Source organism: Cryptotermes secundus, unplaced genomic scaffold (assembly GCF_002891405.2).
Source record: "Cryptotermes secundus unplaced genomic scaffold, Csec_1.0 scaffold1463, whole genome shotgun sequence".
Classification (NCBI taxonomy): domain Eukaryota; kingdom Metazoa; phylum Arthropoda; class Insecta; order Blattodea; family Kalotermitidae; genus Cryptotermes; species Cryptotermes secundus.
Genome location: NW_019723934.1, coordinates 22,873 through 75,125, shown reverse-complemented (window position 1 = coordinate 75,125; position 52,253 = coordinate 22,873). Strand labels below are relative to the sequence as shown.

The 52,253-nt window shown below is 42.7% G+C and overlaps 3 protein-coding genes across 3 annotated transcripts in view; all 3 read left to right on the top strand.

Moving 5' to 3' along the window:
• The first annotated feature begins 10,074 nt into the window (after positions 1 to 10,074).
• On the top strand, positions 10,075 to 11,268 carry LOC111862215. The gene is made up of 2 exons (XM_023847425.1): positions 10,075 to 10,534; positions 10,664 to 11,268. Exons 1-2 carry the CDS (start codon positions 10,075 to 10,077, stop codon positions 11,266 to 11,268), a joined length of 1,065 nt encoding a protein of 354 aa, XP_023703193.1.
• A 105-nt stretch (positions 11,269 to 11,373) lies between these two features.
• LOC111862214 lies at positions 11,374 to 11,808 on the top strand. The gene has a single exon (XM_023847424.1). The coding sequence runs from the start codon at positions 11,374 to 11,376 to the stop codon at positions 11,806 to 11,808; it is 435 nt and encodes a 144-aa protein (XP_023703192.1).
• A 38,956-nt stretch (positions 11,809 to 50,764) lies between these two features.
• LOC111862213 (zinc finger protein 189-like) overlaps positions 50,765 to 52,253 on the top strand; it is a 14,877-nt gene continuing 13,388 nt past the window's right edge. Inside the window, exon 1 of the mRNA XM_023847423.1 lies at positions 50,765 to 51,094. Within this exon, the coding sequence (XP_023703191.1) occupies positions 50,915 to 51,094 (180 nt within the window). The 5' untranslated portion in view covers positions 50,765 to 50,914. The remainder of the gene's footprint in view (positions 51,095 to 52,253) is intronic.

The following is a 52,253-nucleotide window of genomic DNA, read 5'->3' as shown; positions in this document are numbered from 1 at the left end:
ACCTGCAAGCATCTGTAGCTGAGCTCCTGTACGGCGAGCCTTTAATGTTATATTGCAATTCTGATTCTTTATACTAGGTACATGAGCATTTGAATTTTACCGAAGTTCCATGACTTTGATTTTATATCAATTCTATTAATTTATTTACAGTTAATTTAACAGTCCTATCAGAAGCTCTAAGTACGTATGTAACACTGAATAAGAGGATTATTAGTGAATAATGAATTGGAAAGGATCCGCAAAGAAGCAGTAATAGCCTAGTTTGAGTTACTATCCTGACATTTTCCTGGAGGAACTAAGGAAACCCATGAAAATTCTACATCAACAAAAACTAAGATTTGAACCTGGAACATATTGTGATGTATTGCGCTACGGAGGACATCCCCTCCCCGCCAGCAGTGATGTGGCGGCATCGGAGCGCTGTCGCTGCTAAGGTAACAGGCCAGTCAACACGCCCCCCCCTCGATGACGTGGCAGCGCTGCCTACTGTGACGTAACACGTGACACCGCTGTTGACACAGGCAGCAGGGAACGGTATAAAAAGCCGGCTAAGCAGTATGTGAGACAGTGTGTGATCAGGAGTGACACAGTGCGGATCGTGAACACGGAAAGAATAGCGGAACTTGTGATTAGAAGTGATAGTGTGAGAAGGTATTGGAATGGGTAATTCAGTACCATCTGTATAGCTCCCGCATTATTAATATGCAAAGACTACTGAGGACACAGTGAAGAGATTATTGTGTAGGGTTATAAATTGTGTGAACCCATAAGAGTGTTATAAGTATTTGTAGTTACGATCTGTAGGTTGTTAAATAAACCAATTAGCAATCCAAATGGCGTCTTCAGTAGCAAATCACGTTACAATACAAAATACAAAGCAGAAGTGCCAATAACTCAACTGTGATGTACAGTGATCTTACAACATTATATACTACGAAGAAAGCAGTCTTCTGGGATTTGGTACCATGTATGTGTGGTTAACACCACACATACACGGTGCCAATTCCAAGATGACTGCTTTCTTCATAGTCATTGCCGTGAAAGCCTCAAATCTTACAATATATACTACATTTCATTAAGCAGTGTAATAAAGTAAAATTATAAATATAAATTATAATGGGTCAAATTGGCATTTGGTCTGTTTAAAATATCTTCAGGGTACCTCACAGCTTGAGTAAATTACAGAAGACAGATTCCTGTGTTCAACAGGGTATCTAACTGGTGATTTTGGTTCCCATCACATATTAAAATAAGGACTTAGGAATGTGTGACATAGCAAGTGGCACGCGCACAAGTTCGGGAGGTCTTGATGGTGAAGGCAGGTCGGTGTGCTGGAACAGAGAGAGAATGCTCACGCGCTGGATACTAACTTCATAGTGCTCAGGACATCGGGTCATCCAAAATAATTCGAAAGGAATTTCTACTACATTCATTTGGATGACTAATTTAGAAAGAGCAATTAATTAGATTTAACATTGGGCGGACTAGGTGGAATTCGGGTTTGCAGTTCCAGATACCTGATGTAATCATGAGATTAATTTTTTCTGCAATAGGCCTATATTCAAAAGTTGGCACTAAATTTCACCGACAATCAGCTGTCGCTCGGTCGGTATAGTTCGCTTGCGGAGTAAAGTCACGGAGTTAAAATATGCCTATATTACACATACTGTAGGTAAACGCTGGCCAAGTTACTGACCACAGGTTTGTCCAGGAGAAAGTGGAAAAACCATTTGAAAATTCCTACCAACCCAAATTTTTTCCCTTATGCCTCTACAGTGTAGAAATGGTTGCTATTTGGCGAGAAGTACAAGTTTTGAAGCTCCTCATTCTGCAGTCTTCTCCAGTATCATATTACCTTATCTCTGCCTGAAAGCTAACACAACTGATAGCGGGAGTTGCTGCAACAACAAGTCAGGCAGAACTAGCAAACGCTTTCATTGCGCACATTCTCGTTAATATTGAATACTGTCACGTGTATGAGTGTGGCTCTCGAATGGGTTTTGGTTTGGTTTTTGGATTTATTGAACACTTTCGGACACAACTCCTAATTACGATTAATTATAGCACCATCGCTAATTTCCATACTTTATAATTCTATAGAGCACACAGAATAGTGTTCTCTGTCTGTTACAGTCTCTACTAACCGTCTCTTGGTAACGGCTTAAAACAGAGGTTACTGCTCTGCTTGCGGGCTCAAGCGTTCTCTGAACGGCGGCTCTCTTCCAACTGAACTGTTGTTCAGAGTCGGGGTCAGAGTTACCTTACGACTGGTGGTTCACCGCCAAACAGGCATGGCACCAGGCCACTTGAGATTCTAGGTCAGATTTTTTTAAAACTTAACACTTGCGGTAGTAGTCCTTACGTAACATGCTCTCTGACGAGAGGTTGGGTTTGTCTCTTATGAATATGCTTGGCCTTAGAGCATGTCATTGAAATTCTCCATTTTGCACTATAAACAACTACATACAACCTCTCATGGGGTTTGAGAAGACCCTCTGAGAGCAGAGACACATCTGTATGTAAGATTTGTAGCTGTTTACTGAGCTGATAGAGACATTTGCATTAAAGGCTATGACTCTGAGCGGCCTATGAACTCTAGCAGCCATTTTGTTGCATTAAATTAGGTACCATTTTTGTAATGATTTTTATTCTGTCTTCTTGAGATATAGCTCCACCGAGGGCTGTCATGATCTGATGCACTGCAGTGGCTACAGTGTCATTGTTAGACGAACTGGGAGCCTGTACTGACAGACCTGTTCTCTGAAATTCCTGTTGTGGCACATACTGCTGCAAGGGTTGCCGGACGCTTTTCCGCTCTGTCTGCGGTGACTTTGATTGGTGTTGATTTTCTGCGTAGGATTGCTTTGGTGAGGTGAACTTAGAGAAGAACATCCTCCCAGAGGACCCCTTTGGAGCTCGTTGTGCTCTTCTCCTTTCGCATGGTTGTAGCCTTGGTATGGTGCTGCACGAGGTTTCTCTCCTTCTACTGGAGCTGGCTGAGCTCTTCTCCTTTCTCGTGGCTGCAGCCTCGGTATGGTGCTGGACGAGGTTTCTCTCCTTCTACTAGAGCTAGCTGTGCTCTTCTCCTTTCGCATGGCTGCAGCCTCGGTATGGCGCTGGATGAGGTTTCTCTCATCCTGGAGCTCGCTGAGCTCTTCTCCTTTCTCATGGCTGCAGCCTCGGTATGGCGCTGGATGAGGTTTCTCTCCTACTGGAGCTCGCTGAGCTCTTCTCCTTTCGCGTGGCTGCAGCCTCGGTATGGGGCTGGACGATGTTTCTCTCCTTCTACTAGAGATCGCTGTGTTCTTCTCCTTTGCAGTTCTCCGTTCACATGGCTGCTGCCTCGGTATGACGCTGGATGAGGTTCCTCTCATTCTACTGCGGCGCAATTGCAGCAACTCGGCGTAGATTCTGTTCTGGTCTTTTCTGTTCATTCCTTATGCATGTGGCCACCACCGCACCACAAACATCTTGGGGGTTGCTTGCTGTTGGCCCAGAATTGGCCAAAGGTTTGACAATTGCAGCTCTGTGTAAGGCCAGTTTGAGTTGTGTATGATTCTACCTTAATATTTATACGGTTAAGGTTATTCAGTTTTAAAATATCTTGAGAGTTTGCGTTTCTTGTTAAGGTAAGAAGGAAGAGTGGTAGGGTTTTCACGTAGGTCTGTCCATTTGGTGCTCTTTGATTGGTCGTCAATTGCCTCACGTTGATGACCTTGAAGCCTAAACCCTCAAGGCTGCTGGAAATATCTTCTGCTCGCGTGTCTGGGGAAGGTGGCGCATTCCTGCCTTGATAGGCTTTTCAGAATTTGGGGAGGTCAAATACTGGAGATTATTTTTCTCCAGGTAGCAGGGTCGGCCAGCGTATAGGTTCTGTGGAACTGCAGCACCCCAAATTTCCACTTCTTATTATCGATAACATTTATATAATGAGTACCTTTTTCTTTAATCCTTTCTTTATACTTGTATGTTACGCCGTGGTGACAAGGGGCGTGGAGGCATCCCACCTCTGCCACCATTGTTACGCTGTGGTGACAGGGGAGCGTGGATGTATCCCACCGCTGCCACCATATGTTACACCGTGGTGACAGGGGGCGTTGAGGTACCCCACCGCTGTCACCCTATGTTATGGCGCGAAGGGGGCGTGGAAGAATCTCTCACCTCTTCCGCCATCCATGCCGTTGGGCCTTGGGGAATGGCCAGTTACAAGGCTTAGCACTTGGTACTTGACTCGTTAACTACCTCTTGGCTGTGAGTTCACAGTCCCGATAACACAGAGAGGTACGGGAGAGCGGGGAAATAGAGGTTGTGACTGGGAGTAAGTCATTAACACCACACATCCCCTTCACTCGGTCTACTCGCCTACTCTATATACACTTATGTACATCACACTTTCGTAGCCGACAGTCGTCGGTTACGTACACATTGTAATTTGAATAACGATACTCTTTGGTTCACCATCCTACGTTTCCCCTCTGAGGGCCTATTCCCTCTCTGACCTAACCCTGCACATGTCACTTTAATAATATCACACTAGATATCCATGATTTGTATGAACATTTCGACTTACTTGGTGTAAGAACTGATGGTGCCCCCTCAGTCTAGCACGACCGTGGCTCAGGTCCTCTGGCCTCTGGTTCGCTATTCACTCGACATTATACACTCAGATAGATTGACAGATTGAATGGATATTCAACCAGGGATCAAAAGATGTGATCCCAAAGATAGCGCCTCCAATTTTGTCAGCTTCTTTATAACTTTATCCCTGCTGACTCCTGTCTTTTGGGGGTAAGCTCCGCCCCTGCACTAGAGCGAATTCGCCCCTAAGTGCGTCTCTCGTTGGTCAGCTGGGTAAAGAGGGTTGGATCGGCTCCGGTCGTCTCGCTGAGTTGACCCTCCGTATGCCTTGGCCCTCTCTGGTTGTTCCGCATGGATCAGCGGTCTCTGCTATGTGACAATTTTCCACCTAGTCGACGGCTTCCTCATTCCACTCCAAACATTAACCCTTCGGCTAACTTCTGTTATGGTGAACCCAAGATAACTTAATACATAAAACCCTTGCCGAAATTCTACGGCATTACAATATATAATACAATATATAATCCTTAAGCTTAATGTCAGTAGCCAAATCTTTGTATGGAACTGTGCGCTTCACAGTTCCAGCGGCGAGGTGTTTGTTGACCGTTGTCTGTTGTGAGCATGCGCACATAGGAAGCTGCCCGCGAGACTGCACGGGAGAGGGAGCACTGTCGTTCCCGCAGTGCAGACCGGCGCCGACCCTGAAGTGCTGATGGAAGGTAGTTTTTTTTACTCCGCGTGTGTTGTGCTTAAAAACCGTGCACCATATTCTTGAATGTGAATTAATTGTAGAATTAGATTATTATTCTGCTTCCAGCTATTCTATTTGATTGATTTTTTTGTTCTTTTTTAACAGATAACTTTAACCATGGCCTTGCATCCCCTAGAAATAAGTTCTGTGACTGTAAGCGAACTTCAACAGCTTAAGTCTTCACAACTGTCTCTCCATGAGAAAGTTGCAGTTAAGAAAAGAGGTTGTTTAACTCCTGATATTCTAATATCTCAGCTAGACATAAGCAAGAACAGGAAATATATTCCTAGCTCTAATTCTGAATGGTACAAAGGGAAAAGTTGGCTTTCCGGCTGTGAAGTAAAAAATTCACTGTTTTGATTCCCGTGTTTGCTGTTGGGGGTGATGTAACGTGGACAATAATTGGTCTTAGAAATATAAACAAAATGAAAGACAAAACTGAAAAGCATGAGAAGTCAAAGAAGCTGTTATGCCACGGTGTAGGTGGCAATCAATTTTAACACTTAAAACCCAGTGGACGATGGGATGGTCAACAGGATGACTGACCGGAAACCATATGATATCATACCAGTGAGTGTGTGCTGTATCCGCCAGTCAGCCATTCCAAAATGCGCGCATAAAGGAATCACGCGCAAGCTGAGTGACTGTGTATGGGCAAGCGATAAGAGGGAATTGAACACCCAATGAGACTAGGCTATTTCAGGGCGGATCCCCGCGTGGGTAATATTTGCGCGGCCCCCTGGAACCCTATAAAAACCCCAGTGACAGTGCTGGGAAGCTCTCTTTAATGTGAAGGAGTAGTTGCTCCTAGAAACAGTGTTAGTGTCAGACATGAAGGGACCGACGTTCGGCGCCATTTTATGGCTGTGGAGGTGATGTGAGTACTTGCCTATATTCAGGTCACTGTGAGCAATTGCCAGAGTTTTACATGGTGTAACTCAGAGAAGAAGGAGTAATAATACAACAGATATTTCATAATCCAAGCACAGAGGCCAATTTACACGGCCGTAGGAATTGTAGCAGATTCAGAATCACTTTATGTATTAGGGTAGGTTAAGGTAGTGCACTACATTTACATAGAGACTTTATATTAAATTATATCATTTATTGTTTCACTTGTTATTTCACATGTTGTTACTGCATATCCCCTGACCCCGTGAGAGGTATCCACAAGTGTTCCGAGGGATTAGGCTACCATAATCCCTTGAGGCACAACAAAGCACGTTGATAATGTAGTTTCACTGTCACTTTTAGGAACCATATTTATTAAGGAGAAACTTAGTAAGGCATACAGATTTTCAATCAATGAGCGTAATACAAAGGTTAAAAAGAATCTGAAATTTTGTCCAAAATAATAGACTGCATTTTCTTTTGTGTATACTTTGAAACTCCCTTACGTGGACATGATGAAAAAGACGATTCAATAAATCCAGGGGTATTTAGAGGATTAGTACATTTTGCATCTAAATTAGATTCAGATTTCAAGCATCACTTAGAAACCAGTGCAGTCTTCAGAGGTGTTTCTAAGACCATTCAGAATGAGATACTTGACTGCCTGCTACAAATATACCATGAGGAGATGAGGACGGAAATTAGGAAAGCTTCCTTTGAAGCTGTCATGGCTGATGACACAACAGATATTTCGGAACACACTCAAATGGTCCTTGTTCTACGGTACGTATTGAATACAGAGAAATATTTGAGCGTTTTGGGGATTATTTATTCCAGAAAATCAAACTGCAGATGGAATGTCAAAACGTATTTTAGAACAATTGGACATAATCCTTCAAGGAAATGGACAAAAACTGATAGCTCAGACATTTGATGGTTCAAATGTCATGAAAGGCAAAAAAGCAGGAGTTCCAATAAAAATAAAAGCAGTTTATAGTAATGCACATTTCATTCACTGTTACGCACATCAACTTAATCTAATAATGAGAAATGCAGCAAGTATTACACGAAACGCAAGAATATTTTTCTCTAACATTCTGGTTATTCCAACATTCTTCTCAAGATCACTGCAACGTGTGTCCATTCTCAAGAAGCATATGGAAGTCAGCATTCCACGTCCATCTTCTACAAGGTGGAACTTCAACAAACGGACCATAAACAGAGTTCATGAAAATTTGCAACCTTTAATAAGCTGCCTTACTGAAATTCAGTCAACATCAAATGCAGATCAAACCATTGCGGAATCAACAGGAATTTTAAAATATCTGAATGATGATAATTTTAAGTTGTGGTTAGAGCTTCTTCATCAGATTATGCCTCATGTTGAAATAATTTACAACCAAATGGAATATCGAGAAATTAGTGTGTTTAAAGTTAATGAATATATAACAGATTTCGAAACTGCTATTTTAGAATTGAGAAACTCAAAGTATTGTGAGAATCCTTCAAAGACACTCATGGCAAAAGCTAAGGAAGTGAGTGACTGTATATGTGTTGATATAATGGACAGATATTCTTCCACTAAACACTTAGTAGCTGCTGAATTGTTCAACAAGAAATGCTTCACTAGTTTTAAGAATGAATATCCCACAGAAGAGATAGTACTGACCACTGAAGCATATCCCATGACTGACAAAGAAATGCTTGAAACTGAACTAAAAGTATTCTATTGTAGGCCTGATATTCATGAATATTGCACATTAATTGAGCTGCTGAAATTTATCTTGGAAAATAATCTAGATGATGTTTTTATTGAAATTACGAAACCGATAAAAATCCTCTTGACAGTTCCCATGACTACAACAGAAGCAGAGCGCTGCTTTTCAACATTGAAAAGAATGAAAACTTTTCTAAGAAGCATTATGAATTCGGGAAGACTAAATGTGCTTGCAGTGCTTTCAATGGAGAAAAATTTCCTCAGTTGTCATCCAGAGATCAAGGAGAAAATTATTCATCTTTTCGCGCAAATTAAAACAAGAAGAATGGATTTCATTTTTAAATGAATAGATTAAGCTTGAACTGTAAGAATTTAGGTTAAACTAAGTAAAAAATATTTGATTTTGTTCTTTTATGATTGTATCAAGTTTCTGAATAAATTTTCTTTTTATACACGTTTGTTTCCTTTCATACAATTTTAAAACAAGGCTACAAATTTTCTAATGCAGCACCCCACTAATTTTGGCTACAAGCCGCCACTGCCAGGTAAGATATTCCGCCATTCCTTATGTTGTGATACGCTTTCCGTTTCGTGTTTTTCGGAACTCGTGTTCCTTTAAATCGCTTTGCATTCGAATGAGGATTGGGGTAGAAGCCTTCACTACTGTTGGCGGCCTCCTGCTCCGGTAATCTTCGTGTCCATGTCAGTACTTCTGAAAGGTCCGAAGAAGTTGCGAATTACCACTACTTTTGGAGGCAGTTTGTCAGCTGCGGATGTTGGGACTGGTTTAATCCAATTCTTGGCTGACTGTGAAGTATCATTTGAATTATGCCTCTTCTGTTCGTTTAATTCCCGGAAGTCTTGCTTCAACTGTCCTCCTTATAACCCCTTTGTACGGCCCCAGTAGAGAACACAGTTTCCAATAGTACCTCTATCGTTGTTATTGTTATTGTTGTTGTTGTTGTTGTTGTTGAAAGTGTATCCATTGCAGCGGGAACGTGTTTACAGATCTGTTGCCTAAAAACGGCTCTGGTATATTTGCTTGTGTATCGGTCTTTGCATAGTACCGGCTCTACACCCTACAATAAATGTAACGTCAGCAAAATAGCAACAATATTAAGCAACCCACTGCTGTTTCAGCAAGTACAGTGTAATACAGGTGGATCCAATCCGTTTATATGAAAAATTTATGTTAAATACATGACAGAATAACTGAAATTATAAAGCATGCCAGAAGACGGCACATGCGTGCGAAACATGACGTCCTAGACAGCTAACTGGTAATGGAGTTGTGCTGACAGGAGTAGAGTAAACCGTCGGTATTCTGGTTACAGATAAACCGGGTGTCGGATAATCTTGATCGAAATCTGAAATAAAAAACTTCTCTAAAAGTTGAGTACATACTTCAAAAGAGACACGCCATTTATGAAGGCAGATGAGTCACTTCTCTGTTGAGACAAAACTTGGAACAGTTTCTTCAAACCTGCATTATTAGGTTCAAAAACAGATACAACTTCTGAGTCCTCCGTCGATGAAAGAAGTAATGCCTTTACTTACTTGTAAGTTTTGAGGTTTTCACGGCGATGATTTTTGAAGAAAGTCGTCTTCTGGGATCTGGCGCCATGTATTCTTTGTTTTAACCGGCGTTTCGGAGAAACGTATCGCCTCCATCTTCAGGGTAGTTGGACTTAATCGCTGTTTATTCTTCCCTTAGGTCCCATCCCTTAAAACCCCCTGCCTATTTCATATATAAACCAGCACTTTTCACTTCCCAATCATTGCTCTATTATTATCTCTATTGGCACGCAACTCAACTACCCTGAAAATGGAGGCGATATGTTCCTCCGAAACGTCGGTTAAAATGAAGAATACACGGCGCCAGATCCCATAAGACGACTTTCTTCATAGTCATCGCCGTGAAAACCTCAAAACTTACATAGTGTTCCTCTATGGGGAGGCTACTCATCGATATATTCGTAGACTCGAGACGCTGCGCACCAAGAAGTACAAGCTACTGTGCACCCTTCACTTCCTCCTTAGATACAGATACCATGACATCATACCTCGTTTCCTTCAGTCCCAAAAACAAATAAATTCTGACGCTGCCAAAAGGATCTACAGACGCACCAGCTTCTCTATGCTACGTGAACGCATCCACTACACAAGCCGAGAACTGGACGCTGTCTCCAAAGAGTTGATTAAGTTACATCTTCGCTTAACCCAAGTCCTGTCCGCAGCTGACTGGGACCTAATCGACCGCACCACGACCCAGAAAGCTGTTAATATCGATGACGGGGCTACAACCAGACAGTGCAAGAAGTTCATCAACTTGCACAAGACACAACATCCACCCCAACTTCATGATGAGAGTAAGACTGTGGTCAATCTAAGTACTGTACATTTGGAAGAAGCGGCTTACTCTCTTCTGAGCAAGGGCCTGAACTTTGCTGTAGCCCCTGGTTCTATCCCAGTTAAGGACATCCTGTGCGGGGTTGAAAAGGCTGTAATGGCCGTACCTGAAGAGACTACAGAGGAAATTCGACAGGAGACAGTTAGGATCCTCAAGGGCTCCAACAAACCCAAGGACAACCTCACTGGTGCCGAGAGGAGGGCTCTCCGAGCGTTAAAATCCAACGGGACGCTCACGGTCCTTCCGGCCGACTAAGGTAAGGCAGCCGTGGTTCTGGCGACTTCTGACTACAACCAGAAGATTGCTGCTCTCCTAGAAGGCAAGACCTACAGGAAGCTGAAGAAGTATCCCACTGACTCCTTAGAGCGCAAGACGTTGCTTCTCCTAAAGAAGTCCTCGTTCGCTGAAGAGACCTGCCAACAACCACGACCACAATGTTCCAGACCACCGATACTCTATGGGTTGCCCAAGATCCACAAACGTGACGTACCATTAAGGTCCATTATCAGCACCATTGGCTCTCCCACATATCGCTTGGCCAAACATTTAGCTGGCCTACTTAACTCCTACACCTGTGACTCCCCACACCACGTGAAAAATTCTGACGAATTTGTTCACACCTTAAAATCCTTCCGATTAAATCCTTATGATATAATGGTTAGCTTCGACGTGGTGTCGCTTTTCACCAAGGTGCCCATCAAGGACACTATAGATCTGCTAGGAGAAAACTTCGCTGAATATGTCTTGAGACTCTTTCGCCACGTCCTAACCACATCCTACTTCAACTTTGCTGGCCAGTTCTACGAACAGACTGACGGTGTAGCCATGGGCTCTCCACTATTTCCGCTCATCGCTAACTTCTACATGAAGAACTTTGAAGGGAAGGCGCTTGACTTGGCTCCACACAAGCCCCTATGCTGATTTCGCTATATGGACGACACCTTCTTCGTCTGGCCCCACGGACCTGACAAGCCGAGGGATTTCCTAAACCATTTAAATAGTATCCACCAAAGCATTCAGTTCACTATGGAAACCGAAAATGAAGGCCACCTTCCCTTCCTCGACATAGATATTTACAGAAGACCCAACGGCTCTCTAGACCATAGAGTGTACCGTAAACCCACACACATCAACCTATATCTCAATGCCAGGTCCCATCATCACCCTTCAAGTAAAGCGGCAGCTCTTTCCACACTGGTACACAGGGCCAGAACTCGGTGCGATCAAGACAGCCTGCGTGGAGAGTTGGAGTTCCTGAAGGACACCCTCAGATGGAATGGTTATAACGACCGGCAGATCCACAGGGCCCTCAACCGTCGTCCCAAACACAATCAACATGATGACCGCAGAGACACTGTCGCCTTCTTGCCTTTTATCGGGACTATATTCAACAAGATTAGCAGAGTGCTGTCCCGACACAAGATCACATCAGTTGGCCTGCCTCCTAAGAAGATATTGTAACGTGTCTTGAGTTCGAATCCCGTTGATCACGTGTGTAAGTCCAAATCCCATTTCTGACACCAATGTAACGTGTTTCGTTACTGAAGACGCCGTAGAGATGGTTAATTGGTTTATTTAACAATCTACAAATAACGGCTACAATTACTTATCACACAGTTGCGGGGTTTCACACTTTATAACCCTAATCGCATTAATCTGTTAACACTGTTGCGGGGTTTCACGATTTATAACCCTATGCGCAAATCAGTTCACTCTGTCTTCAGTGGTCTACACCACGTTTACAGTAGGGGAGCTATGTATCGCTGTGTCACACTCCCAATTACACAATCACACACACGTCCGGATCTTCTTCCCGCGACGGCTGCTATACTCCAACTGTAGTCGGCTGACTGGAGAACTCTTGATAACACACTCTCGTAGACTTGCTCTGAACTATCTTCGGCGATGGCCACGTTATAACTCGGCGGCTGCCCACATTCCAACTCTCCTCGGCGACTGTTACTTTACAACTCGGTGGCTGTCACAGTACAACTCACTTCGGCTCCGCTCGTGACGTCACCGCGGGGAGAGTGGCGAGGTGATGATTCGCCTATTACGCGAGCGCTACTTTACCGCTACGTTCCGCTGGGGAGGTAGGGGTCAACATGTCACAATATCTAATTTCCCCCAAGGCCTGTCAAGGACCACCTGGCACTCAGGACACCGGGAATTTACAGAATCCCCTGCGAGTGCGGCAAGGCCTACATTGGGCAAAGAGGCCGTTCTGTGGGCACCAGGTTGAAAGAACATCAACGGCATCTATGCCTGGAACATCCGGACAAGTCAGCCGTAGCTGAACACAGCATCGAGCTAGACCATCGTATCCAGTTTCAAAGAAACCGCCATACTCGCCTGTAAGAGCCGTTACCTGGATCGAATCATCATGGAGGCCACTGAGATCGAGCTCCATCCGAACAACATGGACAAGGAAAAAGGGTTTGATCTCAACAAATCATGGAAACCTCTCATCTCTACCTTCAAGAGAACTCCACAAAACCACCCAATTCCTTCTTCATGTCATTGACGTCAGTAACTTGTCCCCAGTTCATGTCATTGACGTCAATAACCTGTCCCCAGCCAACCGGTTTTTCTTGTTTAACCGCCACCTCCGTGCCATTGACCTAAAAGTTGCCTGGATTCACTGACCGATATCCCCCCTATCGCCCCCCCAGACCATATATGGACTTAATCGCTGCTCATTCTTCCCACTGTTCCCACCTCCCAAAACCCCTTGCCTATTTCATATATAAATCAGCACTTTTCACTTCCCAATCATTGCTGCTACTGCTATCTCTATTCGCACGCAACTCAACTACCCTGAAGATGGAGGCGATATGTTCCTCCGAAACGTCGGTTAAAACCAAGAATACACGGCGCCAGATCCCACAAGACGACTTTCTTTCTTTACTTACTTAATCATGTAGCTGAGCCCTTCTGGAGGAGCCGCCAATTCTGCAGCAACTCAAGAATTTTCCAGCATTTTATCGAATCCGAAGGTTCATTTCCATGTTCACAACAGCCTTCCACTGGTCCATATCCTCAGCCAGTTCTATCCAATCCGTTCCATCCCCTCCTATCTCTCTAATATTGTCTCTCTATTCTAATATTGTCCACCCACAAACGCCTTGGTCTTCTATGTGGTTTTCTTTCCTACTGGGTTTCCCACCAATATCCTATACGCGTTCCTAGTCTCCCCCATTCGTGCTACATGACCTTCCCACCTCATACTCCTTGACTTTATCATTCTAATTATACTTGGAGAAGAGTACAAGTTATGAAGCTCCTCATTATGCAGTTTTCTCCAACCTCCTATCACTTCATCTCTCTTCGGTCCTAATATTCTCCTCAACTCCCTGTTCTCAAACACTCTCAGTCTATGGTCCTCCCTTAATATCAGGCCTTTTAAAGCCTAATGACTACATACGTGGACACAAAAAGAAAGTCAAGCGGACGAATGACCACACATGTGATTGCGCAGTCCACTCGTGTGCACAGCTTTTTAAAATCTAATTTTGAGATATAAATTCTTGTTCTACTTACATGATTTTTGGATACCAGCTTTATAAGTTGTCTGTCTTCCCATCTGCGTCATTTAACGGAATGTTGGCTTCGTGTGGAATTCTTGGAAACATCCGGAAATGCAGAGTCCGACGTCATACTTCACGCACTTTGTCCGGACGGTTCTTCGTTTCCCACGCGAAAAGCACACACGACACCTCAATTGCGAAGTAGAGGAAGTCGGCCAGTGATGTGGTTTGGCCTCCTCTAATCGAGATATCTCCAATGAAATGGCAGGGGTTCGACCCCTGGGCCGTTGAGGACGAGGTGGACACCTTCCAGCATGTTCCGCACAAGAGCGAGACGAAGTTCTCTGTGTGACAACAGGATGTATGTGTTCAGATCCAGGAGATAGAAAAATAGTTTATTTGCCCATTTCCAGGTTCGAAGACAGATCCTATGACTGTTTGCCACAGTTTGCCCACAGCTTCGTCTGAATAATTATTCACACTCCTCTTGCCATGCTGGTGTGGTGGTCCCCAGGTTTCCAACCAAAATGATAGTTCTTCGTCGAAATCAATTTCTTATTTACTTTCCTCAACGCCACTCTCAGAATTGTCGGTACAACAATCTGATTCAGAGTCATTTATGAGCTGAAATATGTCCGAGTCTTCCAAACGGGACGACGCAATGTTTGGTTCACAACTTCACAGAATGCTAACCTTGAATGTTTTGACGCGGTTGGCTGTTTTATAAGGACGCTAACCTTGAAAGTTCTAATACACCAGCCCAGCAGTGTTAAAACAGAGAACTTGTTGTGTAGCTAGAAGCGATAAAAAACAATCAGGGTTCTTATGAACGAATACAGACTCGCCCACATCTCTGCATACCGAAAGACGCTAACCTTGAAAGTTCTAATACACCAGCCCAGCAGTGTTAAAACAGAGAACTTGTTGTGTAGCTAGAAGCGATAAAAAACAATCAGGGTTCTTATGAACGAATACAGACTCGCCCACATCTCTGCATACCGAAAGAACGTACGTGAATGAACATTGAGACACGCTAGCCTAAACAACCGCTAGCTAAGCATCCGCTGTGTTGCCACATAAGCCGCATTCATACTTGTTAGAACTGTATGAATTCTTGTAGACAGACTACAAATTGGGGAATTTTTACTTGGAATCAGTGTAAAAAATTTTACACATTTATAAAGTCTGTAAATTATAATATCTGATTCTATATTCTTTCTAGAAAAAAGCAGCGTTTATTTGGTTCGTTAATCACAAAAATTGTAGAAATCACAGCAATTTAAGTAAATGATTACAGTTTTTATTGCTTTATAATCGCGGGCATTTAAATTAAATCAGTCCAGCAGCCATTAACGGAATTTAAAGGTTCGTCTCTTAAAGGTTCCCACCAATATCCTATACGCGTTCCTAGTCTCCGCCATTCGTGCTACATGACCTGCCCACCTCATACTCCTTGAATTGATCATTCAAATTATATTTGGAGAAGAGTACAAGTTACGAAGTTCCTCATTATGCCTTTTTCTCCAACCTCCTATCACTTCATCTCTCTTCGGTCCTAATAGTCTCCTCAACTTCCTGTTCTCAAACACTTTCAGTCTATGTTCCTCCCTTAATGTCAGAGACCAAGTTTCACACCCATACAGAACCGCAGGCAAAATTATAGATTTTTATATTCTAATTTTTATGTTTTTGAATAACAGACGAGAAGACAAATGGTTCTGGACTGAATTGTAGCAAGCATTACCCGAGTTTAATCGTCCCTTAATTTGCTCCTAAATCAGGTTTCGATCTGTTATCGTTTTTCTAAATATCTGATCTGTGCCACATTTTCCAAACATCTGTTCCCTATCTTTATGTCATGAATTTGCCCTTCTTTTGGTGACGAGACAGTGACATATACTTAGTTTTCTCTGTTTACTTCTAGACCAACCTCCTTACTTTCGTCAATTAAAGTTTGTGTGTTTTCCTTTACGGTATCTCTATTATCACTCAGCAGATTCACGTCATCGGCATAGACCAACAGCTGATGTGTACCTTTTAATATCGGTCCCACCTGGTTTTCCTGAGCCTTCCTAGTGGTATATTCTAAAGCAAAGTTGAAAAGGAGTGGCAATAAAGCATCTCCTTGTTTTAGACCATTCTGGATAGGAAATTTATCAGACAAATGTTTACCTACACGGACTATACTATATGTTTCGTTTAAACACATATTAATCAGCCTAACTACTTTCATGGGTATCCCAAACTCTATTAGAATATTATACAATACTTGTACCTCCCTCCTAGCTGAATCATAGGCTTTCTTGAAGTCTATGAACAACTGATGTAATGTCTCATCGTAATCCAATTTTTCCTCCAATATCTGACGAATGCATAAGATCAGATATGTAGTTGATATATTACGTCGAAACCCACACTGATGATCCTAAATAATTTCATATATATATATATGGACTTAACCTTGAATGAAGAATATTGGACAAAATTTTATATGAAGTTGATAACAGTGATTTCCCTCGATATTTACTACAGTCAGTTTTATCACCCTTCTTGTGAACTGGTAAAATTATAGACTCCCTCCACTGATCAGGCAATTTTTCCTATGCCAAATAGAAAGTTTAGGGAAAGACTGGCAGTGAGAAAACAAAGAACACACAAAGTTCATATAGAGAGGTTCTATTTCAGGAAAAGTAATACCATTATAGATTTTGATTAAAGGCTCTACAGTGGTATTAGATGGAAGTGACTGCTCAGCTTCAGGCCTGGCCGCTTTACCTCTGGGGATACCAAGGGCTGAATGGGCCCCAGAATCGGCCTGGAATCTGTGGAGAAAATTTCTTAACCTTACCTGAAATCGAACTCCGGCCGCCCAGCCAAAATCCATCGCTACTTCAACTAAGCTATCCCGGCTCTTTTGGTCTCTCTCTGTAATTCATTTTCACCTTCACTCCTTCACAATTTATTTCGTATAATATTTAGTCCCGTTTGCTATCCCGAAGTAAAATCTCAACTAATGCCGAGTTCAAGAATACATGGATCTATACATCCACCCCCTCACAGGTTTTCATGGCATATTGCTTAATTAGTTAAGCACAGGGACATTTTTTCCCTTTTACTTTCTATAATTCAAAATTAGCAAATAATATCAGAACTGAGCATTACTCCGGTCCGGCCTTTAAAGCACAAACTTGACAAGAGAACCAAAACGAATCGTTCGGACTGATAAAGTCACAGAACCCATGGCCCAACACCATTCCCACTGCCTTCTTTCATACAAAGTCAAGGCTGTAAACGTCCTTCCAGTCCTTCAGTATCGACCAATATACAGCACCACGTGTCTAATATGTGCAGTTCTATCTAGAATCGAACGTGATATGCTTGCATGCTAAGATTAAAACTCCAGCCCCGGAGGAGAAAACCTTCAGCCACAGAATTCAATTTATTACTACAACCTTGGTAGCCCGTACACGGCCATCACGCACAGCTCGGTCAGTACTCAACATACTGGTAGATGCGTGACTAGACACGAAAGCATTGCGGAACAACAAACCGCACAGTACAGGTCGCGGCACGACATCCAGACTCCCATTCAGCTGCACTGAGACACGTGTACTATGTAACACAGCACATAGTCAGCGTTGTCCAGTGAGTACCACGGGCCCAACACAATTACGACTAACGAGGAAATTTAACTTGCTATAATTTCAGTTTAGTATAAGAAACTAACTCCGTGGTCTGTAGTCCTCAAGCCAACTATACCGACCGAGCGACCGCAGCTTGTCGGCTAAATTAGTGCCAACTTTAACAGATAGGCGATGCCGCGTGGTCAGCTCAACGAATCCCCCCCCCCGGCCATTTATTTCGTTTTTATAAACCGAAGCCGCTGTCGTGTAGTGCGACATCAGGTAGCAAAAAGGTGTCGTGTAGTGCGACATCAGGTAGTAAAACGGTGTCATGTAGTGCGACATCAGGTAGTAAAAACTTCACTAGTAGGGGATATAAAATGATATGGTAATTAAAAAGAATATTAGTACTGAATGATTATAACTTTTGTAAACTGTATATTGAGATTGTTTGTCAGACACAGGAAACCATTAATCTGTCTCGATGCTGTAACCCAGGAACCAAGAAAAAACTGACGATAAGATAGACGTAGGGAAACAGTAGACTTGTTAAAGTTCAGGGGTCTATCACTACCAATAGCTCACCCCTTCCAACTTTAAGAGACAGCCTAATTAAAACAGTCTGACTTGCTATCCCAATTAATTTTTATTAAGTATAAGAAATGTATGTATGTAGAGAGGGCAGAAGAGAGGCCAACAAGATCTGGTCTAGTGTACATCGACTGTATTGAAGACTACTTAATCTAACTTTTCGAACTTCTAATAAACATCTTTCTCAACTCAACTTCAACTTGTGATTCTCCGGTTTTCCTTCGACTCTTGTCTAGGCAGAGTCCTTTCCCACGAGATATTGAAAATACCATTACTGATATTCAGTAATATTAGGCAAACGTCCTTCTTGAGATAATTAATTATAATTAACCTGGCGACGGCGGAGTAACCAGCCCGGCTACGCAACACCGCTATTTCCTTGAAATTGCTCCTCAGTTATCCTCACGAGTCTGAGCGGACGCCGTTCCAAACCCACTAGTTCTCAGAAAATCTGTTAGCCCCGGGAATCGAACCCGGACCTCTGGATCTGTAGTCAGGAACTCTGACCGCTAGACCACAGAGGCGGTCCCAGTTTAATATTAAGCAGATGGAGTTTCTGTACTTTTCCTCACAAGAAATGAAACTTTCTTCACAAGTGGCCGCACATGGAACTTCTGTGGCCGGTGGGAATGAGGGTGTGATGGAGCAAAGGTTACGTACATGTAGATGTAGTTTTTTTGGGTAAATTTGGGATCACAATAATTAGACTGTAAGATTAAAAAAACAGTAATAAGGACATGAACCGGGAAGCTTGGGTCTACAAGGAAGTGTACAAGCAATTCCTGACTAATCAGAACGTTAACACGACAGCGTAAAACGCTGACACGGAGGAAGGGCTATATGAAGTGGGCCATAAGCACTATGGCGGACGGAAAATGCTGAGTAGGAGGATGCGGCATACCAAAAAGAGTCAACCCCTTCTCGATCGACAACCAATAATCAAGCCACACCGTCCCCAAAATCACGTCAGAGTAGGAGGACCCATATACCCGGAACCCGACGAGTCAGCGAGCAGAGGTTATATAAACCCGAGACGAATTATTTTATTATTCTATTAAATTCTATTCTATTCTTATATTATGTTATTATTAATGTCATTATTACATTAGTATTACATTTGTGGCCATGAGTGGACGCTGGTTAGTGACGGCGAGCCTCGTCTTCCTCAGCTCAAGTAAGTGAAACCATCTTCATATAGCCATGATCATTAAGTGTAACAGTGTAAGGTGTAAAGTGTAAATCCAGGGAGAGATAGGCTAAACAGATGGTCTAGGTTCATTCAGTGATTCCAAGGCATAGAGTACCCGACAGCAGGGTGACAGGAGGTAGAAATAATGAGACGCTGCAGGCTTATTCCCAATGTAAGACGAACCGACAATCGTCGGCACAGTGTGTATATAGTGTATATAACGACGCAGGTAAATAGAATAGGCTAGGGATGTGTACGAGTTTAATTCAGCCCAACATATCCTCGAGTGTTACCCTCTTCCTTGACGACTCCCGGACCTCCTAAAGCTTCGGCGAATTGCGATTTAAGCCAGAACAGTGACGTAAGCAATGATAAGTTTACTGGATTTCTTGAAATAACAAGATGGTGGCAGCATACATAACAGGGTGACAGAACGGGATATTTCCACGCCCTCTGTCATCACGGGTTAAGAGAGGTACAGTGGCGGAAGCGGTGGAGGTACTTCCACGCCCCCTTCACGCTATAACAGAGGGAAACATATCTTTCATCCCGCCTACTCTTCAGTTCCCTGAAACGGCCCGAAGCACTTGTTGCTAAAGCCCCACTGTATTTACCGCGAGTTACTACTCTACTGATCCTACCCCGCCTCTAACGAACTTCCTTATGCTCCCCTAAGGTCGCATAACGAACTTCCTTATGCTCCCCTTAGGTCGCTGTCTACAGAAGCCTGGCATGATCGTACTCGAGGGAAATACAGGGGACATGCTCTCACTACACAAGCAAGTGTCATTTAACGGTCACTGGTCCCGCCTCTGTATGACGTACTAGGCCCCAACAAAATATGTACGGTTGGAAAACACTGCTTCATATTTAGACGTCAAAGAATGCGGTCGCAAGTTCACACGTTCCGAGTACATAACAGTATGGCCAATAGAACAAAAAACACACTCCGTGGCTTGAGTCTGCAAGTAAAACTATACCGAGCGAGCGACCGCCGCATGTCGGCGAAGTTAGTGCCAACTTTAGGGGATAGAGGTTTTCGCGTGGTCAGCGCAAAGAATCCCTACGGCAGTTGATTTCGGTTTCTTAGACATATTTTTCAGAAAATCTGGTAACGCCGGGAATCGAACCCGGTCTTCTGGATCTGAGACCAGAACGCTGACCACTAGGCCACAGGGGAGGTCCAAGTAACAAAACACAATTTTAAACTAGTAAGAAGACTGTTCGGAAATCACGTAGACCGGAGATATGAAAGACCAGCTGTACTCTAGTCGGATTGCCTACGAAGTTCAAGCAAAGAAAATAACGGAAACAGACGGTTTCTGTTCCCTTCTTTTAGGTTTGCAGGCCGGAGTGGTCCTCTTCGCCGCAACAGCAGTGTCTTTCACTGCATGCGGAGCTGCCAACTGGCCGGGCTACCTACCTCCCATTTGTATACAGGTACTCCGTAAACATTCTGAATGAAACGCAGAGTCCCACACTTGAGAAAGGATCACTGCTCTCGACTGCCCCCGTAACTGATAGTGTAACCCTTTGTGCTTGTGCGGATGTGGGCGTCATACCAGCTGATGATAAAGAGTCCCATGTGGATGAACTGGTGACAGAAGTAAGGTGTGAAACTTAACATGTATCCTGGTACAGAATTCCTAATCAACGGGTGTAATTCGTAAATTACATCTTAACGTCATAAGTTGCTGAACATTTTCAGTGCACTTCCAAAATATAAGTTGATTCTAAATTATTGTCTTGGTTTCCAGGGCCTATAAACGGAAACTCAGACAATAATTTAAAATCAAAATGTATTATGTGACACGTCAATGCTCTAACCGTTTCACTGAGCAAATTGGCTCGGTCGGAGTTATCAATATTTCTGACTTGTACTCAGGTGGTGCTGGGTTCGAATCTCGGCCGGGACACAATCACAAAAGATTTTTCATGGTTTCTTTCAGATCCTCCACGCAAATGTTGGGGTAGTACTAGGCAACGAAGGCTTCCTTCTATATCCTTTCCAATTCATCATTCGCTAATGAGCCTACCACTCAGTGCTACATAATTCCAGCTACTGAGAGCGCTGTTAAATGAACTGCATATTGTCACATATATATGAGTGACTACAGACGGGGTTGGGAATGGTAGTTCGAAATACTAGACTCTTGCATAACGTAACTATAAATTATTACCACAGTCTCACTGAGTTACACACTCAGGAACTCTCGGCTAACTCCACTAAATTCAACTCAACTAACTGAATGCAGCTCCAAATTTGTCCCGCTTATAACATCTCGGCACGGATCGGAAAGCGAAACATCGTTCCTCATTGTTGTAGCCCAACTGTTGCAATGGGAACACGTTTGTTTGGGAAGCCGTTTGTCAGCAACGGTTGTTTTGCATTTGCTTACCTCGTGGTCGTTGCCCAGCAACGGGTCTACATGCCACGACGTTCCATCCTTACAGGCGTACCTCCATTCCTTCTTTTCCAAGGGCTGTGCTTGCGACATTTGTGATCGGCCTCGCCTTCCTTCCCGTGGTTAGTTTCTCACGGTGATTACTCTCCAACTGCTCCCAAGTCTCCCTCCTTAAGGCCGCTCGTCCCGAGCGGTTCCCTGATAAGTTGCGTCGGGCCAGGTGTACCACCATTATCTTTTTAAGCTCGGTGCGGGCGAAAGTTCCAAGAGTTGTCAATGCTCCTACATCTCCTGCTCTTAAGGTGCTAATAGTCTCTTCTTCCGTTTCGGAGGAGGCCGACCTATCCACTTCCCGTAATCCGATGGAAAACTCAACTGCCTTCTTTCCCGACGATTTGCCCGAGGGCTTCATGAAATGACTCCTTGGTCCTCAGACGCAGCTCTCGTCTCAGGCCTCAGTTCCTCAAGTCCTTGTTTAATTGAGGTCGTGCCAGACGTCTCTTCCCGAACGTACGCCCTTTAGGGGTTCCGCGTATAACATCGTCCTTGTCTGCTCCCTGAAGGACGTGTCGGGTCATCCATCTGCGAGTGGTGGCAAACTTCCTCCGGGACCAACATCGCCCTGGGTCCGGCTAGATGCCGGTCACCATACCGCTCCTTCAGAGTTCCGATCGACTTTATGGTCTTCCTGATGCACCGCTGCGGGCTTCATTTATTCTGGACATGACTCTATTTTTTCTGGATAGGCATTTGTCACTTCTTTGCAGTCTGTTGTCCCTCGTGGACTGTCCTTCATTTATTCTAGCCAGACATGCTCCTTGACTAACTTCTATAATCCGGTCAATCCAATTCAACTTCTGACACAAGTCGTCATGTGACTGACTACAGACGCGTTTTGGACTGATGATGGGATTAACTGGACCCTGTGATACATCCCATGATTACACTTCACAATCCACTATTACACATATATACACGCACTAGTTCCCACATTCACGTCTTCACTAACAGTTGCTCGGTAGCGGTTTTCAACGGCGGATATTCCTCTTCATCTGGATTCCCGAACAATTCCCTGCCTCAGCTTCAAGTTTTAAAAGCAACAGCTCACAGCGACTGAACCTCAGCAGATCCTTAACTCAGACTCTCATCAAGCACCTTAACAAACTCTCGCTGTCCTGCTTATAACAGTTCGGCACGGATCTCATAGAAAATACCGTTCCATTACTCCCATGAAGTTGTTTCCGTGGAAATATGTTTGCGAAGCTGTTATTTGGCAACAGCTGTTGTACGTGATCTGTCAAGAAAGAGATCGAAATTTCTTTTTCAAACATTTATTTATAAGCTTTCAACTAAATAAGACTTGTCTCCTTCAAAGTACTCCCCTCCACGATCTATTCACTGCTTCCAACGTTTCTTTTAGGTGTGGAACGCGTTTTGTGGGATAGCGGATATGTCCCGTGGCAAATTTTCTTCTATGTCTTCTATTGTCTGAAATCGGCGACCTTTCAGAGTGGTTTTCAAATCTGAGAACAAAAAAAAAATCTGCAAAATCTGGAGAGTAGGGAGGTTAGGGGATGATGGTCGTCTCGTGCTTCGCCAAGAATTCACGCACGAGGAGCGACGTGTGAGCAGGTGCGTTGTCGTGGTGCAGAATCCAGGTCTTGTTTCTCCACCCCTCAGGCCTCTCTCAATCGCTTCATGACCTCCAAGTAAAACAGTTCATTGATTGTCTGACCGCGTGGAAGAAACTCATGATGAACGACGCCCTTCAATTAAAAATAGTTCAATAACACATTCTCGTTGGTGGACTCTGACGTGATTTTATGGTCGAGGAGACGGTATTCCCACCCACTACGAAGATTGAGCTTTTCCTTCGATATCCTACTCACACACCCACATATCATCACCTCTGACGACATTTTTCAGAAAGTTTTCGTCAGCATTTGAACGATCAAACAGCTCCTGACACCGTGACACGTTTCTCGCTTTTTGCTAATCTGTCAAAAGACGTGGCACAAATGTTGGAGCAACACGATGCATCTCAAGTATTTCGGGCAAAATTGTGTGGCCCGAACTTTTACTGATGCCTACTTCTTCAGAAATATCACGGAGAGTTAGGCGGCGATTTTCACGAATCACAACACTCACTTTCTCAACATGATCGTCCGTTGATGTGGAAGGCCGTCCAGATTTGGGATTGTCTTCGGTGGAAGTTCTGCCTGATTTGAAACGTTGGTGTCGTTCATAACACCGCGAAAGGCCTAAACAATCCTCTCCATATGTTTTCTTCAACATCTGAAAAGTCTCCGTAAAAGTGTTTGCCAATTTTAAACAGAATTTCACGCAAACGCGTTGCTCTTCAAGGTCCTTCATGATTCTACTTGCAAAAATCGCAGAAGGCACAAGAAACAGGTTCACTCTACTGCATGTAATCGCTGACTAATTGACGTTGCGTGATCTGGCAGGTGTCAGGTTAAAGCTTAAGGTCACCGGTACACAACGCCACTGTCGCGAGTAACAAGTGTTGGCTCGTTGGCGCCCTAATTAACAAGTTCCGTTTATTTTTGGACAGACCACGTATACCTGTTATCCTGCTGTTAAACAAAAAAACAGTACCTGTTTCATCCCTAACCTTATCAACCTCCGCCCTTAAAGCCAACTACACCGGCACCTGAATCAATATTTATGAACTGTCACATCAAGAACTCAGTTTAAACAAACAAATTTAATTTGCCTCACTCCGGAGTTCTCAGACGTTCAGTTTCTAAAGGAACAGCCCCTCTTACGCAACAACTATCGGTTTTTGGCCAACTCAGAGGCACGTATTTAAAAAAAGGATCTTGGATGATTACACCTGGCGGAAAGAGCCATGTTTTCAGAAACGTCGGCAATTGTCCATGAAGATAAGCTACTAACTACCATCAAAGCCTGAAGAAGTACTCTAGCACTTTGCGGACCGCGCACCCTTTAAAAGGTTGTTCGCTTTTAAACATGGCGGACCGTTCGCCTGTTAACTAGCTTTTAGAATACGATAAGTTCTAACACACTATAGATCTCTCTGGCGCCAACCAAATGAATTACTACTGCGTAATATTACTCCGGAATATTTGCCTAGTAGGTAGTAACTTGACCTCGCTCTTTTGGTTCCCCCTCCAAAGGAAAATCTTTGATCCTTCAAGCCGTTATGTACCAGGCAGTGCAATATGAATCAAGGACAGAAGCGGTTGAAGACGAACGATATCTTGGAGAAAAAGAAATATCTAACTTGTTCTCCAATGAGCTATCTGACGTTCCTTTTGAGAGTAATAGTGAAAGTGAGACAGTGGCAGTGACAGGGGACAACAAACCATTGTGGCCACAGACAATAAGATTGAAAGTAGCTCCGACTAAAGTGCAGGTAGAAGTGTGGGTACAGCCACATGGGGAAAAGAACACAAAACGCCTACTTTGGGACAGTTTACTGGAAATCCAGGGATGAAACGTATTCAATCGGAGACAACGCAAATGTCTGAAGTAGCAGAACTGTTTTTTGGAGATATACATACTCGTGTTGTGAATATGAATTCCACAGTTCACAATTCGAACATGGTTCATGTTCAAAGAAGACATGGACAAGTAAAGAAGCTGTGGGGATTTGTCTTTTTTCCTTCGACAACCCACTTCTTCGGAACAGTTTGTAGGTCCTGAAAAGGACCGTTGGTTGCTGTGATGCTTGGCCGGTGATGTAGTGCGCGCGCCGGTAGGAAGGGATGTTGGTTGCGGTGTGTTAGGGCGGCTGAATCAGTTGACTGGCTGCAGTGCGGCCGTTGCTGGAAGTTGCTTGCTTGCTGGAGAACGTTCACTTGCCGGGTGCGGTCGCAGGAGTGGAGAGGCGATAGCTACCCCAGTTGCCCAGTGTGTCAGGCATGACCACCGGATAATCGAGGCGCCCGAGTTGCCCAGTGAGTCGGGTGTGACCGCCGGAGAGCCGAGGCAGTAGTGAGTGGCTCAGCGAAGTGCCGATCCCTCCGAAGACCGAGCGCTGGCGACGAAGCATGCTCTTTGTATACTGATTGAAGAATGACTGTAGACCAGGCACGTCAAACTCAACTTGTACAGAGGGCCACCTCAGCCCTATAAATAATAGTCTAGGGCCGCACTTCAAAATAGAAATATACATTAGATTTCGATACAAGGAAATTTAATTCCATTTATTATTTAGGAATAATTTCAATATAATTACCTAAAGTCACATATCTTATAGTTATAAAAAGCAAGCGAGTGTAATTTTTGACAAATATCAAACAACTTTTCAATACGCAAAAAGGGAGATTACACAAGGAATTATGTTAGAAATAGCAAAACATTGAATAATAACATCAAAATTACATGTGTCGAACTTCATAAACTGTTAACTTGGAAGACAAAAAACCAACACATATTGTTTCACTTTAATATCGTTAATAACATTATTCATGAATGAAATAAATTGCCAGTTAAATGTTTCTTTGTCTATTAAATCGCATGTTTATTCGGCTTGTTATTAATTCAATGTAGTCAGTCAGTGTGTTTTTCTTCAAATATTCTAATGTTGATGATTGATGAAAACTACATAAACAATAAAAATTGCTACATAAACAAATGAACATTTATTAAACTACTAACATTACTGGTTTGTACTTGAGAACTGGCATCTTTTCCGGGATACAAGAGAGTTAATGTCAGCTACTTGACTCTGTGAAGATGCTATTTTTAGGATGGAAGACAAATGTTCTGCCGTGAGTCTTGATTTTGCGTGGTTTTGGTTGCCTTCAAAAGTGAAAATAACTGTTCACAGAGGTAGGTGGAACCAAACATGGCCAGTATTCTCGCAGCAAACTGGCGCATTTTAGAGTACTGGCTTGTCAAATTAAAAAAAAAATTGAAGGATCCAATTTCATTATATTTGTCTTTCAGTACTGAATCACACTGCACTTCAATTAGTTCCATTTGAATATTAATATCTGCCTTCTGAATATTGAATGAGAATGGAGCCGTAATCAAAGAGAAATCGTTCTCGTACGATGTGAAATCTTTAAAACTATTTTCAAAGTCATTAATTAAGTCCTTTATTTGGGAAACATAACTTGTAAAATTAGAATTGCTGTGGGGCATTTTGAAATCCTGGCAGGTAGGAAAATGAATTAAGTTGCCATTCTTCATCTGTCCTTATCAAAGTTCGAGCTTTAATTTCAAAGCCTAAATACTATCATACAATGAAACTACAAGCTGTCTTTTCCCTTATAGCTTTAAATTTAAGTCATTAAATGCCAGGTAATGTCCACCATAATGGACAAATCCTGAACCCAATTATCACACAAAGTTTGTCGGGTAATTCGCCTTTCATTTCCAAAAAAGTCTTAATTTCTTCTCGGAGAAACCAAAAGCGCTTTAAAACACTATAACACGAAAGCCAGCGAACTTCTGCATAGTAAGGCAGACTCAAATTCACATCCAATGTCACTAAGTAAAGAAGAAAACTGACGTTGATTTAGTCCCCCAAATCGAATAAAATTTACTGCTTTCTTCACAAATTATAACACATGATTCTTTTTTATGATTTTTGAGCACAGAACTTGGTGAATGATTCAGTGAATATGGTGAAACCTACAACTAGGACAGACTTCTTTCTGCTTGGCCGTTAACATAGCAACAAATCCGTTCTGTTTCCCCGACATAGAAGGAGCCCCATGCGTTGCTACCCACACAAGTTTCGATAACGGAAGATTGTACTTTTCTAAGAGCCCATACACTTCGTTAAAGATATCCTCACCAGTTATTGTGTTTGTAAGAGATATTATGTCTAGTAACTCCCAAGTTATAATTAAGTCAGTATCACAGGCCCGGATAAACACAGCTAATTGTGCCACACCACTAACATCTGCACTTTCATCAACTGCAATAGAAAATGCCGTGAAACTTTTAACTTTTGCCAACAACTATTCACTTAAATTAGACGCAATATCATCAAATCTTTCGGTAACAGTGCTTCGTGACAAGGAAATGTTTATGAAAATTTGAACTTTATCGGGACATATAATTTCTGCAGTTTTTACAAGATACTATTTCACAAGTAGTTATTATAGGATTCTGACGATGGTGTATAACACACTGATATATTGGGTTTCTGGACTTTATCCATCGTCCTGGTTATTAAGATAACAAAAGCCAGGACGATGGATAAAGTCCAGAAACCCAATATATTAGTGGACTATTTTACAAAGTCAATTCGATAAAACATTTAGAACTCTTTGCTATAAGTTCTGCAATTACACAGCTTGCTTTAACAACGGCTTCATTGTCTCGTTTCACGTTCCTAAACAAAGACTGATGCTTGACGGGTGCAACCTTAAAATCCCGTAATTTAGCTTCCCTTGATTTTTCTTTATACTGGTCGTATTTTTCACGATGGGTTTCTTAATGCCGTCTTACATTGTACACTTTTGGAACATTTATATTTTGCTCACAAATCGAACATGTAATTTTACCTTCTATTTCACAACAAAAATAAGCTTTTTCCAATTTTTCTTGAAAAACAAGGGGCTCACATTCAATAGTTATTTTTTTGCTACTTTAATTTTTCAATGCGACATTGTTACTGTTTAATTATAACCTTTATACACGTTCATCACAAGGTAATATCAGCACAAACGCTGGTTGAAAATGAACCGAATGACAAAGTTTGCTAGCAGCACATTAGACAATGGCTTGGGTTTGCAAGCTAGTTTTGAAAGTAGACATCTGCACTTGTCTGTCAGGTGCCACCCTTCTTGCATTTTTAATATGGCTTGAAATGGGATTCTTGGAAATACTTGGGGTGGTGAAGCTGAGCCGATTTTAGTGCATTAATCTTCCGAAATACAGTAGTTTGTCCTTCACGAACTTTACAAACCGTTAGTTGGACAAATCCTGCAATTCTCAGAATCACTGTACCTGCAGACTGCTAATTCATGTCTAATTTATGTGAAACTTCTTTTCTTCTGGTCTGTTGGGGAAATGTCTTTACAAAAAATATTTCTACTAAAATGTTAATATTGATTTTAATATCAATTAGCTCAAAATTTGAGGGGCCGCATTTCCAGCATATGGGGGAAGCATTCGGCCCATGGGCCGCATTTTTGATATGGCTACTCTAGACAGTCTGACTAGCGAGTCAGTCAGAGTCAGAGTCATGTTACAAATGACAGCCAGTCAGTCTGTCTCTCTTGGTGTCGAGCACAAGCTGGGGCTCATGGCCAGGTATTACTTTTGAATGAAAGTCACTGTCTTGTCTATGTAGGGCACCTTCTCTGACGACAGGTCGGGTCTGTCATTTGTCACTCAGTCAGTATTAATGTTGTCGCGTGTTTGGGCGTATAACGCGACAATATTAATACAGACTGACTGACAAATGACAGAAACACTCTTTCCAGCATTTCCTCTTTGTCAGTTTTCCTATCGGCGTCTAGTCTTGCCACTAGGAGTTCGAAAAAGTTTTCAGTATCTTGTTTTTCCATTTTGTAGCAGTAAAATACTCGATGCACAATAATCCAATTATTTGTCACGTGTGTTTAAGTTCGTAAAAATTCTGACACCAAATTGTCACGTGTCTTGAGATCGAATCTCGTCGGTCACGTGTGTAAGTCCAAATCCCACTTCTGACACCAGTTGTCGCGTGTTTGGGCGTATAATCCGACAAATAACTTCACGCCGTATTTTATATAGGGAATTTTATTTCACATTCGCACTTACAATCACCCTAATTACAGATTTACGATTACTGCTATCTGCAGTATCACAACCAGTACACTCCAAATGCCAGAATACAACTGAATAGTTGCTGGCTAACTCGGAACTAACTCGGGGGTAGCTCGAGGACTCACTCGGAGGTAGCTCCAGGACTGACTGTGAATAGACTTCGCTGCTCCTCATGTAGCCTCGATCGGACAATTGTCGTCCGGTGCCGTGTTGCTAGCCACACTGTCCGGAGTTGTTGACTGCTGCCTAACAACCGCGATATCCCTCGGTTACGTCGCCGCTGTTAACTCGCTTTGCATAGCTTCAAGGTTGCGGGGACTCGGCTAACGTCGGCTCCGCTCGTGATGTCACCGCGGGGAGAGTTGAGGGGTGATTACTTGCCTATTACGCGAGCGCTACGTTACGGCTACGTGCAGCTGGGGAGGAAGGGGTCAACATGTCACAATATGTCCACTGTCTGTATTTACATAAATTTACAATACACAAGGCCTCTGTCAGTCCAGGCTCAATACAGCAGATTACGCAATATTTCAATTATTATTCGCTACCACGGAAGTGTAGTCACTTGAACGGTCGTATGCCTGACCGCCGCCAAGTTTAAGCCTCTTATACTTTCTGTGTCGGGCTTCGCCTTGTCCGATGTTGCGAACATTCTCATTATCATGATTTTGTATGACTACTGCTTGTTGCCTGCATAATTTTGTTATGTGATTATATACGTACGGGATTTTGAATGCCATGTGCAAATCGCGGACTGGTCTGCGCCTTGTAAAATTGCCAATTGTTCGGAGAGACTTGTTTTGCAGGCGCTGCAATTTCACTAGAGGAATGTCTGCCGCAAACTCACAGGAGGGATTGGCATAAGTCATTGCGGATCTAATAAAAGTTTTATGGAGGGTCAGTTTAAAGTTAGGGCTCAATCGCTCACTTTTGAATAGGGAATATACTCTAACGAATGTTCTGAAGTCCTTGGCTTCGATCATTTCTATGTGTAATCTCCATGTCACTTTCTTATCGAAGATTACATTTAGATATTTTGCACAATGTACAAATGGAATATTTCGTCCATTTAGAGTAAGAAAATACTCTGGCGGTCGACGACCACGAAAGAAATAGACCCCCCGAGACTTATTTTCATTAATTTTCATATTCCAGCGCTCACAGCAGGTCTCCATTGAGGTGAGACCGCGCTGCAGTTTTCTAACAATAAAACCCTCCTTGCGATCGGTCGCATATAGACAGGTGTCGTCCCCAAAGAGGGCCAGGAGAAAGCCATGTGTTTGGGGGGCATCATTAATATACAAGTAGAAAAGAATAAGGGAAAGGACAGAACATTGTGGCATCCCTCGTTGCGTTTCCCTTGGCGTTGACATTTGGCCTTCAACCGAGGCCCTGATTTTACTTTTAGAGAGAAAAGACCCAATAAGTTTGGTAAAACTGTTCGAGAATTCCAAATTTGTTAACTTATACAACAGGCCTGAGTGCCACGTGGTATCAAAGGCTATTTCGATGTCCAAGAACACTGCAGCCGTAGACATTTTATTGTTGAAGTTAAGGGTCACGTGGTCCGTCAGCCTCATACATTGCAATGTCGTGCTGTGACATGCACGAAAACTAAACTGGCTTGCGTTGAGCAGGCCTCTTTCTTCAATATGTTTTTGGAGGAAATTCAAAATTGCTTTCTAGAATATTTACCTGTCGTTGACAGGAGGCCGATCGGACGTAAATTTTGAGGGAATGTCGGGTCTTTACCCGGTTTAGGTCAAGTTATTACTTTTCTACATTCCAAATACTTGGAAAATGAGAAAGCCGAATGCAATAATTAAATAAATTGGTTAGATAGACCAGTGGTCGCCTTGGAATGTGTCTGAGGCATTCATTTCGGATGCCGTCAAATCTGCAGGCCATTTTTAATTTCAGGGACTTTATTAATTCCCGAACGTTACACGGTCTGATCCTGAGAGGCTAGTTGTCATCTACGGCTTCCAGCAGAGCTTGAACTGTAGCCTCCACCCGCTCTTCATGGTTTTCGTCGCACAGGTCATGTGGCGTAAACTGCATTTCCAAACAGTCGGCAATTTCATTGGCTTTTTCAGAATAATCAAATTTAAAGGACAGAATAACCTTGAATAGCAGTTGGTACCCTTGATTTCGCAATGGGCCATATACTTTGAGGTGTGACTAACAGCGTTATTTAGTTTTGTTTCCCACTGTTCAAGTACCATGTTACGGGTCATTTGAGACCGAATTGACTGCCGTTTTACAGCTGGATCCCTGGTTTCTGGCCACAATTTTCTTAGACTCTGTTTATATTTTATAAAACGATCCAGACCAGGAAGATCATTGTTTATATCCGAAAGAGTAATTTTAAATTTCGAGAACCTATATGCAGAAGCAATAGAAGCCGCAAAGTCCTGTGCATCTTTAACAGATTCTCCCCCCCGACTAAATTTCTACTTTAGCTGATTTTAATTCAGAAGCGAGGCTTTGAAACCGCTCCAAATCTGTAAATTTTTCAATGGGTTCCGAAAGATTCCCAAATTTAACGTGATCCAATATGTGGAATAATATTGGTAGGTAATCTGAATTCAGAATATCAGAGATGATGACATCTGACACTCTGATATTTTTGTGAATCAGAATGTCTATCACGTCACCATTTCCCGCAAGTGAACAATAATTGGGGCACTGTGGCGCTGAGATTTCGAACCCAATCTTATCAAATGAATCAATGAGTTTGAAGCCTGAGGGATTTTAAATCTCTGATTCCAAAATTGAGTCTTAGCATCCAAATCACCTGCCAAAATAGACTTACGTCTGAAGCTTAAGAGGTCAGTGATGTCAGAATCACTGCAGGCTCTGCCTTGAGATTTATGAACAGCTGCAAGCAGTACTTCGCTGTTACAAATTATTATGCAGACCTCTTTCGCTTCTACTGAAACAAGAGGTGGCAGCTCTACATGGTTATGCCTCTTTATGCATATGGAATGCCTTTTCTTACTGCAACGGCAGTTCCGCGCTTTCTGCCCTACTGGCGGTCGATTCTATAAAAGTGGTAATTTGGAATAATGAACCTCTCATGAGGTTTCAGATGTGTCGCTGAAAACAGGGCCACATCTACGTGTAGGTCTAGCAGCTGTTTACTGAGCGCATAGCGCTGCCTCCCAACGCCGTTCGTATTAAATGCTATGACTTTGAGGGTCCTATGAACACTAGTGGCCATTTTGTATCATGAGGTTTAGTACAATTTTAGTAATGGTCATTACTTTGTCCTCCTCGGACACTGCACCACTGACTCTGCCATAATCTGCTGTACTATAGTCACTACTCTCAACATATTGTCGAGAGACTGACCGTTTACATTTGTAGCCTGATCTGACTGACCTGTTTCTGTCTGTAGTGCAGGGGCCGGTACAATCTGCTTCTCTCATGTGGCTGGAGCCACGGGAACATGGCATTCCTGAGGGCGCTGATGATGCTCTGCTGTACTGCCTCGGAGTGCCGCCTCGAAGGATAAACCTGGAGTTACGGTAGCTGAAGAGGACACCCTTCCCGTAGTTTTGGACGTTCTCTGAACCTTCCTTCTCTGTTGTTCTTCTTTGGCATGTTTGCAACCCCGATAATTGGCGGGATGAGGCTTTTCACCCTCCTCCAATCGGCAGTTGCAGCATACTGGGGTGGAGGGAGAGCTTTCCTTCTCTGGGCACTCCTTTTGTAAGTGGCCACCTCCGCACCACAAACAACTTCGGGGCTGTTAGCAGTTAGCCCAAACGTGGCCGAACTACTGACAGTTATAAATCTGTGTAAGCCCGTTTTGCGCTTTGTACTCCTCTACCCTGAAGGCAGTGTGGCAGAGGTTGGTTAAACAGACGCGTTCTTGGGACTTTTCGGTTTTTGGGGGGTGTCACTAGGAACAGGGGAAGATTGATGGACCTCGGTTCTTCCGGAGGCGTCCGACGACTAGTTGTCATTTGTTTTACGTTAATAACGTCAAAACCAGGACACACCAGACCGTCAGAGATATCCTCTGCTGGAGAATTTTGGGGGAGGTGACGGATTACAGCTTTAATGGATTTTTCGGATTTTGGAAAATATTAAAAGTAAGCCAGACTTCTATCCTCAAGGAATTTCTTTATGGCTGAAAAATCCACCATTTCTTTTGTGAGAATTCTGGTCCATCTTCTTGTGTTGCGGAACTCAAAACATTAGTAATGCTTTGATATTATTCTGCAACTGTATCAGGTTAGTTGCAGAGGTTAGGAGAATGGGAGGAGACCTCCCAAACCTGCTGCAAGATGGCTGCTCTTCTTTGTCGGATGCCTCCTCCGCGACGTCTATTTCTGTTGTTCTTAGGGGCGCAAAGAAGTTTTTTGTTTGTACTTCAACCTGGGATTTTATCCTTGGGTCCCTTGGGCTAGGTGACGGCTTTGGCTTCTCATTCTGCTCCTCTGAAGGGTTTCGTTTACACCTTCATTGTTTTCGAAATTCCTCAGCTGATTCTTCTTTTTGCTCCAGCAGAAGGGACTCTTGCATCTCCCTGCGGATGGAAGCGTACATGCGCAACATTACTGTAAAAATAGCCTTACCGTCGGGATGTTTAGAAAGCACTGTCCTTTCTCTCTCGGATTTTGTTGTGATTTTATTCCATACTCCGCCGTTTCCATTTATGGAGGGTCATGGCTGGATAAGATTCCCTATTGTCTGCAAGCCTTTCCCCAGCAGTTGGATTTACTCCTGGCAATCAGGGTTATTAGTTTTTAAGTTTTCGTGGTTCCTCTCAAAGGAAGCCACGATTGATGTCCACCGCGTTTCGCACAAGGTCGGTTCCGTCATTTCGCTTGCTTGATAGTTCGTTGCAGACGTGACGGCCACAACTCCGATGTACAAGACACACCACTCACTGTGTAGTTCTTGCGTACTATTCTAACTTTTAGAGATAGCAAGCTGCAGACGAACACACACCAACTCTAGGATCACTCGAGATAGCTCGAAGAAACTCCTTCGGTAATCGAGTGATCACAACTACATTCCAGCCTCAATGAACCACGTAATCGCTCGACACTAATACCGTCTCTTCAAACCAATCGAACAGACAATCTTAATCGACTCGATGAATTTTTTCATCTCTCACCGACCTCCTCTCCTTACTTGTAGTCTTGTGATCCGCCCTTTTACACAGCTTCGCGGATGAACGAAAATTTGCTGAGCGCTGATTAGCTAGCACGCGTAATGATGTGGATGCGGGCTAGCAGCAAACGCTCTATTAATGCGAACTTTGGATGCAATTTGATTGATTTAGAGTTCATAGGCCCCTCAAAGTCATAGCATTTAATGCGAACGGCATTGGGAGGCAGCGCTATGAGCACAGTAAACAGCTGCAAGACCTACACGTAGATGTGGCCCTGTTTTCAGAGACACATCTGAAACCACATGAGAGGTTCTTTATTCCAAATTACTACTTTTATAGAATCGACTGCCAGACGGGCAGAAAAGGCGGAACTGCCATTGCAGTAAGAAAAGTCATTCCCCATAACCATGTAGACATACCACAGTGGTCTGCATACCAATTGGTAATAGCGAAGTGCTGCTTGCAGCTGTTTATAAATCTCTAGGCAGAGCCTGGAGTGATTCTGACATCACTGACCTCTTAAGCTTCAAACTTAAGTCTATCTTGACAGGTGATTTGAATGCTAAGAACCCATTTTGGAATAGCAGAGATTCAAACCCCTCAGGCTTGAAACACGTTGATTTATTAGATAGCAGTGATTTCGAAATTTCAGCACCACAGTGCCCCACTCTTTATTCCCCTGCGGGAAATGCTGACGTGTTAGACATTGTGGTTCACAAAAATATCATAATGTCAGATGTCATCGTCTCTGATATTTTGGACTCAGGTCACCTACCAATAGTATTCTAAATACTGGATCATGTTAAAATTAGGAATCTTTCGGAACCCATTGAAAAATTTACAAATTGGGAGGGTTTCAAAGCCTCGCTTCTGAATTAATATCACCTAAACTAGAAATTAATTCGGGAGTAGAAGCCGATAAAGCGGCACGCAACTTTGCAGCCTCTATTGCTTCGGCATATAGGCAGTCGACAAATAAAGTTACACTTTCGGACATAAACAACGATCTTCCTGGTGTAGATCGTTTGATAAAACATAAACAGAGGCTACGAAAACTGTGGCAAGCAAACAGGGATCCAGCGTGTAAAACGGCAGTAAATTGGGTCACCAAATCAATCGGCGAATGACCAGTAAAAAGGCACTTGAACGGTGGGAAACAAAAATAAATAACGCTGAAGTCACACCTCAGTTTATATGGCCCATTGCGAAATCTGTCCCTCAGAGAGACGGACCAAGGGCACCAACTGCTATTCATGGTTCTTCTGGCCTAAAATTTTATCCTTTTGAAAAAACCAACGAAATTGCCGACTGTTTGGAAATTCAGTTCATGCCAATTGACCTGTGCGACGAAAACCAGGAACAGCAGGTATAGGCTAGAGTTCAGGCTCTGCTGGAAACCGTAGACGAGACCACCCCTCAAAGGATCAGACCATGTGACGTACAGAAAATTATAAAATCTCTGAAATTAAAAAAGGACTGTGGAATTGACGGCAACCCAAATCAATGCCTCAGGCATCTTCAAAGGCGACCATTGGTTCACCGAACTCATTTATTCAATCATTATTTCGGCTTTCTAATTTTTCAACTACTTGGAAGTAAGCATAAACAGTAACTTTACCTAAACCCGGTAAAGACTCGAAATATCCTCAAAATTTACGTCCGATCAGCCTACTGTCCACGACAGGAAAATTATTTGAAAAATATTTTTGAAATTCCTCCGTAAACATATTAAAGAAATAGGCCTGCTCATCAAGTCAGTTTGGTTTTCGTGCACGTCAAAGCACGACATTGCAATGTATGAGGCTGACGGACCACGTGACCCTTAACTTCAACAATAACATGTCTACGGCTGCAGTGTTCTTGGACATCGAAAAAGCCTTTGATACCACGTGACACTCAGGCTTGCTGTTTAAGTTATCAAATTTGGAATTCCCCAACTCTTTGACCAAGCTTATTGCGACCTTTCTATCTAAACGTAAATTCAGGGTCTCTGCTGAAGGCGAAATGTCAACGCCAATGGAAATGCAAGCAGTGGTGCCACATGGTTCTGTCCTTTTCCCTACTCTTTTCAACTTGTATATTAATGATGCCCCCCAAACACATGGTGTTCACCTGGCCCTCTTTGCAGACGACACGTGTCTATATGCAACAGATCGCAAGGAGGGTTATATTGTTAGAAAAATCCAGCACTTTCTCACCTCAATGGAGACCTGGTGTGAGCGCTGGAATATAAAAATTAATCAAGATAAGACTCAGGGGTTCTACTTCTCTCATTTTCGTCGACCGCCTGTATCTTATCTTACTCTAAATGAAAGAAATAATCCATTTGTAAATAGTGCAAAATATCTAGGTGTAATCTTCGATAAGAGAGTGACATGGATATTACACATAGAAATGATCAAAGACAAGGCCTTCAGAACATTCATTAGAGCATATTCCCTATTCAAAAGTGAGCGATTGAGCGCCAACTTTAAACTGACCCTCCATAAAGCTCTTATTAGATCCGCAATGACTTATGCCAATCCCTCCTGTGAGTTTGCGGCAGACATTCCTCTAGTGAAATTGCAGCGCCTGCAAAACAAGGTTCTCCGCACGATGGGCAATTTTACAAGGCGCAGACCAATCCGCGATTTGCACATGGCATTCAAAATCCCGTACGTATATAATTACTAACAAAATTATGCAGGCAACAAGCAGAAGTCATACAAAATCATGATAATGAGAATGTTCGCAACGTCGGACAAGGCGAAGCAAGCCACAGGAAGTATAAGAGGCTTAAACTTGGCGGCGGTCAGGCATACGACCGTTCAAGTGACTAGACTGCCGTGATAGCGATTACTACTAGAAATAGGGCATAATCTGCTGTACAATGCCTGGGTTGACAGAAGCCTTGTATATATTGTATATAGAAGGTACGATTGTTGAATTTTGTAAATTATGTAAATACAGACAGTGGACTTCTTAAAACAGACTAACTAACAAATGACCTCTCGTCGGAGAGGGCGCCCCAAATGGAGAGGACAGCAAATTTCACAAAGAAGAAAACATCTGGTCTTGAGCCCCAGCTGGGGCTCGACACCAAGACCGAGAAGCTGACTGACCGTCAGTTGTAACATGACTTTGACTTTGACTTTGCATTTGATTGATCGATCGGTGGATCGAATGTGGATCGGATAGTTCGGATTGCTTCAGAGTCGAATCAGAAGATATCAATAGGATCGAGGACGAAGGTTTTGGAGATATTTCCGATCTGGAGTTTTCGATTCGGGATTGTCTGTTTGATTGGATTGAGGAGACGATATTATTGTCGAACGATTTCGTGGTTCATTACTGCTGGAGAGGAGTTGTGATCACTCACTTACTGAATTAGTTTCTTCGAGCTGTCTCGAGTGATCCTAAATTTGGAGTCTGTTCATCTGCAGCTTACAATCTGTAATGGTTAGAATAGTGCGCAAGAACTGCACAGTGAGTGGTGTGTCTTGTATATCCGAGCTGGGGCCGTCACGTCTGCAACGAACTATCAAGCAGACGAAATGACGGAACCGACATTGTGAGAAACGCGGTGGACATAAATCGTGGTTTTCTTTTAGAGGAACCACGAAAATTTAAAAAATATAACCCTGACTGCCAGGAGGATATCGAACTGATAGGCAAAGGCTTGCAAACAATAGGGCAGCTTATTCAGGCATCGCCCTCCATAAAAGGAAATGGCGGATTTTGGAGCAAAATCATAACAAAATGAAAGAACAGTGCTATGTAAGCAGCTCGACGGTAAGGCTCTATTTACAGCCATGCTGCGCTTGCACGCTTCCATCCACAGGGAGTTGCGAGAGTCGCTCCTGCTGTAGCAGAAAGAAGAATCAGCTGAGGAATTTCGAGAACAAAGACGACGTAAACTAAACCCCTAAGGGAAGCAGACTAAAAAGCCAAAGCCGTCACCTAGCCCAAGGGACCCAAGGATAAAATCACAGGTTGAAGTGCAAACGAAAAATTTTCGCGCCCCTCAGGACAACAGAAATGGATGTCGTGGAGGAGACATCCGACAAAGAAGAGCAACCATCTTGCAGCAGGTTAGGTAGGCGTCCTCCCATTCTCCTAACCTCTGCAACTAACCTGATACAGTTGCAGAGGAATATCAAAGGCATTACTAATGGCAGTTTTGAGTTCCGTAACACAAGAAATGGGACCAGAATTCTCACAAAAGACATGGCGGACTTTGCAGCCATAAAGAAATTTCTTGAAGACAGCAATTTGGCTTACTTTTCCTACTTTCCAAAATAAAAAAAAACCATCCAAGCTGTCATCCATCACCTCCCTCAAAATACTCAAAGGGAAGATATCTCTGACGGTCTGGTGAGTCTGGGGTTTGACGTCATTAGCATCAAACAAATGACCAGTCGTCCGACTGCTCCAGAAGTAACAAATACCATCTACCCTCCCTTGTTCCTCCTTACACTTCCCAGAACTGAGAAGTCCCAAGAAATCTTCCGACTGACCAACGTCTGCCAAATTGCCATCAAGGTAGAGGCATACAAGGCACAAAACGGGCTCACACAGTGCCACAACTGCCAGCAGTTCGGCCACGTTTGGGCTAACTGCAAAGAAACCCTACGTTGTTTGTGGTGCGGAAGGGGCCACTTACAAAAGGAGTGCCCAGAGAAGGAAAGCTCTGCCTCCACCCCAGTATGCTGCAACTGCCGATTGTAGGAGGGTGAAAGGCCTCATCCCGCCAATTATCGGGGTTGCAAACATGCCAAAAAGAGCAACAGAGAAGGAAGGTTCAGAGAACGTCCAAAACTACGGGGAGGGTGTTCTCTTCAGCTACCGTAACTCCAGGTTTCTCCTTCGCGGCAACTGCCGTTGCAGTAAGAAAAGACATTCCCCATAACCATGTAGACCTACCACCCCTTGTTTCAGTAGAAGCCACAGGGGTCTGCATGCCAACTTGTAATAGCGAAGTGCTGCTTGCAGCTGTTTATCCATTTGTACATTGTGCAAAATATCTAGGTGTAATCTTCGATAAGAGAGTGACATGGAGATTATACATAGAAATGATCAGAGCCAAGGCCTTCAGAACATTCATTAGAGTAAATTCCCTATTCAAATATACGCGAATGAGGGTCAACATTAAATTGAACCACCATAAAGCTCTTATTAGATCTGTAATTAATTATTTTAGTCCCACCTGGGAGTTTGCGGCAGACGCTCATCTAGTGAAATTGCAGCGCCTGCAAAACAAGGTTCTCCGCACGATTGGCCATTTTCCAAAGCACACACCGGTAGGCGATTTGCACATGGCATTCAAAATCCCGTATGTATAGACTTTTTTAACAAAATTATGCAGTAGTCATACAAAATCAAGAGAATGAGAATGTTCGCAACATCGGACAAGGCGAAGCCCGCCACAGAAAGTATAAGATGCTTAAATTTGGCGGCAATCAGGCATACGACAGTTCAAGTGACTAGACTGCTCTGGTAGCGACTAATACTGGAAATAGGGCGTTATCTGCTGTACTGAGCCTGGACTGACAGAGGCCTTGTATATATTGTACATAAATGTAAGTATTATGTGTGTATTGTAAATTTATGTAAATACAGACAGTGGACCTATAAATACAGACAGACTGACAAATGACAGACCCGAGCTTTCGTCAGAGAGATCGCCCCACTTAACAAGGCAGTCAGTTTAATTCAAAAGAAATATCTGGTCATGAGCCCCACTGGGGCTCGACACCAAGACAGACAGACTGACTGACCGTAAGTTGTAACATGACTTTGACTTTGACTTCTTCCTGCAAAGCCTCTTTGTATTTCTGAGTATAATATGTTCATGAAGGTATATGATAGAGCCGATCAATACTTGGCCTATAATTCTCTTCCTAGATAAACAATAAAGTGGACAAAGAAAGTTGTCTTGTGAATTATATTTTGTGCCGTTTTCAATTCATTTTTCGTTTACAAAAATCTAAACCCCAATTCGAAATTGAAATACGAAGAATTTGTGATGAATGTGGCAAAGGCCTGGGCTACAAAGCAGATGGTGGGGGAGAAAGATAGTCAGACAAAGACTTAGTGGGACCGGGACCATCAACTGCCACCCCTCTCAGGCGTCATGTGGAACCCCCTGGGCGACTCTCTAGTGATATGCGGAAGTATACCCTCTTGAAAATTGTGAAGGGTGAACATTCCAAGGGGAAGCATCCTTCTAGGCAATGTCATTGTTGCACAGTACACAGAAAAAGGAGCATGACTGCCTACATTTGAAGTTCTGTGTAATGCCTCTTCACAAAGGGGAATGTTTCCCGAAATATCGCACTCTCAAGCACTTCTAGGAGCATTGGTAAGTGTTCTCAAAAAATTTTAGTTCATAAAATTAATCATGAGATTTTATATTAATTTTTAAACTGAACGGCGCACAAGTTAGGGCAGTAGGTTTAAAATTGCCGGTCCACAGGGTGATTAAAATATATAAATTGCATGTCCGCAATGTGCCAGGAACTTAGCCTATATATGCTGAATGCATTTTTTCTTACGAAGAGTCCAGTGTTAGATATTGTTTTCTTGGGAGTCATATTGCATGAACACCTGGGCCAGTCCACTTGCCTTGTATGATATCAGAGACATTCTGTAGTGTGAACTTTCGTGTTCACTGAACCACTCTAGCCATGTTATGAGCAAGTCATTGTGCCTACATCATTTTACAGATATGGGCAACACCGGAGCCTTAGCCTCTATGCTGACGGAAGCACGAAGTTTGGTTCCAACCACCGCCGATACAAGGGCAGGCGCAGGCGCACAAAACGACCAGTTGGAAAGTGAAATTTTATGATTTCATTCTTAACTTTTTGTTAAATGAAAATTAATTTTTGCTGTTCTTTCTTCTTATCAAGACTACAATTGGCAGTGAACTAAATAGTATGTTATGCAAAAATGTAAATGTCTGAACTCCAAGAGCTGCTGTCTAATTCCGTAACTTCAAGCAGAGTGTAACTGAGTGACCCCATAATTTTATTGTGCTTCTTAACCCTTATTTTATGCATGCCGACACCAATTGAGATTCCCATTACTGTCTTATAATTTCGTAATATTGTGACAAAATTCTGAAAATGTAGAGCATTCGGATCTCCGGGTAGTAGGAACTTGTCGCCTGGGACGGCATATAGACTGGCGGGGCCCCTGGTTCCTACCTCCGAGAAAACCATCTCACACAAAGATCAGCCAGTTACATATGTAGAGAAGAAGCCAATGCCTATTCTGGTAACTAGATGAAACGATAGCTGGGATAATGAACTTGTGGCAGATGGCACACACAGCTAACACCATCCATCAAATAGTTCCAAGAATGGTATCACCCACGTAAATCCTGTATCTAATTGACGCATACTATGTTCGCCTGATTAATGAATAAAATTCACATCATTATTTTACATTCAGAATGCTAAATTTTGCCCCCGATAGTGCATAATATTGTAACGTGTCTGGAATCCAGAAGTCACTTCTATGGAAACGCTAGAACAGACCGTTGCATAAGAAGTAACAATAGCGAGACTGTAATTCCAACAGTGAGCCGTTGTATCGAGAACATCGAATCTCCACGGTTACGACAAACAAGCGTAGCGTTCCCAACAGAGACAACGCAATAACAATGGGTTATTGCGTAGGAAACGCGGAGCCAACAAAGCGACGTTTCCACTGTTATAACAAAGGGTTCGTTGCCTAGCAGCGGGCAAGGTTATAAATAGCCCAGCTTCAGCGAGAAACAGTCAGTCTTCATCGAGCCAGCTAAGAAGCCAGCCGTGATCAAACCTCCGGAGAAGAAAGTCTCGGATCAGCCCTCGGAGTAGAGAGTCCAGTGCCTCGCCGGATATTGTAAGCAGTGATTGTGACACTGCAAGTGTAAATGCCTGTAAAGTGTGTGTAAGGCGAGCGATAAGAATAAACTCGCTATATCAAAGACGGCGTGAAATTATTTGTCGCGTTGTACACCCAATACGTGCCAATTGGTGTCAGAAGTGGGATGTCTATCTTGGGGCACCAGTTGTTTCCTTCTGGGAGTCCATCCCTTCTGGATTCCTCTCGTAGAATGTTCTCTGGTCCAATATACAATGTTCTACAATATACCCATTGAGTGCACGGAAGATGCAAGAAATGAGCATAAAATTTTCAATCAGAAAACCTAAAGGGAAGAGACCACGGATAGGTGAGAATGGATCTTAAAGAAACAGCCCGGAAAATGTGAACTGCCTCGGTGTAGGGACCAATGGCATGCTCATGTGACTATGGTAATATACCGTCAATTTCCACACAAGACAGTGAATATCCAGAAATATATACCAGCTACTACAAACACTCATCAAAGCATAATTATGACTGAATGGGTCTAAGAACCGCAGATCAGAGTGCCGCGCCATCTCAGGCATGAACCGTCTTCGCCCGGTATAACATTAGGCTCGTGGGTTCGAATCCCATTCGAGGAATGGACGTCTGTGTTCGTTTATTCTATGTTTGTGTTGTTCTGTGTAGGTAGCGGCCTTTCGATGGGCTGATCACTCGTCCAAGGAGCCCTACCGTCTGTGTATAGGATTAAAAACTGAAAAAGTGGCCAAAGTCCATAGGGCTGTACAACCACAGGCGGAGACAGAAAGACTGGGCCTAAGAATTAACCAAATCGTGTCTACCTATAATTTACAGGAGCATTAGGCGTAAAACAGAAAAAAAACTATGTCATAAAAAAGCCCACACGAAGGTAGTCTAGAAAGCGGAAACACTTTTTCAGATGTTATTACATTGAATTCTATTTTGGATGACCCGATGTCCTGGGCACTATTAAGTTAATATCCACCGCGTCGGCATTCTCTCTCTGTCCCAACAAACCGACCTGACTTCGCCACCAAGACCTCCCGAACTATTGCGCGTGCCGCTTGCTACGTCACACATTCCTAAGTCTTTATTTTAGATTAAAGAACACGAATGAACGACATGGCTTTCATTAAAGTCTTTCTGTATGCCATTTTCTCCCTGATCGTATACACTGCGAATCGCGAATCAGCGAGATTCTCATTAAGACTGCCATCTTCTGGGATTGTGAGGCCGTGCTGCTTGGCACATACTTGTAGATGTCAGCGTTTCGGAGGAACCTCTTGCCTCCATTTTCAGGATAGAATAGTGATTGTGATCTCGTTTAGTTTAATTTCGGATCAATTTCTAGTCTTCCATGTCTGTTGAAGAAGAGCGGGGTATCTCACAGGTATCTGGAAACGTTTCGGGTCCTCCTTCTTCAGGGCAGAACATGGGATGTTAGCCATGTGGTCTGTTAGATGAGTGTATGGAGAAATCTGAAGCCTCCATTAACGCTTGAGAGGAAAGTTATTTCTCCATCTTCAGGGTTTGAATAAAAAAGTGACGCATTGTAATTTGCCAAATTACTCGACGCGAATCAAAGAAGACAATGAACTTTATAGGAAAAAAGTGAAGTTTCCTGTGTCGCTATATCGACTGCGCTTCTCGGGCTCCCTCAGTATTGGTTTTAAGCCTCAGTATACATTTATAGAAGTTCTCGCCCATCTCAATATATAGGTCCATACTGAAACATATTAAGGACAGAAAGCATAATGATTTCTTCCCAGAGGTCGTTGTTATTGCTATTGACATTATATAAAAAAATCCCCCGTCCAAATCCTAACACCCAATATTGAAGTAAAAACAGTCTGAAGAAAGCAGTTTTCTGGGATTTGGCACCGTGTATATGTGGTGTTAACCGACGTTTCGGAGGAACGTATAGCCTCCATCTTCAGGGTAGAAAAAAAATATAAGAAATCTGCAAGCGAAGAGACCGTGAGAACCGGTAAAAGCAGACTGTGAAAGCCGTGAAAGCCTCAAATCTTACATAAAATGTCTGCTCCGAATTTGTAATTTTTGTGAGAATGCCGACAGATGAATCTTGTTATGGGGAAAAAAATGATTGTAAATACAAAATAGGCCTAGGCAATGCCCATTCGGCCTAGGCGACAGATGACAAACAGGTTTGTCGGCAGATCCTTCTGCTGAGTATTATTAATAATACGGGAATGCGCACAATGTGCATAGAGTAATTGTTTTCTATTCGCGACTGTATTCGGTTATTGATGTGGTTAGGTTTTTGCATATGGTAATATGGTATCTACTACACTTTTTATCACAGTGTTTACACACACACGCGTCATTTGCTTCGTGGAAACGTTCGTTCTTGCATATCTTGTGGTGGAATCCGTGTGTTGCCAACCTAGTAATTGTGTGTCGTAATTTTCTGTTGGGTCCTGTCCAGGTTCTGTCAGTCATTGCATCAGTGCTGTAGAACTCTTCCCATATTTCCTCTCTTTTTTGTTTTCTTTCTTTGATAACTTCCTCTGAGTTTTTTGTGCTTGGCAGTTGATATCTGAGTTCTTCTAATAGGAAATTTTCCTTGCAGAGTTCGTATGTTAGTCTGGATTGTGTGTTCTTAGGAAGCCCTAGCGCTAGTTTAAGGTATCTTGCCTTCACTTGTTCCATTTTCCGCAGGTTTTGTTTGGATAGTTTTTCCCAGGTTATCTCTATGCCATATAGTAGTATGGGACAAATTTTTGCATGGAATATTTTCATTGCTGTTTCTAGCGATAATAGTTGCAGGTTTCGGATGGTGTATATAGCTTTGATGGCTGCTGTGCATTTTTCTGTTATGTGTGCTGTGAATGTTGTAGATGCAGACTGCAGTGTTAAGCCGAGGTATTTATATTGTTTTACTGATTTTATGTGTTCTCCATTAAATTTTATTTCATCATTTTTTCCTTTTCTTCCTCCTTTTCTGAAAGTCATTAGTTGGGTTTTGTTTTTATTTATTTGAAGTTTGTTTTGTCTTGCCCAGTTCTCCAGTGTAGTGGAGGCTTCCTGTAGCTCCTCAATATTTTTTCCTCCAATTGTCATATCATCGGCGTACATAATTAATTGTACCCCTGTGTGTTTTCCCATTGTTCTTGCCAAGTCTGCTGTTGTAATATTGAATAGTAATGGGCTGAGGGGGTCCCCTTGCAGTACGCCATTTGTTTGGGTTATTTCTTCGGATTCTGACACCGTGTCTTTTATTATGATTTTATTGTTTTTGAGGATGTCTCCTATTAGTCTTGTTGTTGTGTTCTCTTCTCCTACTATTTCCTTCAGTTTTGTTGTGATTATACTCCTGTCGAGTAGGTCGAATGCCTTGCTATAATCTATGAAAACTACATGGTATTTTCCTCGTGGGTGTCTTAATGCTTCTTCAATTGCTTCTAGTAGTGCTGTGATGGCTTGTATCGTTGATCTTTGTGGCCGAAACCCAAATTGATTTTCCGGGATAAGTGAGTCTACTGTTGTTGTTAAACGGTCAGTTAGGATTTTGGTCAGTATCTTGAACATTGTGTTTTCTAACGCTACCCCTCGGTAGTTGTTCGGGTCTTCTGGGTCTCCTTTTCCCTTGTACAGTACTTTCATAAGGGATTTTCTCCAAATTTGTGGTATGGATCCAGTTTCGAGGCATCTGTTGTATAGTCCCGTTAGTGGTTTTGCTATAATGTCCTTTGCTTCTTTTATATGTTCATAATATATTCCATCTGGTCCTGCGGCTTTCTTGTTTTGTGTTCTTTTTATAGCTTTTAATACTTCTGCATGTGAGATTGGTTGACATGCCCTGACGTCGTCTGTTCGGGGGCTGCTGGTGGGTGTATTTTGGCTAAGTATCTTGGTGAAATGCTGTTCCCATATCTTTATATTTACTTCTTGTGGCATTTGTTTCTTGGTTGTTTTGGTTGCCACGAACGGGTCTTTCTCGGCTTCTTCGGCTATCATTTTCCCTTCATTTTCGATGTGTTCCGTTTTCTTACTTTTTATCAGTGCTTTGTATCTTTTTCTTTTTTCTGCATATTCTTTTAGTTCGTTGCTATTCTGAGTTTGCCTTGCTCTGTGTAGTGCCTTTATTGTTGCTTTTCTCATATTGTAACATTCTGCATCGAACCATATTTTGGCCTTCCTCTCTTTGGCTGTTGGGGCAGCCTTCTGCAGTATTTCAGTCATCTTCCGTGCGGCATCGTCGATTTCGTTTTGTTCTATTATTTGCATGATGTCCTCTTGCTTTCCCAATATGTATTTTTGGATTCTTCTTGTTTTTTTCAGGGTGCTTGTTTCTGTTTTCATTTGCTGTTCTTTGCCCCCATATTTGAATCTTGTGCTTATCGGTAGGTGTTTCCTTAGTGGTGAAGTTGATGATGTTTTTATTGTTTGTTGTTCTATTTCTATCTCGTTTCCTTTCTTGAACACGAGGTCAATACAGCTGCATCCATTCGGCGCTATGTATGTCATCACATCTGTTCTATTTGCTAGACAGAATCCTTCTTCCTGTAGTAGCTTCGTAACCTCTTGGGTTTTTTTGTCGGGTTTATCAATTCTACAGTTTATATCCCCTGCGAGTATGGCTGGTTTTTTGTGGTCTAGTCTACTGACTGCACTTGCTATCTTCTCTATTGCATCTTCTATGTTGGTTTGGGGTGGAATATATAGACCTATTATTTCTAGGTATGTTGTTGTTATGTGTACCATGTTGTCTTCTTTATACTCCGCTATTTTTTCCCCTATTTTGTTGTTATAAATACATGAGACTCCTCCGCTAGGTCTTCCTTCTTGTTTTTGGACTGCATAACTGTGCGTTGTGTAATATCCTGGTATGGCTGTGTATTCTGTTAGAAAGGTTTCGGTTAATACTATAATGTCATGATTTTGTGTTATTGTATCCGGGGCGTTTTGCATTATTGACTTTAATCCTTCCACATTCCACAGGAGTAGATCCAATGTTCTTTTGCTGTTGGTCGTTTCTTGATTATTGCCGTCCTTAAGCGTTGAGGTCGGTGCCTTGGAATGGTCGTGAGCGAAATCGGAAGCGTTCGACTCGCACTCCTTTGGGCCAGAATTCTGGCGCTTCTACTTCGGATAGTCGATTGAAGTGGAGCCCCAGTCGGAAGGCTTTGCTTCTTCCTCTAGTTTGTATTTCTTCGCATTCAACTCCGTCTGTTATCCCGTTCTTTCTGATATAATTCTTGATTGTGTCTATGTTTGTGTTTTCTCTGAGCCTGCCTACAAAGAGCCAGGCCATTTTTACTGCAGCTTGAAGTTCTTCATCGTCTTCTTTTGTCCCATATAGTGTTGCTTCCCTCCTGGGAGGTGGGGGTGCATTTCTTTTTCTTCTTGTTTCCATTATGATGCTGTCTCTATATGATTTTTTTTGGTGGGTTTTCATCTTATGTTTCTTCCCCTTCGTTGCGGTTGTGGTTGCTCTGCGGCTTTGCTGGGGGATTTGTGGCTCCGGTATTTTCCGTCCTTGGTTCCGGGTTTTTGAGCTTTTCCAGTTCAGCGGGTAGGGTGTTTACTATCTCTTCTCGGATTTTTTTCTGAAGGTCGTTCTCCATGAAGTTAAGCATTTCTTGTACTTTCTCTGCCAGTTTTATGATGGGTTCTTCTTCACTATTTTGCTTTCGCGTAATTTGCATTTTGCATTTGCTGCACAGCCATGTTAGCTTGCAGTTTTTTCTTTTCACCGTCTCGAATTCGCCTTTGGTTAGTCCACTGCATTCCCAGTGCTGCCATCTGCCACAGAATTCGCACGCTATGGCGTTGTCGTCGTCTTTTACTTCCTTCCGACAGATGTCACATGTTTCTGTTTCTGGATTTCCTGGTGTAGGTATCATGTTGGTGTATAGTGTGCGCCCTCTGTGGTTGTTGTTTCTGTTTTATACGTCACTTCCGTTTTCTCTAAAATCGGCTTTCTTCTGCTTAACCACGTGCTGTGTCTTTTTCCTGGCACTTTTTGTGTGATGGCGTCTGACCCACTTTTACGAACACTTCCCCGGGGTTTTCTCTCTTCTGATTTCGCTAATGCAGCTCTCCTTTTAAATAATTTCCACTTATTTGGCTGTTTTATTTAGATAACACGACTGTCACTACACTACACTCCAACTGCCATACAACCGTAACTACTGCCTCTACTGCTGAGCTGCTGAGTATTATTAGTACTACATGTACGAGTACACCACCCCGTTCAATGCTCTCTGTCCTCTGTGTGTCCGGTGACCACGAGTGAACACCAACCTAACAAGTAGAACAAACCCTTGCTGCAGCTTCGGTAACAGCAGTACGTAGTTAGTGGAAGTGTGTAAGTTGTGGTTATTCTTTAGCGTTCTTTAGGGAATCCTAAGGATCGTTGGAGAGAAATTCAGTTTCCTCATATTTTGACAAATTATGGTGTTCCTGATATTATTGCGCTGTTGCAAGTTCTAGTTGGGATTCTGATAATCTTCGTAACGCCCGCTCTGAGGGGGATATTTCTAGTACAATCCACAGTTTTACTGTTTTATGCCCTTTCTCGCCTGTTACACATGAAGTCGTGGGAGCTGAGGGTCAATATTGAATTTGTTGAAGATGCAGGGCACACAAATACGTTTTTGCTGCTCTGCAATGTAAATTTGTAGGGTAGGTTGCTGTTTCTAGGACGTAACTCCGTGAAGTCTGGTAGACAGTTACGGACGTTTTGGAAGCAAGAGGTTCGCTCAAAATGGGTGAACTAGCTGCCTTCAAAACTGGGCAGCAATGTGTTAAACTACACAACTTGTAATAAGACACTAAGCTTCATAATCTCTGCCAGCCTCTACTGTGAGAAGAAAGAAATCCATGTCAGTGTGTGTTTGTTCACAATAATTAGTATGTTTCCTCACAGAAATGGGCAAATATTCAGAGCTAGGTACAGCTACACTTGTTAGAAATATGATGCTATATCACTAGGATGCTTGTAAATCAACTCATTTGCCACCCACATATAAAATAAAGTTTCAAGGTTATGAAAGATTCTACATTCTCTTGCAACAGGAATGCCGAGAATTCTGCTACAGAGAGCTGAAGAAACATTTCCTGCTGTGACAGAAAGGATGGTGAGTGTTTTGTGCTTGTGTGCTCAGACAAGAATTTTATCATCAGCCAGTTGTCATATCTTGAGAAACTAAATTTTTTATGCCAAGCTTGTGTTATTTTGCATAGTCCATCTGGGGAGTTTACATGGTTCTTCATATTGTAACAATTTGCATTATTATGTGGGAGAGGAGAGTGATATCTGTATGTAAGTAAGTAAGTAAGGAAGGAGTGGGCCATAATAACTGGCACCTGCATTGTGACCTTCAATGATCTATTGTGCTTCCCTTTGGATTAGCCCTTTATTAATCCTACGCTTTTAATAAAGTGTAGGACCCTGCTTATGGGGGCATCATAAAAGTCACTTGGTTCCATAAAAAACTGACCCAAGTGACGAAATCTTAAATAAGCTATGGCCTCACAATCACACAGGTGGCAATGTCTGGTAAGTAATCCTACCAACCATTTTAGTTGATCTCTGTTTAATCTCAACAGAACCTTTGATCTTCAATGATCTATTGTGCTTCCCTTTGGATTAGCCCTTTATTAATCCTACGCTTTTAATAAAGTGTAGGACCCTGCTTATGGGGGCATCATAAAAGTCACTTGGTTCCATAGAAAACAGACCCAAGTGACGTAATCTTAAATAAGCTATGGCCTCATAATCAGACAGGATGTGTGCGGTTGATTTGTTAACGAGTAGGCACCTTTCACAAGTTGGGCTGTCTGTCAGTCCCAATTTGAAAAGGTGTCCTTTCAGGTGGCAGTGTCCGGTAAGTAATCCTACCACCCATTTTAGTGAATCTCTGTTTAATCTCAACAGATCCTTTATTCTTCTGGCAGAAGGCTACTATAAAACCCGTTGCCTGTCAGAGTCCAATTATGGATTCCCAGTATTTTTTATGGTTTCTATCAGTCCAGTCCATGACCCCTTTTTTGGCAACTCCAATTGAGATGCCACAAGCTGGTTCAGGTCCTGTGAACGGCTGTTCAGATCGTGATATGGGTAGGTCATATAGCATGCATGTGAGAATGAGAAATGACAGAAGACCTGAAAGAATGAGACCACGTGGGAGACAACTGTGAAGATGGATTTTGTTAAAGATACAATTATGGGGACTTTGGACTGGGTTTGTTTGTGCCAGGATGCGGGCATGTGTGAACAGAGTAATGAGTGCTTAGGTTCCATAAAGAGCAGATATGTATTGTCTGTACTTCCACAGGGACCACAGGTTTCTCAGGAATGTCCCTACATAATGAACTTAACACTTGCTAAGATTATGAAGTCTGTAGATAAGAAATCTGTACAGAGCAGCTGTTATGGGTTAGATGTAATAAGAAACAGCTACAGCAAGGAGAGGATATATTGTTTCATGTGTGGTGTTCTACAGCCATGACTGATAGAAGATGTGATGCCATTACAGAACTGCACAAATTCAGAGAAGGTTTTAGTGGGTCCATATGGTGAGACGTACCCAGCAAGTCATGATGCAAACCAGGCCATGAATATAAAAGCTGAGGAAGTTTCAGATGCAGAAGAGGAAGCGGATCCTCTGCAAATAACAGTTCAGGAGATAAAGGCTGAACCTGAGGTGAGCTGTATGCTTCTGTATGTCCATTGTTAGGCAGAGAGGCAGGGATTCCAGTTGTCTATCTCATCTCCGTCTGTCTGGCTGGCTGTCTGTGCACATAGAACAGCTCCACTGTGCTGCTAGCCTTTGAAGGCCTTTTTCTGAAGTGTCTCTAGACAGTTGTAGTTTGTTGAATGTATGCTGCTTGTGATATACCATTTCCATTTCCTTTTAAGAAGTTCTGATGCAGATAAAATTAAATTTTGCATAAAAGGAACAGTGTTTGAGAGAAATTCTGTTGCAGCAAAAATCCGTAGGGAGTCACAGATCTGTTCACAGTTAGTTAACACATGTTAGACCCAAGAATTCAAATTACTAGAACTCTTGTGAGCTAATTCCAATGAATCCCACAAGATATTTTTCATGTGATGAAGGTTACAAAAGATTCTGCATTCTCTTGCAACAGTAGTGGAAAGAATTGTACTGAATGGAGCTGAAGAAACATTTCATGCTGTGATAGAAAGTATTGTGTTTCATGCTTGTGTGCACAGACAAGAGTTTTATTTTCATATATCAGTTCTCTTCGTCAAAGAAACTAAATATTTTGTGACCCGCTTCTGTTTGTTTGCATAATCCATGTGGGGAGTTCCTTACACTTGGGTGATAATGATTTGCGATATTATGTAGGAGAGCAATGAGTTCAAGGAGAGAGATGTGGGTAAGTCATGTAGTGCACATGCAACAGTGAGAAATGCATACAAAGAGAAGAAAACCACTTGGGAGACCTGAGTGCAAATGGAAAGTTGCTATTAACACTTTGTGGACCACGCACCCTTTAAAAGGTTTTTCACTTTTAAACATGGCAGACCGTTCGTGTGTTAACAGGTTTTTAAAACACAATAAGTTGCAACACACTATACATCTCTCTGGCTCCACCTATCTAGCACTTAGCTGCTTGCAACTGCGTTATAAGGCTCTGGAATGTCTGCTGACCAATCAGTTACTAGACCTCTCTGTAACTCTATGCCCCTGCAAAGGAAAATAAATGCCAAATTGTCAATGAATAATCCGTCGAGTGTAACAACGTTCTTAGGTCACTTATTTATTTCACTCGCCTTACATGTTTCGGTTCAAAAGAAACCATCATCAGAGGCACGTTACAAACACATGACTGGCGTTG

Bases quoted from the DNA above. Each gene is read 5' to 3' on its own strand.
- LOC111862215 (XM_023847425.1), top strand. From the start codon at position 10,075: ATGCTACGTGAACGCATCCACTACACAAGCCGAGAACTGGACGCTGTC. The intron at 10,535-10,663 runs GTGCCGAGAGGA...CTGCTCTCCTAG, and splicing joins ACCCAAGGACAACCTCACTG to AAGGCAAGACCTACAGGAAG.
- LOC111862214 (XM_023847424.1), top strand. From the start codon at position 11,374: ATGGAAACCGAAAATGAAGGCCACCTTCCCTTCCTCGACATAGATATT.